This window comes from Solanum verrucosum, unplaced genomic scaffold, assembly GCF_900185275.1.
Source record: "Solanum verrucosum unplaced genomic scaffold, falcon-dt-bn FXZP01000062.1, whole genome shotgun sequence".
Taxonomy (NCBI): Eukaryota; Viridiplantae; Streptophyta; class Magnoliopsida; order Solanales; family Solanaceae; genus Solanum; species Solanum verrucosum.
Window position 1 is genome coordinate 4,146,107 of NW_026020477.1, and position 72,089 is coordinate 4,218,195.

General features: G+C 34.9%; 2 protein-coding genes and 1 pseudogene across 2 annotated transcripts; all 3 read left to right on the forward strand.

Moving 5' to 3' along the window:
- Window positions 1–11,534: 11,534 nt before the first annotated feature.
- LOC125809388 (uncharacterized) lies at window positions 11,535–12,980 on the forward strand (annotated as a pseudogene).
- Window positions 12,981–20,241: 7,261 nt separating this feature from the next.
- On the forward strand, window positions 20,242–27,596 carry LOC125809127 (uncharacterized). The gene is given in 12 exon segments (XM_049488765.1): window positions 20,242–20,727; window positions 21,663–21,710; window positions 21,792–21,947; window positions 22,102–22,148; window positions 23,547–23,703; window positions 23,801–23,862; window positions 24,003–24,201; window positions 25,274–25,363; window positions 25,553–25,637; window positions 25,640–25,682; window positions 25,778–25,898; window positions 26,594–27,596. Coding segments are annotated over 12 exon segments (2,454 nt in total). The 5' UTR covers window positions 20,242–20,253; the 3' UTR covers window positions 27,566–27,596.
- A 6,140-nt stretch (window positions 27,597–33,736) lies between these two features.
- On the forward strand, window positions 33,737–45,160 carry LOC125809126 (uncharacterized). Its single transcript, XM_049488763.1, has 11 exons — window positions 33,737–34,297; window positions 35,318–35,365; window positions 35,480–35,635; window positions 35,795–35,841; window positions 37,329–37,485; window positions 37,583–37,644; window positions 37,785–37,983; window positions 39,051–39,140; window positions 42,976–43,106; window positions 43,202–43,322; window positions 44,018–45,160. The coding sequence occupies exons 1-11, from the start codon at window positions 33,824–33,826 to the stop codon at window positions 45,017–45,019; spliced, it is 2,487 nt and encodes an 828-aa protein (XP_049344720.1). The 5' UTR covers window positions 33,737–33,823; the 3' UTR covers window positions 45,020–45,160.
- Window positions 45,161–72,089: the final 26,929 nt, after the last annotated feature.

The following is a 72,089-nucleotide window of genomic DNA, read 5'->3' on the forward strand; positions in this document are numbered from 1 at the left end:
TAAAGAAAAAATAAAGTACTATTTCCCTAAAACTTCAGCTGGTCGACATTTCCATTTCCCTCAAACTAAAATGAAGAACGCGATTTTCAGCTGAGGAACTGAAGAAATTGGCTTTTCTCTCAAGAAGAACTGAAGAACACGTATGATTTCCCTCACAAATTTCCGTCAAACTTCAGCTGAAGAACAGATTTTCAGCTAAATAACTGAAGAACAATACACTTTCTTTGAAGAAGAACTGAAGAACACCATTTTCATCTCGCAGATTCCTTGTTGAAGATTGAAGAGCTGAAGAACACGATTTCCTCACAGATTCCTTGTTGAAGAGTTGTTCCATCAGATTTCTTGTTGAAAATTGAACAAAATGCTTCACAGATGAACTTGCCTCACGTCTTAAAGATTTAGGGTTGTTGGAATAGATTTTATCATGTAAGAAATTCTATCTTTAAAAGTCTAAATTCTAGCTTTAGGGTTCTGATATTCTTGTGCATCTTTGAAATTTTAAACTTTAACTTAGGGTTTTGATATTCTTGTGTTGTTGATACGAATTTTGTTGATTTTTAGGACTCTAGCTCATAGTTGTATTACGTATAAATAGGCTGATTATCTTTGACAGTAATTTTTTTATTCTCTTGAATGTTGAATGTACCAGCTAAAGTTCTCTGAAGAACTGAGCTGAAGCTAAGTCGTCTTTCTCTGAAAATTAAAAAGCTGAAGCTGGCGATACCTACGATTCTCTTCCCCTAATACAGATTTCGTCAAGAGTAAGTAGCTACTCTACTAATAATCTAGTACTAAAAACAGTCTTCTTGTCAATTGACTGAATTTTTGTTTTGTGTTTAGAAGAGGAGAATAAGAAGGAATTGATTACTTTGGGGTTGTTGGAATGGAACAAATCAAGAGTTACAGCTGAAATTCCAAAGTATAGGAAGAAAACGTCGAAAATCGTGAACCCTAGGCATATTCAGCAGCCGAGATAGAGGGAATTACTACTCGAAAGCATTTGAGTGAGTTAGTAACTATCGTTAATAGCTTGTTTTAACTTTCATTATAAACTCGTCTAAGCTAATTCCAAAGCACATTGTAGAATTGTAGTATCAACTATGGAATAGTTGAACTTCTCTGTTATGCTCTCAATATGTCTCATAGTCTTATTGTACTCATGTTCTAGCTTGTATGCTCTTTTAGATGTTTCAATATCGTCGTTTAATGGGAAGTTGTATGAATGTATTTGCCAGAATTATGATTATTGTGTTCCTTTCTCCACATCTTTCGTCACCCCAACAAATGATTCATTCAACGCAATCCTATAATTCACTGCACAAAATCTCAGATGTTTACTTCTTTCTGTTACTAAACCTCAGCTTATTTTCACACTATTGGCAGAATCACATGTCCAGGTTGCTGTTATGATGGTTGTTTCTGAAGTCATTTTCTATGTATTTTAGTGTCATTTTCTTTATATTTTGTTATACAGTACAAACAACTTGAGTAGAGATGAAGTAAAAGGGGGAAAAAGAATTTGATATATATGAGTTAAATAATTTAATTATTTGTTTTAGGTTGAATTTTTATTTTTTTCTCTTTTTATGTTTTTGGCTTGTTGCTGCTCTTTTATAGTATATTTGGTTGGTGATAGTTGAGGTATTTTGTTTGTTACTTGAGGTTTTTCTTTCTCTTTCTCTCTTCTTGAACCTCTCAACTATATTTTTCTCAACTTTGTCTAGTTGTTCTTCATTCAAATCATCATATATTTTGTTTGTTAATGTATTTCCTTTATTGATGTATCAAATTGTGAAGGTGGTTTTGTTGTTCTTCTTGGCTATTGGTTTGATCCTGCACAACAAGATCATTATAGTTATTGTAGAAATAGTAGAGTTAAGTGTCTTACCTGACTGTTTCTTCCCAAAGTGTGTTGGTTCTGCCTGCAGTTCTCCTTCTTTCAAACTTGCCATTGCTCATCTCATATCTCATTTGCCTTCTCCTGATTTGGTTGCTGATTTGTGTGTGTAGTTGTGGCTCCAGCTGGCAGTACTTGCTTGGTAGTGATAATAGGAGTCGCAAGGTCAATATGGATATCATTTTTAGCTTGATTTTGTCTTAGTCGAGCAGCAAATGATTGGATAATAGTGTAGGGAGCTGGTTCAGGGACTATGTCCTTATTAGCCTTGTGAGTAGACACCTGATTCATCATGTTTCTATCTTTTTGTAAATTTGGAGTAGTTTGATCAATGTGTGTCATCTTCCCCTTTTTCCACTTTGAGAATTGGAGTTCACTTACCTGCAACTTGGTGTGAGCTTGTAATCCTGATAACAGATGGATGGATCAAACATTAGTTTAGTTGAAAGAATTTGGTACAAGTATCAAATGATAACTTTAGACATTTTATATAGCTAGGAACAGAAATTGTTTTAGTTCGTTAGTCATCATTATATGTCTTATAAGTTTCCCTTTCTGATATTGGCTTGTGAAAGATTTTGAACCTGAGTAGATGAAACATCAGTTTAGTTGATGAACTTTTGTACAACTATCCAATTAAAACTGAAGGCATGTTCTGTAGAAAAGTGATTATTTTAGTCCTAAACAGTCTCATTGTGTCTTCTTATAAAGAAAGAAACTTCCTCATTTTGTTTATCCTTATCAACTCAATTTATATGCTTACGTATATTCCTGTTTTTATGTTCCAAGCATATCCTATGTGCTCTGGATTAATACATATGCTTCACTAATCTGCAATCTGCTAGAATACACAGTAAAAGACATGTTTTTCACAAATTTATGCAATAATAGCATGCTACAGTTTGTATTTTTCCTTTAAAAAGAAATAAGATGTCTTGTTGCCTTGTATAAAGCTATTATTGCTGCAAAGTAGATAAGATTGAAACAAAAAGCATTTAAGGTACCAGAGAAACTGGAGGTAGCAATGTCAATTATAAAGAGGAAGCAACATATGAATCCATGTAATGTATATCTCGGAAAACATATAAATAGACACTCAAACTTGTCCTGCTGCCTGTATAAAGGTATTATGCATCAGTAAGTATTAGTAATAATGTTTTTTTATGGTATCGTCCATCAAGATGTCTGCATTTGTTCCCATCACCCTTGAGTAAGTTCCAACTTGTAATAGTTCTAACCTGAGACATCGTGATTGTCAGGGTGCGTATTTGTTGTTATGATGGTGGTTTCTGAAGTCATTTTCTACGTGTATTTTAGTGTCATTTTCTTTATATTATTGTTATACAGTATAAACAACTTGAGTAGAGATGAAGTAAAAGGGGGGGGGGGGAAGAATTGTATAAATATGAGTTAAATAATTTTTTTAAGAACTTCACCCTCACTGTACTAGACTGTTAACCTCCATATTTAGCTGCGCATCTATTTTTCCATAAATTCCAACTAATAAAGATAGGTAGGGACTGAATCATGATCTTTTTTGCTTCATTATTGTGCTTCATAGTCCACCAGTTAATCAAGTGATTTTTCAGAGCAATGTGTCGGTAAACTTTTCAAAGAAAAGGCAGCAAAGAAGCTCCAAATGTGAACTTTGAAGGGATTGTGTGCTTTACTTAATTTGGTTTCTAATATGGATGTGGATTGCTATCTGCAAACCTATTATGTAACTATATTATTTTTTCTGTAGTTTTAATATGCACATTTTAATCAAATTTTTTTTCTAAACCAAGAGATCTTCTCAACTATTTCAGGTTTTGCTGAGAGGAGATTAATATTATGCAGACACCAAAAGCAAGGTATTTTTGATCTCTTAACAGTAAAATGACTATATTTCATCCTTGAAATAATGACATACATTTCTGTAGTTATTATTATGTATATATTAGAAACAAGAATGGTAACAAGGTACTCGAAACTCGAAACTCACTATGAATCTGATCATCTCATAACACATGATTTTGATTCTGATGACATATATTTCTGTAGTTAATGATTTAATGATTGTTATTGAAAGATTAAATATTAATATCTTCTTCTAGGAATTCAAATATCCCATCAAAAGATTGGATGGATTTAGCAAGGTATAGCAAAGAGTATATTGCTGGTGTTGAATCATTCCTAGATTTTGCTTACTCTTATGGAGATCCTCAAGGAGAGGAAATTCAGTGTCCATGTGCAAAATGTTGTAATATTCGTTGGACTCGAAGGAATGTAGTGTATGATCATCTAATATGTTATGGATTTGTTAAAGGCTATACTAGATGGATCAATCACGGGGAATGGGATATCAACTTGAATGTTGACGATGATATGGATTACTCGCGTGATGATATTGATGGGTTGTTGAATGATCAATTTAGAGATGTTGCACAGGCCGAAGGAGTTTATGATGGTCCAAATGAAAATGCCAAGAAATTCTATAACTTAGTTGAAGAGGCAAGCCAAGAATTATATCCTGGTTGTACAGGATTCTCTAAATTATCATTCACACTTCATTTATATTTGTTGAAGTGTCTACATGGATGGAGCAATGAATCATTCACTTCTCTTTTAGAGTTATTAAAAGAGGCGATGCCCGAGTTGAACATTCCTTCGTCTTACAATAAAACCAAGTCTATGGTTAAGAATCTTGATCTTGATTATGAGAAAATTGATGCATGTCCAAATGATTGCATGTTGTTCAGGAATGATCATAAGGATGATGAATTTTGTCATACTTGTGGAGCTTCACGATATATTAAATCTCCTGAAGTTGATAGCGAGCTTGAGCCTTCAAAAAAACAACATCGAGTTTCAGCAAAGACTTTGAGACACTTTCCATTAATTCCTAGACTCAAAAGGCTATTTATGTGCTCAAAGACGGCAGATTATTTGAGGTGGCATGACGAGGAGCGTTCTAAAGATGGAAAGTTAAGGCATCCCGCTGATGGTCTAGCATGGAAAGATTTTGATAGGTTGTATCCAGATTTTGCACTAGATTGTCGCAATGTGAGACTTGGCTTGTCAAGTGATGGATTCAATCCATTTCGAACCATGAGTATATCACATAGCACATGGCCAGTTATGTTGATGGTGTATAACCTGCCGCCTTGGATGTGCATGAAATCTGAATATTCTATACTTTCTTTGCTTATACCTGGGCCGCGATCACCTGGAAATAACATTGATATTTACTTACAACCGTTGATAGATGAGTTAAAATTATTGTGGGATTCTGGGGTTGAAACATATGATGCTTCAAGAAATCAAACTTTTCAAATGCGGGCAGCTCTTATGTGGACAATCAATGACTTTCCTGCATATGCTATGTTATCTGGTTGGAGTACAAAAGGAAAGTTTGCTTGCCCTTGTTGTAACTATGGCACTAATTCTCATTATCTTAAACATAGTCGAAAAATGTGTTATATGGATCATCGTGTTTTTCTACCCATGGATCATCCATGGAGATCTAACAAAAGATCTTTCAATGGAAAAACTGAATTTAGGCCTCCTCCACCTTTCTTAAAGGGAACTGATGTGCTTAATAACTTACATGATTTTGAAAATGTGTTTGGAAAGAAGAGAAAGAGATCAAATGATGGCCCATGGAATAAAAGGTCAATTTTTTTTGAATTACCTTATTGGCAACACAACTTGTTACGCCACAACCTTGATGTAATGCACATAGAGAAGAACATAGTTGATAGCATACTTGGAACTCTTTTGGATATTTCTGGCAAAACAAAGGATCATGCAAAAGCCCGATATGATTTAAAAAATATGGGAATCAGGAAGAACCTTCATCCAAAAGATACAGAAGATAGTAAGAGAACAAAGTTTGCAAAGGCATGCTTCTCAATGACAAATGGAGAGAAATCAATTTTTTGTGGAGTTTTAAAGACAGCCAAGTTACTTGATGGTAGTGCCTCCAATATATCTAGGTGTGTGCACTTGGATGAAAGAAAAGTGTCTAATTATAAAACCCATGATGCTCATTTCATGTTACATTACTTGCTTCCAATACCAATTAAAAGCATTCTTCCTGATCATGTGGCTATTCCTTTGATTCGTCTTAGTTCCTTCTTCCGTCGTTTGTGTCAAAAAGTAATCATATTGGAGGAACTAGATTGCTTAGAAGTAGAGATCATAGAAACAATAAATCAGTTGGAGCGAATTTTTCCTCCTTCATTTTTTGATATAATGATTCATTTGCCCATCCATTTGGCGAATGAAGTGAGATTAGGAGGTCCAGTTCAAAATCGATGGATGTATTCCACTGAAAGAGAAATGGGTACATTCAAATCATACATCCGCAACAGACGTTATCCAGAAGGTTGCATAGTAGAGACACGAGTGGGAATAGATTGTATGAATTTATTCTGTAAATATCTGCATAGGGGTGTTCATACTAGATTTAACAGAAGAGCCCGAAATAATGATGAATGTGACCCAAGTGATGCAGAAACTGTGAGTTTGTTTCCTAACAAAGGAGTTCCTTTAGGAGCAAAGAAAACCGATCCATTCATTTTAGATAACAAGTCACTAAGTCAGGCACATGCATACTTATTGGGAAATTGTAACGAGGTTCAAGAATATATTAGGTACCTTAATTTGAATATAGTATTCTTTTTGTATAATTAATTTTAACTGATTTTATTTATTATTTTAACAAAAAAAGTACATGTTGTGTAGAGAGCATGAGCAAGAGGTTAATAATCAACCATGAAGATCTAAATGGAACAAGGCCAAGAATCATTGTCAAAACTTCTCTCAATGGTTTGAAACTCGTGCTTTGCAAGAGGATGTGCCTAATTTGATAAAACAATTGTCTAGAGGACCAAATTCCGTTGCAAAAAGATATTTTGGGTATCTCATCAATGGATATAGATTCCATGTTAGGCAGCGTGATGCAAGGCGTAAAACACAAAATAGTGGTGTTACACTAGTTGCCTCAACTACAAGCTTTGCAAGCTCAAAGGATAAAAATCCGATTGTGCAGATTTGACTTATTATGGCAGAATAGTTGATATTGTTGAATTAGACTATTACGGTCATTTTAAGGTTGTTCTATTTAAGTGCGATTGGTATGAGGTTGAAAATGATGCTTATGGCCTTACTTATGTTTATTTTAACAAGAGATGCTCTCAGGAAGAGCCTTTTGTGCTTGGATCTCAAGTACACCAATGTTTCTATGTGCAAGATCCATATGATCAAGATAGACATTATGTTATGAAGACTGTTCCAAGAGACTTGTTTAACATGGGTGATGAAGTTGAAGAGGATCTCCCACAAAGTTATGAAAATGAGCCATCTGAACATTTGATGGGACCATCTATACCAAAAGATAATGGTGAAATACTCTTAACAAGGACTGATGTACCAGAAACAATTATTGATGTGCTTTCGGAGGAATTTGTTACTCAACAACTTGAAGTCGAGTATGAAGAGGAGTTTGAAGATGAATTTGTAGATGAGTTTGAAGATGAGTCTGAAAATGAGTATGAAGATGAGTCTGAAAATGAGTCTGAAGAAGAGTTTGAAGATGACGCACCATGAGTTTCATTATTTTTGTGATGACCATATAGTGCTCACTTACTGTTTTTGTAAATTAATTGTTTTCTTGGTACAAACACATTAAGATGTGTAATATGTGGAATTGAAGATTAGATCGCTACAATGTTTAAGTATTCTGTTGGTTTTTTTCATGCGCCCAATTGTTGTTTGGTTAAATAATTTATGTTGGCTTCTTATCTGATTATTATTTTATTGATGAACCTGTACTTCTAGCTGAATATTGTTTTATTTTGCTGTTTGTTATTTATATACTTATTTGTTTCCTTTTATTATCAAGCAGTAGGTATTAGAGGCAGAACAGTGAGCTCTGTAGTTTGAAGTCGTTTACAGTATATATAGTGCTGGAAGTTCTGGAAACTCAACTGCTGCAATATTATACAGTGCTGGAAATTTTGGAAACTCAGCTGCTGCAATCTACTATAATATAGTACTGGAAATTCTGAAGAGAGTTGAGCTTTTCTATAACTTCTATAGAGTTGGAACTTCTGGAAAGAGTTGGTTTGTGAGTTCTGCAGATGCACAAGACATAGGAAGGACAATGTTTCAAATTAATAAGCTATCCATCTATCAACCTTATATCAAAATTATATTGCTGCTACTTCTTTCACTTAAAGAACCTTTTATTTTGTAGGTTTACTTACCATAGGGAAAGAAATCAAAGAGATTAAATGAGGAACCTGTACTTCTAGCTGAATATTGTTTTATTTTGTTGTTTGTTATTTATATACTTATTTGTTTCCTTTTATTATCAGGCAGTAGGCATTAGAGGCAGAACAGTGAGCTCTGCAGTTTGAAGTCGTTTCTGGTTTTGTCGCAGTTCTGAGTTCGTCGCTCCGAGAAAGGTACAACTATTTACCTTTAAGTAATTTAAGTAATGAGAAGCTGTCCAGTTTTGGAGTTGACCCTGCAGAATGTTTTTGCTATAATTCCCTTGAACTTGACACTATTGAACATATTTTCAACTCTGGAAGTTTTGCCAGAAAGGTCTGGGGTTCTTTGTTGTTTCCCTGGGTATCCAAAAAGATTATATTCCTCTTAAATACATTGTGATGAGATGGTGGAACACTGTGCACAGAAATGAGTCTGTTTGGTTGTTTCACAATGCTTTAGTTGATATGATTTGGTTAAGTAATTTATGTTTGGTATAGCTGGTTAGAAGGTAAAGTATTTATATATAAAATTGTGGCTCTAGGTAAAGTATTCTTAATGGTTGTACAGGTTATAAGATTAGTTTAGTTGTGGCTCCGGGGATATTGTGTATGTACAGCTTATAGACTCAGTTTACAGTATATATAGTGCTGGAAGTTCTGGAAACTCAACTGATGCAATATTATACAGTGCTGGAAATTTTGGAAACTCAGCTGCTGCAATCTGCTATAATATAGTGCAGGAAATTCTGGAAAGAGTTGAGCTTTTCTATAACTTCTATAGAGTTGGAAATTCTGGAAAGAGTTGGTTTGTGAGTTCTGCAGATACACAAGACATAGGAAGGACAATGTTTCAAATTAATAAGCTATCCATCTATCAGCCTTATATCAAAATTATATTGCTGCTACTTCTTTCACTTAAAGAACCTTTTATTTTGTAGGTTTACTTACCATAGGGAAAGAAATCAAAGAGATTAAATGAGGAACCTGTACTTCTAGCTGAATATTGTTTTATTTTGTTGTTTGTTATTTATATACTTATTTGTTTCCTTTTATTATCAGGCAGTAGGCATTAGAGGCAGAACAGTGAGCTCTGCAGTTTGAAGTCGTTTCTGGTTTTGTCGCAGTTCTGAGTTCGTCGCTCCGAGAAAGGTACAACTATTTACCTTTAAGTAATTTAAGTAATGAGAAGCTGTCCAGTTTTGGAGTTGACCCTGCAGAATGTTTTTGCTATAATTCCCTTGAACTTGACACTATTGAACATATTTTCAACTCTGGAAGTTTTGCCAGAAAGGTCTGGGGTTCTTTGTTGTTTCCCTGGGTATCCAAAAAGATTATATTCCTCTTAAATACATTGTGATGAGATGGTGGAACACTGTGCACAGAAATGAGCATGTTTGGTTGTTTCACAATGCTTTAGTTGATATGATTTGGTTAAGTAATTTATGTTTGGTATAGCTGGTTAGAAGGTAAAGTATTTATATATAAAATTGTGGCTCTAGGTAAAGTATTCTGAATGGTTGTACAGGTTATAAGATTAGTTTAGTTGTGGCTCCGGGGATATTGTGTATGTACAGCTTATAGACTCAGTTTACAGTATATATAGTGCTGGAAGTTCTGGAAACTCAGCTGCTGCAATATTATACAGTGTTGGAAATTCTGGAAACTCAGCTGCTGCAATCTGCTATAATACAGTGCTGGAAATTCTGGAAAGAGTTGAGCTTTTCTATAACTTTTATAGAGTTGGAAATTCTGGAAAGAGTTGGTTTGTGGGTTCTGCAGATGCACAAGGCATAGGAAGGACAATGTTTCAAATTAATAAACTATCCATCTGTCAACCTTATATCAAAATTATATTGCTGCTACTTCTTTCACTTAAAAAACCTTTTTATTTTGTAGGTTTACTTACCACAGGAGAAGAAATCAAAGAGATTAAAACAAAGCGAGAAGAATGAATCAATCAGCAATTCTAAAGAAAAAGGGTCCGAATCCAAACAAAGCTCAAAGTCCATTCAAGAATCTGGATGTTGATATGCAATACCGATCAAGTACTGAATTGGCCAACAAATTCAAGATTAAGAGAGAACAACTTGCAAATGAACGCAATGATAGAGCTAAGAAAGAGCAGGCACCAATACCACATAAAAGAAAGAATTCTGAGGATTTCATTCCACAACAAGGAAAGAGTAAATTGCTTGGGCACAAATCAGTAATTCCATCGTCTTCAAGGGAAGAGCTTAGAACCTCACATATGATTGTAGGGAAAGGACAAACTAAACAGAGGTTATTTCAATCTGGAGAGTCCATTCAAGAGAAAGGAATTAAACTTCCTATGAATAACTCTAGGTTCCAAACATCGTTCAAAGAAGGTGTTACTGCTTCAGTACATGTGACTGGAACAACACTAGGTAATGGAGAGGTACAACATGATAATGAGGATCTACTGAACTTCAAACAAGTGAAGAGGAAATTGGTCCGACCAGCTACCACTATTGATCTGTTTCTGGATAAGCAACAGATACACAATTAACATGATATTCATGATCCTATTATTAATGAACACAACAAAGGATTGGATGATCTTGTGGATCAAGAAGAACTCGGTGGAGATAAATATGATGTCGAAGAGGAAATTGACACTGATTGTAGTACAAAAGGTATGTCTTAAACCATGTAAGATTTAGTACTCGTTATAAAAGAAATATCTTATTTCTTGTCTGTTACATCAATCTAGAAATATCGAAGTCAAAAAAAGTTCGAGGACAAACAACATGTAAGGATATTCACGCAAGAAATTTGGAAGAAAGAAATGAGGTGGCATTTGATAAAGGACAAGCAGTGGGACCAACTAATAAGATAGTGTCACAATTAAGCAACTTTATAGGAACAATTGCAAGGAATCCTAGATTCATCAGCTTGATGTACACTAGTTGGCATGCGGTGCCAAAGGATACTAAAAAGCGCATGTGGGAATATATCAATGTAAGAACAATCACTCTTGAGATTGCATATTTTATTATTTGTTTTTACTTACTAAAGCTAAATATATTTTATTTTGCATAGTCCAAATTTCTAATTCCAGTAGAAGGAAAGAAGTGGGTGATGACTGGTCTTCGTGATGCTTAAAGGCGACACAAGCAAAAAATTAAAGAGAATTTTTTTGATAAAAACAGTACCCTTGAGGACATGCTAGCAAAACGTCCTGATGGCATTCCAGATAATCAATTCCGCCAGTTGATCGAGTATTGGAAACACCTAACTGTTCAAGTAAGGCTAAAATAGTGCATTTCTACTCATCGACATATTTTGCATCATATCTATTCTTTTTTTATTTATCAATTCAATTATCTCTTTTTATTTAATAATAGGCCATATGCGAGATGAATTCTCAAAACAGGAAAAAACAAAAGTGGAGGCATTGAATGGGACCTATTAATTTTGCAAGAGTACGCGTGGCATTGGTAATACTTAGCTGACATTTCTTCAAAAATCTGAATTTCATTTTTTTGTACTTTATTAGAGCATACTGATGTTTTTTTTATTTTTTATTTTATATAATTTGTAGCGTGCAGCCAAAGACAACAACGAAGAACCATCAAAGCCTGAAATGTTTATTGCAACTCGTACCAAAACGGGAAAGGAAATCCAGGCTGATACCCAAGTTGCAATAGTAAGTTTTTTAAAGAGGATTAGTAGTGAATTTGATTTAGACTTAAAATTTATATATTGTGGGGAGTTTTCCATTGAATTTTATCACGTATGTCTTCTTCTTCTTCTTTTTGTCGATGTCGCTGAATTGTTTGCTAGGAAAAGTTGTTAGATTTTTTTAGTTCTTGATCGCTATCATAGGACTGGAAATGAAATAGTACTTACAATTCATTATGGATGCCAATTTTATTCAACAGGCTGAACTTCAAAATCGCCAAAATTCTGGGGAAACAGCTGATGATGCATTTAGGGCAGTGTTTGGAAAGGAGCAGCCTGGTCGACTTAGGTGCTATGGTAGATCAGTGACAACAAGTTCTTTGAAGAAAGATGAGGAAATTAACAATCTAAAACAAAAGCATGCCAATGAAATCACTTATCTAAAGGAAGAATTGAGAGAAGAAATGCGACATTTATTCACTCAATTGCTGCAAAACAACCCTGGATTGAATTTTCAAGATATACCAGGGTGTGTTGGATCTAACATTGCTTCACCTATTGATGCAAGTAGCGCACAAGCTGTAAGAGGCACAAATCTTCCACATTCTTCAGGGTCAGCTCATGATTCGGTTCTTCAAAAGGTATTTTGTATTTTACATTTTTTGTTAATAGTCTGCATATTGTTTTTCTTCTAGTTGAGCTGGTGTTCTTGGTAAATAAATTCTGAACTTATTTTACTATCTTGAATCTTTGAAAGTTTACTTTGTTTTTGTTACTCATTGTCTCCTTTAAGCTTCTATACCAATTTTTTATATATTATTAGTTGTATGAGTGTTGTATTGTGTTGAAGGAGGACTCTACTAATTTTGGGTTGTAGTTGTGTACTTTTATCCCCTGTTGTTTTACTGCTTTGAACTGTGATGGTTGTTGTGAGAGATGGTTTTAGTTTTCATTGCTTAAACTGATTCTCATAGCTAAAGCTGTCCCTTTTAGATTTCTTCGAAGGTTAGAGACTTTGTTGTATTTTTGTGAGTGAGTTTGCTGTCACTTGTGCTAGTTAAACTCTGTTCTGATGTGGTTTGAGTTGTCATCCTGTTGCTGCTGGTTCTTGTTTCTAGGAATCTGTCTTTCCTGTACTTTGGAATGTTATATCTCAGCCTTTTTTTGTTGTCTTCTTTTAATTGCTGCTTTCTTTTTCTTGCTTGGTTTACCTTTTGATTTTATATAGAAACTATGAATCCATCTTGTCCTGCTTGTGAGTAAGGTCCCAGAAAGTCTTAGCAATTGCAGCTTTGTTTCATAAATGCAAATTTGTAATATTCAGTCCACCTGCAGATTTTGGAGTACATATTTTCTCCCAAGCAACTAGAGCTTTTTTGTTTATATGATTTGTACCTGTCCACACATAGCTCCTACAATGAGCCTCAATAAGTTTCACTACTTTGCTAGGTATTAGAAACAATTTGTGCCCAATATGATTGTACACCAAACAAAACTGTTTGAACCAGCTGTACTGTCCCTGCATATGATAGTTTCTTTGCTATCCAAGATGATATTCTACTGACGATCTTCTCAATTAGCGGCTGCCACTCCATTACTGACAGCTTCTTAGTCGATAGTGGGATACCCAAATACTTAAAGGGTAGCTCCCCTGAAGAGTATCCTAAGTGATGAAGGATATCTTCTTTTACTTGTGCTTGCATACCTCCAAAGTAGGCACAACTCTTTTCTAGATTAGCTTTCAAACCAGAAGCATTAGAGAATTGCATGAAACACTCTTGTAATGCAGCCACTGACTTCATATCACCCCTAGCAAACATTAGAAGGTCATCCGCAAAGCTTAGATGAGTAATATTCAATTTAGCACATCTAGGATGGAACTTGAATCCCTTATCCCCTTGCAACTTATTCAAACATCTGCTAAGATATTCCATGGCAATGGCAAACAAATAAGGAGACATAGGATCCCCTTGCCTAAGCCCTCTTGCTGTATCAAATGGTTCAGTATGCTCTCCATTCACCACAATTGAAAAATTAACAGTCTGAATGCACTCCATTACCCACCCAATAAACCTCTTAGGGAAACTCATTGCTTCTAATACTTGTCTTAGGTATATCCACAGTATCATAAGCTTTCTGTAAGTCAACCTTAATCATACACCTAAGAGAGATCTGTTTCCTACTATAAGCTTGCACTAGCTCATGGGCCAGAATAATATTATCAGCTATTTTCCTCCCAGGTATAAAACCTGCTTGAGCTTACTCATGCTCGATGACAATGTCAGCGAAAAATTCAGTAGGATTGAGCAGCTGTCGGTGCATAAAACAGAACAAGAAAGTGAAAATGGTTGAAGGTTTTTAACAACCTCAAAATAAATCAAAGAAATAGGAATATTGTGTTACCTCCAAATACTCAGAGGCTCCTGCAGGTTCCCATGCTGCTAAACCACCATTTTTACTCTACGATTTTATTTAAAATGGATCTTATTATAACTTTAAGATATAGGTTCTCTTGAATTTTTTGCAAAAGCAGAAAATAACTTAAGATTAAATGATTTATGACCTTGACTTGTAGCATTAACCCGAAACCTGTCTGGAACTTGCTGTTTATTCTGAATGTGATGCTGAGGGGGGCTAATAGGGGATCTATGGTCTAGACTATGATCAATGTGGGTGTTCTCATGCCCAACATGCTGTCAGTGGTTGACTTATTATTAATTTGTGTCTCCATTGTATCCTTATCTTTTGAATTCTGATTTTCAGCTCCTTCTTGATTGTTTGGTTGATCCTGCATAGAAAGATCAATGAAATTATTAGATGTAGGGAGTGCAGAGTTAGTAGTCATACTTGTGTGATGAGTCTGTTGCTGCTGCAATGTTTCCTTAGGAGATTTTGGTCTGTCCATGCTATGTTGAACTAGCCTGTAAGCTTCTCTTCTGAGTCTGCCATTCTTCATCAGTTGGCTTGTTGTTATTTCCTTTTTTTTTGTGCTGCTGGTATTGTGAACTGTTGTTTCCATCCTCTCTATTTGTGTATTGCATTTGCAGGTTTCTGGAATCTTGTTTGCCTTGTTCCCCTTTGTTTTTGTTCTTCCTAGCAGCCTCCAACTCTTTTCTTTTTTTAAATTCCTCATCTCTTTGCTTAATATCAAAGTGTGAATGTGAGAGCTATTCTCTTGAGCTCTTTCTTGATTAATGAAATGGGAAGCTCCCAGTTCCTGCCCTATACAGACATGTAACAAGTGTTCTTTGTGTTTACAATACATGCAGTAATCCAGAATTCATGTGCTGATAAATGTTCTATATGATTTGCATATATATATTGATTTTGATTGGTTGGCTTACAGTGAATACTCTCCAATTATGCACTTCCACATTTATTTCACTAATTTATAATTTTATTTTGAATTTGCAGGAAAATGGCGGTAATTGAATTTGAATTGCATGTGGCCAAATGTAAATTCGGTCTATTGTAGTGAACAATGAAGAGTTTTTGTACTATTGTCATATACATTTGAATGCATTTGATTCTTTGGAAATTATCGATAGTAGAGATCTTTAAGCAATCACTTTCTAAGTATTGGTTGTACAAGACATGTTTCTCGAAGTTTATTTGAAATATATAGCTTCGATTTAATTATTAGCTAATTTTGTGCTTTAGGTCACTTGTATATTTAATTATGTGATTATATATTAAATATATGCAAATAAAAATTATTATTATTAAAAATAAAAAATTGTGGCTACAAAATTCTACACAACATTGCCACACTTCAAAAGTGTTGTTGTAGGACGTCCAATGTTATCTTGTGCTCTAGATGAGATATAAAGTTACACTTTATAAGTGTTGCTCTAGATGAGAGATAAAGTTACACTTTATAAGTGTTGCTCTTGATGAGATATAAAAGGCATCGCTTTTTAAGTGTGACCAATAACAAAGAAAAGGCAACGCTTTTAAGTGTAGTATAATAAAAAATAGGTGTCGCTAATTCATCACAACAAAGCGTGCCCTTATACCTCTTTGGCTACGCTTTATAAGTGTAGCCAAAGATGGCGACATTTAAAAAGTGTTGCCTAATGTCAAAGGTTACGCTTCATTAGGCCACCCCCTAAAAAGTGTTGCCTAAAGTCCAAAAGTGTAGCCTTTTGTCAAAGGCCACACTTTTTGCTAGTTTAGGCTACACTTTACTGGGGTGGCCATAGGCCTAAAATGGTGTAGTGGCCTGCATCATTTTATGATGCAGACACAGGTGTTCAGGATCATTAACAAGCGCTCCGTTGAGATCACTCTGCACTTTTCGAAGGACTTCACGTTTACTTACAGTTTAGCTTTTTTTATGCTTCGTGGGTTATTGTCCTGACATCTATGTTAAACATTATAGGCTTCATATATAGGTAGAGTCGAGGAGTTTCTCAGTACTTTCTTTCCTTTAAAGATATTTTGCAAACTGCTATAATTATTGCATGAGTACTTTCAGACATTCGAGTTGAGTTTTTCTTAGATCAAATTTTATTTTAAGTCTGTTATTACTTGAGTGAGTCTTCCGCTACGTAGTCAGTCAGGTCAAGGGTTTGCTTGGGGATGACAAATGGTTCTCGAGTGCCGATCACGTCCAGGTTGTATGCTCGAGGTGTGACAGAAGATCTACCCCAAAAAAATTAAAATGGAATTGAAGAGAAAAAAAAATTAAATAGTAAATATATCAAATAAGAAATATGTTTAGTGATGGAAATTCAAAAAATTAAATGATAAATTTTCACTTCCGAAAAATTAGCAATTTAGCATCAACTCAAAATTTTAGATGAAAAAATTCGTTCAAACATAGGCATACATATCAATTGCCAAATGAAACTTAATTAAATATAATATCAAATACGATAATAAATTATATTAAAAATTAGAGCTGTCAATATGGGCTAGCCCACCCCATCTGGGCTAACTCATACAGGCTTTGAAATTTGACAGGTCAGGTCGGGCTAGCCCATTTTTGGTGTGGGCCAAAAAATGGTCTGCCCAGCCCACAAGTACGTGGGCTACGGGCTTGCCGGGCCAGCCCTTTTTTTTTAAAAGTATATTTTTTATAATTTTTTTAATTAAATTATAATTTTAAAATATTATCATAAATATTGACAAGACAATATTACATGGTGTTAGTGTTACAACTTGTTAATCAAATCCACAAATAAAATTATCTTTATAATATTTATTAAGTTTGATTTCAAGTAAAAACATAAATATCTAAATATAAATATTAACCTAATTGTTTTCCAATGAACATAATAAAACACATAAACTATGACAATACTCCATAGGTTACGGCCTATGTAGTGATTCCCTAGAAGTTTTAGGGAATTTTAATTTTATGTAGTACATATTTTATAAACATAATTTGTATTTAACTTGTAATATTTCTAACTTTAAACAGATTTTGAATTTAGACTCTTGTTATTTTTAATACTTTATTTTATTTTTATTTTTATTTTTTAATTAAATTTTTTTGGCTCACGGGCTGGCCCTATCCATATTTCTCAAGCCCCATAAATTGGCAGACTTATTTAGGCCAAGCTAAAAAGCATTTTTCTTAAATGGGCTCCAAAAATCATAGCTCAGCCCTATCACATCAAGGGTTAGGCCAGGCCGACCCAACGGGCCTAGCCCATATTGACGGCTCTAGTAAAAATACATGAATTGTCTATTTAAAGCGAATTAAAATTACCTGATTTACGTCCTCTCTTACTAACTTTGTCAGATATTATTTCTCTTCTTTTGCTTTCTTCTCTTACTTTCTTTTTCTCTTATTGTCTCCTTTTTTGTTTTGTATTATTTAGCATGATTTATTTTTTTATTTTTCTGGTTAGATTATCCTCTTCTTCTTTTATCAATTTCTATAATTGTATATGTTTTAACCTCTTTTTAAATATTATAAAATATTAACTAACGATTTCTAGGTTATTAAAAAGAGAAAATTATACAAATTAAACTATAATAAAAATAAATAGGAAAAATACTACATACTACACCCATTAGTTTGTTTATTTAAATCTACATTGATGAAAAATATATTTTTATTTAAAAAAATCTCTTTTGCAAACAAAAACAAAACTTATATCTAAAACATGACTCTATTTTTTAATAATTACTTTTATTAAAATATACTTGTTAAAATTGATAATAAAATATCAAAATTAAGCATAAATTCTTTGATACCTTATTTGTATATGATTATATCATCTGAATATCAAAGAGGACTAATAAATATTGTTTAAGGAATAAATTAATCACTGTGATACTCTCTATCAGGATATGATATGTACCATCATATAAAACTAAAAAGTATTTTTAAGGAATGAACCGATCTCTATGATATCCTGACAACATATAATATATACCATATATGTATCATAGATGACAGATATTTTTTGAACGAATGAATCGATCATTTATGATATCTTGCTACCATGGATATATCATGTGGATAAGTCATTCATGATACCCTATTAGTATATGGTATATACCATGTGGATATCATAGGTACTTGAATTGTGCTTTTCTTGAAAGAATGAGCTAGTTCTTTATGATACTTTGTCAGTATATCATATATATCATAAAGAATTGAAAAGTGTTGTATTTCGAAAAAATGAACATGTCCTTTATTAATAATCTATCAATATATGATATATACAATGGGTATCATAGAGAACTTGTGTCTTTTTTAAGGAGTAAATTGTCATTTCTTTATGATGCTTTATTAGTATAATATATAGCATTGTATCATAGATGACTTGCATTTCTTAAAAGGAATGAATTAGTCTTTTATGATAAGTTGTCTGTATGTGATATCTAATGTTTATGAGTAGTAGAGTATGGTTATAAAATGTGAGCATAATATAGGTTTGACTAGAGATTCATGATTAGGCCCGTGGTCATGGCGTTTGACCGGATAAAATATAGAATTTAAGTAAAAGAGATTTAATTATGTGTTGATGTGTTATTGTATGAAATTCTTGATGGGTATTTTGTATTAATATGATATATGTGTTGAAATATAGGGTAAGGAAGTGAAGATAGATCACGTCAAAGAAACTACATAAACTCATAATATAGAAAATAAGCTTAATTACCATTAACGAGGACGAACTTGTCGTAGTGATGACATGAGGGTATAATATTATTTACTTAGTCATTGCTAGGCTATTGATCGTGATGAGGAAAAGGATTTCGTAGGTTAATTGGAGTTAGACTTGACTGGATACATATGTATCCCTAAGTTGAATGCCTGTTGAAGACCATCTTGATGACGTGATTGTGATGCTTAAGATTGCATGAGTAAACGGTTGATGAAATCATTGAATTTCTTGTGTTGCAGGTGTACTTATAATTGTGATATACTTAGTTATATGTGTGATAGTAGTTAGGGTACATATGACCTTATAGTTTGATAAGTGACTCGAAGTCAAGGTGAGCTTCCGGACGAGCAGTTACATATATGTGTGAGAATACTAATAGTGACATATTGACTTACAAATTTATGAAAGGCTTGAAGCGAGGTGAGCTTCCGAATGAGTGGTTACATATTTTCAAAAGGTCGGGTACGTACCACAACGACATGATATATAAATAAAGTTGGTCCCATGTAAGTCATAACTATTGAACATAAATAAAATTCTTAGCGTGTGTGTACAATCGAGAGAGTGTGATGCATTGATAATAAATATGTATAATGGTGCTGATGTATATCTATGTGCACATATTTTGTGATGATTGCTTTACTTGTTGAGCTATGTATAACTCTTGTGTTGCTTATGATTTTGTCATAGTTGATACAGTGCGACATATGAGGTAATCTTGGGTGGGGGTTATGTTATGATATTGTTTGGTGCATTATGATTTCTGTTGGTTGTCATAGGTTATTGGCATAATGCTCGGTACAATAGGAAAAAGGGTGACTAAGTGTGTAATGATGTTATTCGGATGTTATCGATTCATGAGATTAGTTGATGTGACTAATTACTCAATATACTTGTTCCGTAAATAGAAGCATCTTGTTGGTTAGATTATTAAATAAAATGAATGAGGATGATTGGGGTGGGTGGTATAGGATCTTCATGATTGTCAATGTGTTTCCTATGTTATGTTGCATGATTTTCTTGATCGGTGGATGATGCTTACCGATATGTGTAGTGTACTGATATTACTTTCGCTACATTTTATGTAGGATGTAGACGTATTGTAGATTAACTTGAAGTCTCTTATGTAAAGCGACGAGTAATCACCCCTAACTTCTATATTTCTCTTGGTGAAATAATAATCCTGGAATAAAATAATTAAATAATACAAAAATACCTCATCAAATTCCTTTTATACCTCACTTTTTTTTATATATACAAAACCCTATATAAAGTCAGCCAGCCAGGACCTAAACCCTTGCAAACTTGTTAAACCCTCTTGATCGAAATGGGGAAGGTGAAAGGGAAGCATCGTTTGGACAAGTACTATCATCTTGCCAGACAACAACGTTATCGTTCTAGGGCTGCATGGAAGCTTATCCAACTCAATTCCAAGTTCAGTTTTCTACGTTCATCACAATCAGTACTTGATCTTTGTGCAGCACCTGGTGGTTGGATGCAAGTTGCTGTTAGGCATGTACCCGTTGGTAGTCTTGTTATCGGTGTTGATTTGAATCCAATTAGGCCAATTCGCGGTGCTATCTCTGTTCAACAGGATATCACTACACCTAAATGTCGTTCAGCTATTAAGAAACTTATGGCTGAGAATGGATGTAGAGCTTTTGATTTGATTCTTCATGATGGTTCCCCTAATGTTGGTGGTGCTTGGGCTAAAGAAGCTACTAGTCAGAATTCATTGGTAATTGATTCGGTTAAGCTTGCTACTGAATTGTTGGCTCCAAAAGGGACTTTTATTACAAAGGTACTCGCTAAAAATTCAATCTTTTTCGATTATGTTAAGCCTGTTGAAGTTATTATGAATGTTGACAAAGCGGAAAAGACTTTGTGCTCGGGGATGAGTTCCTTTAATTAGTTAATGGATATCTGCTGTTCTATTATGTAGTTGGTTACTGGTCTTGTTAAGTTTTCGTAGCTATTTATGCCTATATGAATTCCAACTATATTTAACACAGCCATTTGTCTAGAACAGTCAGAAAATTATGAAATTTCATTTCAACTGAGTTGCTGATTAAATTATTCTATTTCCTTCCTACGGTTTACCTTGCCCGACAGCTGTGCTATTTTATTCTATTTTCTAGTCTTTGAGTGTTTCTGCTGTAGCTTTACCAAAGTGCATCCTTTAAAGTTGATCCTCGTGAAGGAATGAGCGCAATACATATCTTACATCGCTACCAACTATCTAAACGCTACATCGTCATTTTCCTGTTCAATAACTATGTTCTTGTAGTAATCTTTTTCTTAATATATCCTTCTTTTCATTGTTTCATCAGTGTATTTTTTTGAATGGTTGAGTGCATCTCCGAAGCCAATGGTGTATTTGGCTGAATTCTGAGGGTTTTATCTTTGCTTTAACTATCTTCCATGACCTACTGATTAATTATTGTGTCATACTTCCTGCCTCATATGTTGGCAAAACTCTTGGCATGCACATGTAGTTGTCCAAAATGAAGCCCTTGGCCTCTTTTAACAATGTTGAGTCTGGCTCTAGTATCAGATCTATTGGTATTATTTACAATTAAAAGCAACCTCAAATAACAGTTTTAGGTTCATTCCTTTTTCTTCTGCGAGGCAATGATCAATATTTGTATTTGTTCAAGCGTAATTGTGATGAAAATACTTTTTCTCATGCTCATAAAACAGAGTTGTACATTAGACTGATACGGTCTCCTCTTTTAGATTTTCAGATCTCAAGATTATAATGCAGTTCTTTACTGTCTAAGACAGGTAATTTTCCACATCTATACAAAGTTTTATTTTCAAGTATAAAGGATCAAATGATCCCTCACTTTTGAGTTTCATCTACAGCTTTTTGAAAAAGTTGAGGTGGACAAACCTCCGGCCAGTCGTTCAGCATCTGCTGAAATTTATATTATAGGTTTGAAATATAAAGCTCCTTCAAAGATCGATCCACGACTTCTTGATATAAAGCACCTCTTTCAAGGAGGAAAAGAACCCCCCAAGGTACTGGTTTTTGAATTATGGTCCTCTCTCACACTCTCTCCTTAACCCCCTCCCCCTTTTATCTCTTTTGCATGCTAGGTCCGTGCACTTTCCTTTTCCTTAACATATAGGCGCTCCTATAATCTCATTGAGCTTCTTGTGTGTACTTAATCAGGTGATTGATGTACTCGGGGCGACGAAGCAGAAGAGACACCGTGATGGGTATATCCTATTTTGCTGTGTATTTATGCATTTGAATAATTGTTTCAAGTCCATGAGAAGGAACATGACATCATTGACTATAATCAAATGATACAAACATGTTTTTTGTGCATAGATTTTTGGGACACCAAACTTTGTAAACTGAACCAGTCTGCTTTTAACACTTCCCAGAATCTGCCCTTGTAGTGCAACTGATGCAGGGAAGCAGATGATGTGTTTGTCCTTTTTGACAAGTACACAACTCACTAGATGTAGTATCTATGGGGATGCTTGACCAGCTTCTCATACGAGCTTGAATTACGAGAAGAAGCTGAATCCGTCTTTGTTGGCTAACTAATGATAATAGGTGACCATTCATTTGAAGAGATGCAGTGACATTATACAAGGAGAAAGATAGTTTGCTAAAAATAAGTTGTTTTTTCCCTTTTCTTTTGGTTTCGTCACATGGGTTGAGTTCTTGTGAGATTTTTGTTGAGGAAGTTTTAGCAAAGTGAAAAACAAACATCTGACAATGGGCCATGATGCTAGGTTGGGAGGTTACTAAGTAGTTTGAGCACTGAAAAGAGTGTAAAATTGTCAAATGATGAATGGGAGAAGAAAGAGTGTGTGGTGACAGAGAGAAAAAGGTGTGAGTGTGTGGGGATCTGGCCTTTGGCCATTGAGGGCTCTTAGTTTCTGCGTCCCCAGCATCGCAGCAGTTTGTTCTTTATTCTTCCTAAAACTTGGCCTGCTTCACTTCCTTCATGGTTTCGCATGCCGGTGGATTATGACTGATTTTGTTCCATCAGAATAAAGTGGATGTTTGTTTAGCAGTCTGATGCTGAAGATTTCACTCTCCAAATCTCTTTCTTTGCATGTTTTAATGAGAATTCTGGACTGAGTTGTGATAATGAAGCTCTCAGGTTGCTTAGTCTGCCTCACTAATAAATTCCAGCCCCAACTTCTACTAGTCTGTTTTAGAGCCTATAATTGTTGGGGCAACATGTGAAACCTCTTAGCTCCCATTTGGCCATAGGTTTTGAAGTTGTAATTTTGGAATTTGAAGTTTTGTGAGTGGAAGTCCCAAAAATTGAAATTTACAGATTTGAAGCTTCAAAATCCAATCAAATTTCATGGCCAAATGCTAGCCTAGTATACTGGGACTGGTCTTTTTTATGATCCATCATTAATAGATGATGTCATTCCAGTAGCTATTACCTTGACATTTGAATTTCTAACTAATTGCCAGCTTTCAAATGATTGATGTTAACTTTGATTCAGTCTAATGGGTTTGTCATTATTAGAGCTAATCTGGGCGAAGATTTGAGTTAATTGATTTCTTTCTTTCTATTTTCAGATGCATGAATTATCCCATCACACTTGCATCTATATGACATTTGTATAAAATGAACCTTGCAGGTACGAAGATGGAGCCACAGTCCTAAGGAAGGTGTGCTCAGTTGCAGATTTTGTATGGTCTGATAACCCTGTTCAGGTCCTTGGTACATTTTCTTCAATGAGTTTTGATGATCCTGCCTGTTTGGCCATTAGAGACCACACTCTCACAACAGAGGAGGTATATTACATGTGGTCTATTATAGGCTATAGCCTGTTGTTGCTAGATGCTGTAGTTGCTTGCTATCGTTAGCCTTACACTTCAATTTTTGTGTCAGGTTAAATCTCTATGTGATGATTTACGTGTTCTTGCAAAGCAAGACTTCAAGTATCTGTTAAAGTACGAAACAGAAATCTTTTTAGCACCTTTCCGTTTTGGGATGCTCAAAGTTCTTGATTGAATTTAGTTACATTATTCTCTATTCTCATTCTTTTATGTTCCTCTTATGATTTTTTGATGTAAACTTTTTTTTTTACTAGGTGGCGTATGCAGATAAGAAAAGCTTTATCTCCTGAAAAAATAAAGACCCCAACGGTTGTTGAAAGTGAGAGCAAAGAAGGTGAAGATGAAGGTGAAGATGAAGATGAAAGAGTTCTCAATGAAATAGAGGAGAAAACCAATATTTTGGAGAAAAAGCAGAAAAAAGAGAAGAAACTTCAAGCAAAAAGACGAGCCAAGGTTTATGCATATGCTCCACCAAGTCTCTTTCAATTTCTGTTTTGGTTAGCTGTTGTTATTTACACATAGTTAAGAATGTGTTCCATAAAACATCATGTGGGGAGTGGTATTTTCTGTTGAGCTCAGAAGAATTAATGAACAAACAAATATCCCAAATTGTGAAATTTTGTGCTTTTCCCTTATGAAAACAAGTGCGCTTTCATGCATTTCAAGTTATCAACGTTTGGAAAAAACTTATGGTGGCTCCTCTCCGTCTTCTGAATACCCCCTTAAACATCTTCTCTTCAGGGTATCTTAGCTATAAACTGATTAGTTGAACTAGAGCCTGGGAAAAGTTGCAGTTCAGAGCCAGGTGGAATATTAATTTGATTGCCTGTAGGTCAATGACTGAAACTCACACCTGGGCGTTCTGGGAAAAATTAAACTTGCTACTAAGTATTATTTGGTTGAAATCTTGACATTAGGGTTTTGTGATTTTTTTATAACTGAGAAACCCTTGAGTCCAGCGGCTCTTGGTTTGAAACTCAGTGGATGATGGTCTGTCCTGCTACACTTCACTTAAGCACCAGGCTTTTCTCTGCTGTCGGATTCAACCTGTGACAAGGTTGTCTGTAGTACCTGCTTGTTTCTGGTGGGCTATTTTGAGAGAAAGAAACCTCAGGTGTCATGAGAATATTACTAATACTATTCAGAAGGTGAAAGAAAATTGCATTAACGTGTTGTATATTTGGTGTAAAGAAGATGGTATAGAAGAAGTAGAACAGTTTGTGGATTTCCTAGGATCTATGTAATTACGGAAATAGCTTGTAACTTTTTGGAAGTAGCCAGCATACCCTTAGTGCTGGAGAATACAACTCTACCATTAACAAAGAAAGAGAAAAGATTCCTATCTCTGACTAGCGCCTAATTCACACATCACTAGTTGTGCTCTTAACACTCGACCAAAGTCTTGGAGTGGTTTCTTGAATTGATATGTACCCTCTAACAACTTCTGTTACTTTCCTAAATTCATGAAGTAGTCACATGGGATCTATTTCACTGATTTATTTCCCTTTTATTCTTCTGATTGCAGGAGAAAGCACGCAAGGCACTTGGGATACAAGTAGATGCGACAGAGGATGGTTATGGTGATCAGGATTTGTTCTCTCTATCTTCCATCAAGGTATTTTCACACTTTAGCTTCTTTGTTATATCATTTGCACTAGTGGACTGGATGCGGCTTTTACAGAGAAATTGTTTTTCCTTAATGTTAATCTGGTTGAAATCTCTGTTCTTCATCGTCCATATGGGGTCTTGTGTATTTGAGAAAATCTACATCTAGATATCACATGCATTTGAAAAAACATTTCAGGGTAAGAAAGATCTCGTAGTTGTTGATAACAGTGAATACGACAAAGAAACTACTGAGGTAAGCAATGAAAGTGATGAGGATGCCCGGGACATTCATCCAGTGATCTGGACTCTGGGGACGAACGCAGAAGGTATTATGGCCAGCTTTTTGCTGATCTGCTTCTATAATTGATTGTTGCCTGTAAACTTCTAAAGCTACAAGGTTTCTTTTTCCCTTCATTTTCAGACATGATGATAATATTGAGGCATTATTTGATGAGGCTTATGAACGGTATTTGGGTAGAGTGGAAGGTAAATCAAAACAGAGAAAGCGATCCAAACAAGCACACTTGAAGGATGATCTGCAGGTAAGTGAGGTTTAAGTTGCACCACAAAATTCTTATCAGTTACATCCTCTCCTAAGTTCTTTCCGTGTTTCCTTTTGCTATGGGACCGAGTTTCTTGTTTCCTTCAACAAGTACTTTGTATATAAATTCAATAGAGGTCATTCTTTTAGTACTTGTTTGATGATGCTCTGCTGGATTTAGTAGGAGCTAACTTGTTTGAGCTTTGTTCTAATTTGGCAAAGATTTAAATCCTGTTTTTCTGGATCAAAATTGATCTGTAAAACACTCCAAATCTGGATTGTGTTTGCCCCAGGGAGTACTAGGCACAACTTCATATCCTTCCTATATACTTGATTTGTTATTATTTACATTCATTTCCTATATTACAACAACTCATTAGCTGTAATAAAGTGGCATGCAGATTTCAAATAAATATTAACTGAGATTGCAAATTTGGTAAGATTCAGTTTTTACCAAAACAAAAGACAAATTCAAATTGATTTAAATAAATCCTGATCGACCTTAAACTAGGATTACATAAAAGGATTGAATCAAATTTTGATCATTATCTTAAATTTTCCAATTACCTTTCATAAGTCAGGTAAAAAATGTGTACAAAGTGGTATGTTTTTTAACATGGCTTCTTCAAGTTACTCAGAAGTTTTTCTTTTCTGTCTTTCTTTGCATTAATGGTAGTGCTGCTCTTTCTTTTTCAGGATGGCAATGATGATAGCACAATGATTCATTCTGCTCAAGACTCTGAGAGTGACATGGAAGATAATGAAGTCAACCCTCTTGTTGTGCCCCTTGAGGATGCACCACCTCAGGAGGAGATTGTGAAGATGTGGTTTACTCAAGATGCTTTTGCTGAAGCAGAAGAGCAGGATGTCTTGGACATGTATGACAGTAATGATGAAATGGAAGTAGATGGAGGGGCTAAGAAGATCCAAAAATCTAAGGAACTGAAAAATGATAAACAGCAGGGAGAAACTAAGGATATGACGAGGAGGAAAACAAATGGTGGCTTACAGGTCTCAGCTTCTAAGACGGATGATTTTGAGATTGTTCCTGCTCCTGCTACTGATTCTAGTGACTCATCATCTGATGAATCTGATGACGATATTGACACCAAGGCTGAAATATTGGCTACAGCAAAAATGACGCTGAAGAAAAGGCCTAGGGAAGAAATGATTGATGATGCTTACAACAGATATATGTTTCACGATGAGGGGTTGCCGAAGTGGTTCATTGATGAGGAAAAGAGAAATTTCCAGCCAGTGAAACCCGTGACAAAAGAGGAGATTGCTGCAATGAGAGCTCAATTTAAAGCAATTGATGCTCGGCCTGCAAAGAAGGTTGCAGAAGCCAAAGCTCGTAAGAAACGGGCCGCACATAGAAAGCTAGAGAAGTTTAGGAAGAAAGCTAACTCAATATCAGACCAAACTGAAATCTCTGAAGGTTCAAAGAGAAAAATGATTGAACAACTATACAGGAAGGCGTCGTCAACAAAAAAACCAGAAAGGGAATATGTAGTGGCAAAGAAGGGAGTTCAAGTTAAGGTTGGCAAGGGAAAGGTCCTTGTCGATCCAAGAATGAAAAAAGATGCAAGAAATCATGGAATGAAAAAGAAGACGCAACCAAAAAGGAAAAGGCTCAGGAAAGGCTTCAGCGGCAGCTTAAGCTCGTGATTTTTGTTGTTCACATTTTGAAATGAATTAGTCTTAAGATTTTCTGGTTTCTTATTGCCTTTTTCTTGTAATACCGTTTTCTATTTATATACATTTAATTGAAAGCATTTAAATCATGATAATCTTTTTTTTTTAGTAAAACTACACTTCAATCGGAGGTGGCTAAGCCATAGAAATCTTTCATAGTAGGAATACTTCAATCAGAAGCAATCTAATTTCGTAACTCATGAGATACTTTATTTGAAAGCACCCTAGAATCATAGTCACTAGTCACTACAATTTCTTAATGTGTGCATAATTTCAAAACTTCAGCTCATGATCAAAAGATAGACGTATAATATGGGTTCATATGAAATACTTTGAAAACATGTAATTTGAATCAAATCATGCATAATAAGATTAAATATAATTGATTGGATCATAAATAATTAAAGCCATGAAGAATCATATAAAACCCTAGAAATTTGGGTTGAAATCATGGAAGGAAATAGAGAAATCTTTGGGGCTCACTGGATGAACGAGAATCCATTGATGAATTTCCCACATACTTAGGCCTTGGAATTAGAGGAAGAGACTTGAAAGTTTGAAGAACCCTAATCCACTTGAGAGAATCCTTGGAGACAATTTAGAGAGAAAATCTAGAGGGATTTTGAGTGAATAAGGGGAAATAGGTAGGTTTTGAAGAGTAAAAGCAATCACAGGACTTAGTTATAGGGTCAAAACAACATAGTTTAGGTGTAGAAAAGATAAGAAATGGCCCAAATAACCCTAACTTAAAAATTGCTAGAGGTGACCTACGGTTCGTACAAGCTTTTATGGACCGTCCTGGTCATCCGTAGATCAAAGTACTAGAGGCTGAAATTCCAATCACTTTTCACGAAAACTTCCTACGGTTCGTAGACCCTTCTACGAGCCGTAGGTCCTAACCATAGAACCCAAAAGTTGATCAAAATTTCACCAAGTTTGGACCCCCTTCCTATGACCACTTCCTACAGGTTGTATATACTTCTACAGACTGTCATGGTGGTCTGTAGGAATTCTTCTAGGACTTGACATTTTCAACTTTTCTCACACCTCTCCGATGACTGCCCTCGTACAGACCGCATGACCTTGTACAGTCCATAGGTGGGCTCGTGTAACATGCACCAATAGCCAAAATTCAGAATTTTCTTTCCAACTCAACTTATCAAGGTTTGAGGTCAAAGGTGAATCTAGGATTTTGAGATGATGGGTGCACTGTTATAATAATGTTGATCTATGATATAAATTTGATCGGTTTGACATTTAGGTTTTTACTATCGATGTTAAAATTTTAAAATTATAGGTCTAAAATTAATTCTTATATATATATATACATACACACACCAATTTCCACTTAGAGAGGTGTTATCTAATTTTAGAAAGAAAAATAAAACAAGATAAATATAAAATTCAAACTTCTGACCTCGCGAAGAGAGGTGCACCCAGTCATAATCGCATTATGTGATACTTCAAGTGTGGGTTCACACATCTATATTTCAATATTTTAAAAAAAAAATATAACACTACTATATATGATCTCGGGAGGAGACCATGGGTTCACGTGAACCCAATGACCCCCCACCCCCCTTAGATACGCCTCTGTTTTAGGTGTTACATTTTAGTAACAATCTCCTTGTCTCAAAACTAAGTACCCCGTATGACTTAGTCTTAATTGAATCTAGCTAGTGGATCCACATAAGCTTATGATTATGGTCCTTATCGTGGAATGTAGAATACTTTCTTTTTCAGTGTGAGAACAATACAATGAACTCTAGTTATAACTTACATGGTTTATGTCGGTTAATGGTATTTCCCACAAAGGCTTATGACTTCCTCGAAGACTTATGATATGATAATGATTTAAAGAAGAATGCATGACCTTATACTATGTTTTATGAAATCATATGATCAAATTTAAGTTATGTTTACTTGCTCATTGCATTATTATGTTTTTCAGATTTATTATGCTATCTTGTTATAGTCATGCATCTTTCTCCATATTCAGTACATTCTGAGGACTGACCACATACATCTCTTGTGCATATATTATTTTATAATATAGATTCTGATGCATATTACTCAGACTACTGTTAGTATTGGATCCTATTAGCTGATCAGATTTGGTGAGTCCTCATAGTTCGGAGACATGGTCACACTTATGCTTTTATGTATTTTAGACTTATTCAATTTTCAGATTGTTCAAGTGAACTAGGGTTTGTTCTAGTCTTTCTTATGTAGTAGAGGCTTGTTGTTAGACATAGTATTTCTGCATTATGGTCTTTGTACTCTGATTCAGTATTATGTTGAGATTACTATTTGAGACTTCGATTCCGCTTATCTTTTTATTTCAGTTATGTTGTTATCTTAGTGTCATACTGCGCCATATGGTTCGCTTAGGGTCTCTCGGAATTCTAAGTACCATGTCACGTCTAGGTGGTACTATTGGATTGTGACAAATTCAAAGAAAAATGCAATTACAACTTAAAGACACTTTTGGTATGATGGATAAACAAAAATAATCTTGACTTAAATTTTTAATACCTCTTAATTCCCTGTTTGGTTACAAAGTTTGGAATAACTTATTTCAAGATTAATAATTAGTATTGAGATAAGTTATCACTGCCTCTGAGTAGAATAATAATCCCGAAATAACTTATCTTGCAATAAAATAGTTAAATAACAAAAATACCCCTCAAACCCTTTTTATACATCACTTTTCACATCCTTTACACTTATGAAAGATATTCTTATAAACAAATAATACACGAAACTAATCTCAACATAATTAACTTTAAGGGTGTTTTGGTATTCCCATGTTTGGTTGGCTTCAATGTCTTGGAAAATGTTTTTCAAATCAACTTGTTTTCCTCAAATTTAAGGAAAATAACATTTTCCAAAACTCTATTTCATCTTTCAATATTTTTTTCTTATCCTACCCCATACCCTATACCCGACCCTCCCCATCCAAAAAAAATATTTTTTTAAATTTCAAATATATTTTTACCCCTATTGCCTGTCACGCCCCGAGCCTATACCTTGGGCGAGACTGGCACTCGAGAACCATTACTGGCCCCAAGCGAACCTTTGGCCTGACTTACTTAACTCAGCGGAATACTCTATGCATTTTTATAATGATCAAAAGCACTAACTTACTTGAATAATAAAATACTGAGAATGCTTAAAAGTCAAATATTCAACTTGGCCAAAATGACAACTCAAGTCTTAACATATGAAATGATAAAGTCAATGAAAAGACTAAAGAACTAACATCTGATTATCTATGAAGCCTCTAAAATAACTGAGATGGATGTCGGGACAAACCCACGACATCCAAATGAACTAACAAAGTAACTGAAAGCAATAAAAGGGACTCCGAAATGCAAGGAGGCTCACCAACTGACTCTGGAGTGCTCACTGGATCAATGATACGCTGGATGCCGATCCCAGTTACCTGTGTTTGCATCATAATAAGATGCATGCCAATTAGCATCAGTACATTGAATGTACGAGTATGCGAGTTGGAATGCTAAACACAACATAGGCTTGAAAAGAATCTGAAGAACTTACCTTGCTCAACTCAACTCAACATAACTGAACTCATTTCAATATAAAGCAGGTTAAAACAAGTGCAATATAAAAAAAAGTTGTTTAAAACATGATGTTAACTCTGTTTGCATGCAGAGATATATATAACTCTGAAATGTATGTAAAAATACAATAAATTGTGTGTATAAGAATACAATTACTTATATGGGAGTTTTTCTAACCGACAACCATCACATAAGAGCTATTGTGATGATACATCATTTTGCCTCACGCTGCCATGGCCGTCCTATATCTTGTCGAGGGCATAGAACCTGAACTACTAAGTGGATCCACTAGTCTATGCTAAAATGCACTAAAGGAATCATTTAAAAAGTATAACCCTTTTCTACCCATGAAGGCTACATGGTTTATGAGGGCTGTGAGTTGTCTGAACTCTTTCCCATATCGGTGCTCAATACTACTTCCAAAAAATATAATATTAGCTCTTATGTTTAAAAACATACTTCTTTTTGTGATTTGAGATTAGTGCTCAAAAACTTAGCTCAAAGGCTATCTTGGAAATCAAAGCTTCCTCTCTTGCTTCATTTAGAAAGCGGTTACTCTTTTTTGAAAACTAGCCCGAAGGCTCTTTGGAAATCGAGGTTTCCATTCTTGTTTAAATGTGAAAAATATTTTAAACCCTTTGGGAATACATAGTCCCCATATACCTTTGAAGAAATGAGCTTTAAACTTTACTCTTTACTCAACTTGAACTTTAAGTCTTAAAACAAAGTTAAAATATTTGGAAAAGACTTTTGGAAAACTATAAGAACTTCTCTTGACATTGATCTTAACTTTCCTTGAATTAGATTATGGATTCAAGGTTCATGATCTCATGTTTAAGGATGATTTCATGATGTTTAGATGTACCTTAGAGTGTTGGAATCAACTAGAAAAGATAGATACATTGCTAAGGAACAAGTACTAAAAGGTGGGGAAGAAATGGGAAGGACTGGTGTCCGTCCCTGGGGCATTGAGAGGCGCGGGGCGCCAGAGGGCAAAGATCAGAGACTGCCCTGGGGAGCGCTGGTTGGCGTGTCGCCCCAAGGGGTAAACTTCAGAGACCCTTTTGGGGCACGTGGCTGGCGCGATGCCCCACCCTTTTTCCCAGACGTTTGACGACTTTTCTTGCTCGTTTTTCATCTCTAAACTTCAATGGTTCTTTCCCCAAACACTTAGAATCATATATACCCTCAATATGCATCAGTTCTACTCGAAAACACAACTAAAAACATGAATCAATCTCAAGAAAACTCCAACAACACAACCCGCAAGAATTCAAACGAATATCATCAAGAACTCAAGGATTTACTTTCAATTCTAATAAACTTCATTGAAATTGAATCATGATTGGTGTGTGGGTAAACTAACCCAATGCTATGTGATCTCACATACCTTGTAGGGATCACCGCCAACGAAATCCACAAGCTAAACTCGACGATTTTGACGAATCTTGCTTCTCTTCTCCTTTCTCCTCTTCTTTTCTCTTTTCTCCAAGCCCTAGTGTATTTTGGTAAAAGCGTAAACTGATCTAATTCTGATTAGACCCTAACTTAATTACCAAAATTGAAATAAAATAATTGGGCAAGGAAAAGACCAAACTACCCTTTCAAAATCCGGATTGGATTTTACTTATTCTAACAACCCAACTTCCAAAGGGCATAACTCGCTCATACAAACTCGGAATCGTGCAAACTTAGCGGAGTTGGAAAGATCATTCCAAGAGCTTTCCTACCATATCTGGAAGTACCTCTAACTCATCTTGAGCTGAAAGTTATGTCCGTTTGACGTTGGCCAAAACTCAACTTATTCTAACTTAACAAAATTTCCAAATTTTCATTCTTTCCAAAAAATGTCTCTTTTCAATTATTAGCTTCTTTCTAGTTATTTCAATTTGCGAGATGTTACACCGCCAAACCAACCCCAAACAAAAAAAAATTAAAACTTTAATTTTTTTCTAAAAAAAATATTTCAAATTTTAAGATTTTTTTACCTCACTCACCGCTACCACCCCTATCCCTCCCCCTACACATACAAAAAAAATTGTTTTGAAAAAATATTTCAACTTTTTAAAATTTTATTTTTTACTCCACCCCATACCCTGACCCGCTCCCCCATCCCCATCAATTTTATTTTTAAAAAATTATTTTTGAAAAATATTTTCTGGGTCAGGTTCTAGATCGAATGTCTAGGTCAGAGGTTCTAGGTCAGATCTTAGGGTCGTATTTTGGAACGGTCATCGGGGTCTTGTCCTAGTTGGTGTTTGGTCCTAGATCAATTATCAGAGTTGATTTTCGGATCAGAAATTATTTTCCTAAAGAGTGCCAAAAATAAATGATATTTTATAGAAAATATTTTTCATTCACCAATCAAATATTAAATTTTTTTTTCCAGAAAATATTTTTTATTTACCAACCAAACATGAAAAAATAAGTTAATAATTCACTTATTTTCCAAAGAAACATTTTCCTTCCTACCAAACGCAACCTAATTACTAGAAAGAAAGTACCCTAATACTCATCATACCCAATTACATGTTTTAGGCTTTTGGGTTGTTCACGCGAGCAACACGTGAGAGAAGCATACAAAATCATATATAAAGTCGGCCAGGGGCCAAAACCCTAGCAAACTTGTTAAACCCTCTTTGTTGAAATGGGGAAGGTGAAAGGAAAGCATCGTTTGGACAAGTACTATCATCTTGCCAAAGAACAAGGTTATCGTTCTAGGGCAGCATGGAAGCTTATCCAACTCGATTCCAAGTTCAGTTTTCTACGTTCATCACAATCAGTACTTGATCTTTGTGCAGCACCTGGTGGTTGGATGCAAGTGGCTGTTAAGCATGTACCCGTTGGTAGTCTTGTTATCGGTGTTGATTTGGATCCAATTAGGCCAATTCGTGGTGCTATTTCTGTTCAACAGGATATCACTACACCTAAATGTCGTTCAACTATTAAGAAACTTATGGCTGAGAATGGATGTAGAGCTTTTGATTTGGTTCTTCATGATGGTTCACCTAATGTTGGTGGTGCTTGGGCTAAAGAAGCTACTAGTCAGAATTCATTGGTTATTGATTCGGTTAAGCTTGCTACTGAATTGTTGGCTCCAAAAGGGACTTTTATTACAAAGGTACTCGCTAAAAATTCTATCTTTTTCGATTATGTTATGCTTGTTGGACAAAGTGGAAAAGACCCTTTTACGTCTTACTATGAGCTTGGTGTTTTTGTCATATCAGATTCTGGATCTGAGATGATGAGTTCCTTAATTAGTTAATGTAATTGGTTACTGGCCTTGTTATGTTTTCGTTGTTATTTATGCCTGTATGAATCATGTGGAGTAATGCCAGAAACCTCTAGTAGTCTATGACTTCTAATTTTGAATTTAGATTAACGTTATTCTGTGTTGTTGGGATTCTAACTATGTTTAACACAGCCATTTGCCTACAACAGTAAAAAAATTTTGAAATTTCATTTCGACGGAGTTGCTGATTAAATTTTTCTATTTACTTCATATAGCCTACCTTGCCCGACAGCTGTGCACTTTTATTCTAGTTTCTAGTGTTTGAATTTTTCTGGTTCCCAAAGTGCATCCTTTAAAGTTGATCCTCATGAAGGAATGAGCACTACATATCTTACATCGCTGCCAACTATCCAGACACTACATTGTCATTTTCCTGTTCAATAACTATGTTCTTTTAGTAATCTTTTTCTTGATATCTCATTCTTTTCATTGTTTCATCAGTGTATTTTTTTGAATGGTTGAGTGCATCTCTGAAGCCAATGGTGTAATTGGCTGAATTCTTAGGGTTTTATCTTTGCTTTAACTATATTCCATGACCTACCGATTATTTATTGTGCCATACTTCCTGCCTCATATGTTAGCAAAACTCTTGGTATGCACATGTAGTTGTCCAAAATGAAGCCCTTGGCCTCTTTTGACAATGTTGAATCTGGTTCTAGTATCAGATCTATTGGTATTTACACTTAAAAGCAACCTCAAGTAACATTTTTTAGGTTCATTCCTTTTTCTGCTGGGAGGCGATGATCAATATTTGTATTTGTGTATCCGAGCGTATTGTGATGAAAATACTTTTTCTCATGCTCATACAAACAGAGTTGTCTGGTAGACTGATATGGTCTCCTCTTTTAGATTTTCAGATCTCAAGATTATAATGCAGTTCTTTACTGTCTAAGACAGGTAAATTTCCACATCTATATCAATCTCAATTTTTTTTTTTCCACATCTATACCCAGTTTTATTTTCAAGTATAAAAGGATCAAATGATCCCTCACTTTTGAGTTTCATCTACAGCTTTTTGAGAAAGTTGAGGTGGACAAACCTCTGGCTAGTCGTTCAGCATCTGCTGAAATTTATATTATAGGTTTTAAATATAAAGCTCCTTCAAAGATCGATCCACGACTTCTTGATGTAAAGCACCTCTTTCAAGGAGGAAAAGAACCCCCCAAGGTACTGAAAGAGTTTTTGAATTATGGTCCTCTCTCACACTCTCTCCTTAAACCCCTCCCCCTTTTATCTCTTTTGCATGCTAGGTCCGTGCACTTTCCTTTTCCTTAACATATAGACGCTCCTATAATCTCATTGAGCTTCTTGTGTGTACTTAATCAGGTGATTGATGTACTCGGGGCGACGAAGCAGAAGAGACACCGTGATGGGTATATCCTATTTTGCTGTGTATTTATGCATTTGAATAATTGTTTCAAGTCCATGAGAAGGAACATGACATTCCATTGACTATAATCAAATCATAGAAACATGTTATTTGTGCATAGATTTTTGGGACACCGAACTTTGTAAACTGAATCAGTCTGCTTTTAACACTTCCCAGAATATGCCCTTGTAGTGGAACTGAGGCAGGGAAGCAGATGATGTGTTTGTCCTTTTTGACAAGTAAACAATTCACTTGATGTAGTATCTATGGGGATGCTTGACCTGCTTCTCATACGAGCTTGAATTACGAGAAGAAGCTGAATCTGTCTTTGTTGGCTAAATAATGATAATAGGTGGCCATTCATTTGAAGAGATGCAGTGACATTATATAAGGAGAAAGACTGTTTGCTAAAAATAAGTTGTTTTTTCCCTTTTCTTTTGGTTTCATCACATGGGTTGAGTTGTTGTGAGATTTTTTTTGAGGAAGTTTTAGCAAAGTGAAAAACAAACATCTGACAATGGGCCGTGATGCTAGGTTGAGAGGTTACTAAGTAGTTTGAGCACTGAAAAGAGTGTAACATTGTCAAATGATGAATGGGAGAAGAGAGAGTGTGTGGTGACAGAGAGAGAAAGGTGCGAGTGTGTGGGGCTCTGGCCTTTGGCCATTGAGGGCTTTTACTTTCTGCGTCCCCAGCATTGCAGCAGTTTGTTCTTTATTCTTCCTAAAACTTGGCCTGCTTCACTGCCTTCATGGTCTCCCACGACAGTGGATTATGACTGATTTTGTTCCATCAAAATAAAGTGAATGTTTGTTTATTAGTCTGATGCTGAAGATTTCACTCTCCAAATCTCTTTCTTTGCATGTATTAATGAGAATCATGGACTGAGTTGGTAGTGAAGCTCTCAGGTTGCTTTGTCTGCTTCACTAATAAATTCCTGCCTCAACTTCTACTAGTCCGTTTTAGAGTCTTTAATTGTTGGGGAAACATGTGAAACCTCTTAGCTCTTGTTTGGCCATAGAGTTTGAAGATGAAACTTGAAAATTTGAGCTTCTGAAGTTGTAATTTTTGGAATTTGAAGTTTTGTGAGTGGAAGTCCCAAAAACCCAAAAAATTGAAGTTCACAGATTTGAAGCTTCAAAATCCAATCAAATTTCATGGCCAAACAGCTATTTGAAGATAATTTTTCAAAATCTAGTCCTAAAATCTATGGTCAGATGCTAGCTTAGTATACTGGGTTCATCCTTTTATTATCCATCATTAATAGATGATGTCATTCCAGTAGCTATTACCTTGACATTTGAATTTCTAACTAATTGCCAGCTTTCAAATGATTGATGTTAACTTTGATTCAGTCTAATGGGTTTGTCATTATTAGAGCTAATCTGGGCGAAGATTTGAGTTAATTGATTTCTTTCTTTCTATTTTCAGATGCATGAATTATCCCATCACACTTGCATCTATATGACATTTGTATAAAATGAACCTTGCAGGTACGAAGATGGAGCCACAGTCCTAAGGAAGGTGTGCTCAGTTGCAGATTTTGTATGGTCTGATAACCCTGTTCAGGTCCTTGGTACATTTTCTTCAATGAGTTTTGATGATCCTGCCTGTTTGGCCATTAGAGACCACACTCTCACAACAGAGGAGGTATATTACATGTGGTCTATTATAGGCTATAGCCTGTTGTTGCTAGATGCTGTAGTTGCTTGCTATCGTTAGCCTTACACTTCAATTTTTGTGTCAGGTTAAATCTCTATGTGATGATTTACGTGTTCTTGCAAAGCAAGACTTCAAGTATCTGTTAAAGTACGAAACAGAAACCTTTTTAGCACCTTTCCGTTTTGGGATGCTCAAAGTTCTTGATTGAATTTAGTTACATTAATCTCTATTCTCATTCTTTTATGTTCCTCTTATGATTTTTTGATGCAAACTTTTTTTTTTACTAGGTGGCGTATGCAGATAAGAAAAGCTTTATCTCCTGAAAAAATAAAGACCCCAACAGTTGTTGAAAGTGAGAGCAAAGAAGGTGAAGATGAAGGTGAAGATGAAGATGAAAGAGTTCTCAATGAAATAGAGGAGAAAACCAATATTTTGGAGAAAAAGCAGAAAAAAGAGAAGAAACTTCAAGCAAAAAGACGAGCCAAGGTTTATGCATATGCTCCACCAAGTCTCTTTCAATTTCTGTTTTAGTTTGCTGTTGTTATTTACACATAGTTAAGAATGTGTTCCATACAACATCATGTGGGGAGTGATATTTTCTGTTGAGCTCAAAAGAATTAATGAACAAACAAGTATCCCAAATTGTGAATTTTGTGCTTTTCCCTTGAGAAAACAAGTGCGCTTTCATGCATTTCAAGTTTTCAACGTTTGGAAATAACTTATGGTGGCTCCTCACCGTCTTCTGAATACCCCCAAACATTTTTTCTTCAGGGTATCTTAGCTATAAACCGAATTAGTCGAACTAGAGCCCGGATAAAGTTGCAGTTCAGAGCCAGGCTGATTATTTATTTGATTGCCTGTAGGTCAATGACTGAAACTCACACCAGGGCATTCTGGGAAAAATTAAACTTGCTACTAAGTATTATTTGGTAGAAGTCTTGACATTAGGGTTTCTTGATTTTTTTTATAACTGAGAAATCCTCGAGTCCAGCGGTTCTTGGTTTGAAACACGGTGGATGATGGTCTGTCCCAGTACACATCTCCACTTAAATACCAGGCTTTTTTGTTGGTCAGATTCAACCTGTGACGAGGTGGTCTATAGTACCTGCTTGTTTCTGGCTGGCTATTTTGAAAGAAAGAGACCTCAGGTGTCATGAGAATATTACTAACACTATTCAGAAGGTTAAAGAAAATTGCATTAACATGTTGTATTTTTGGTGTAAAGAAGATGGTATAGAAGAAGTAGAACAGTTGGTAGATTTCCTAGGATCTATGTAATTATGGAAATAACTTGTTTTCTTTTTGGAAGTACCCAGCACACCATGCTGAAGAATACAACTCTACCTTTATAAAAAAAAAAGAGAGAAAAGATTCCAATCTCTGACGAGTGCCTAATTCACACATCACTTGTTGTGCTCTTAACACTAGACCAAAATCTGGTAGTGGTTTCTGATATGTACCCTCCAACAACTTCTGTTACTTTCCTAAAATCATGAAGTAGTCACATGGGATCTATTTCACTGATTGTTTCCCCTTTATTTTTCTGATTGCAGGAGAAAGCACGCAAGGCACTTGGGATACAAGTAGATGCGACAGAGGATGGCTATGGTGATCAGGATTTGTTCTCTCTATCTTCCATCAAGGTATTTTCACACTTAGATTCCTTGTTATATCATTTGCTCTAGTGGACTGGATGCTACTTTTACAGAGAAATTGTTTTTCCTTAAAGTTAATCTGGTTGAAAGCTCTGTTCTTCATCGTCCAGATGAGGTCTTGTGTATTTGAGAAAATCTACATCTAGATACCAACTAGATATTGTAGCTAAAAACTGAAATAGTTGCTATGTGATAGTATCTACTTGTCTATTTTTTTGTTAGGTTTGTTTTATTTATATATTTGCTTTAAGTTCGTGTTATGAAATTTGTGGTTGTTGAGTTGGATGATGCTTTAGAGGAGCATTTTGTGATGGGAAGAATTCGTTATACTGAGTCTTGACAGCTAAACAACATTCTGAAAGCATATGGGAATTAATCAACATGGGTTGTTCTCTGAAGGGGTCACTTTAACTTACATAACAAGCTGGTGAAGAGGGTCAACAGGTGATTTTGATTTTAAAAGGGTCTTCTGAATTCACTTGCTTTTAGTTGGAAATGGTAATTTGAGATTCTGAGAGAAGAAGTAATGTAACATAAAATTGAATGATGGTTTCCCAATTTTAGATTTTCTCCGAAATGACAGGAATGTGTAGGGGAGCTTTTTAGTTAGGAAGGTATGCAGATTTTCTGGAATTTAACTTTCAACATATCCATACAGGATCTAAAATTTGAGATGTAAACATTACTTCAAAGGTTATATAGCCACACAATCTAGGGGGATGACAAATTAGTTTAGGGAAGATCATCCTCAAAATGATCTTTGATGAAGTTATATCATAACCAGCCATTCATTGAGGTGATTTGATGGCACCCTTTTGGAATCATTGTGGATGCTATAGAACGGTTGAAGGTTAGTTCTTTTTTGGGTGCATCTAGTGGGATGCTATTCTGAAAGAAGATAATTTGAGGAGATATGTATCATAATATTTATTGTTGCTTATGTAGAAGACACAAGGAGGAGTAGACCCACATTTTCCCAGTTTCTGCTAGTTTCATCAATAAATCTTACATTCTAAAGAAGTGATGAAAGTTGGTAGACATACATATTGGAGGCTAGGCAAAAGAGGTTATGGAAGATGCCTCCATTTGGTATTTTTGGTTAATATGGAGGGAAGAAATTTTGAAGGAATTGAGTGCCAATTCAGGGGCGTATCCAGGATTTCGGCTAGATGGGTGCACGATTATGAAAAAATGTATCCTAAATATAAATTTGATCGATTTGACTTTTAGGTTCTTAATATGAACTATTAAATTTTAAAAATTATAGGTCCAAAATATATACATTTGATAGTGCTAAATTTTAATATTTATAGTGCTAAATTTTTCTACTAGTTTTAAATTTTAATATACATTTGATTTAATTATATAAAATATTTATAGTGCTAAATTTTTTAGGAATTTTCAATGTAACACACTTGAAAATTTTGAAAGATTAAAGGAAAAAAACAAAAACAAAATTAGTTGAAACGTCAAAAGGGTAACCGATAACCACTTGGAGAGTTGTTACTCAAAAAGACAAGATGGATATATGATTAAAGTTTCTATCCTCACTTAGAGAGGTGCACCCAACCATCATCGTATTATTATATGATACTTTGAACATGGTATTTAAATATTTTTTTAAAAATATAACACTACTATATATGATCTAGAGAGGGAAGCATGGGTTCACGTGAACCCACGACACCCCCTCTAGATACGCCTCTGAGTGCTATGCAAGTTGAGAGTTCGTAATTTTTTTCTTGTATTTATTGCATAATGTCCATCTTATGCTATAATTTTAGGCGACTCAATAAATGCATGCACATTTGTAACTATAACTCTGCCTTAGTGTGGCACAATGGGCACTTTTGACTTGTCCCCGAAAAGAGAAGAAGATAAATAATGAGAAGTAAAATGCATTCTTTGCTGGAACTAGTAAAGGGAATACATACAATATTTTTTTTGATCTTTTTATATTCTATCTAAGAATTGCAAAGGGCAAAAACCAGGAAGGGTGATTTTGACTGTTTTCTTCTCATAGTTGTCAAGTTGCTTCAGAACTTGGCTCTAACTACAGGTTCTTCTGAGTTGTATCTCCATAACAACTTCGTCAAACATGCACTTGCTATAAGTTGCTAGATTTCTGATGGACAACCCTCCCTGATTTTTGGTTTAGTTACTTTACTATATCAGATAATATTGGTGACTTTGACTAATTACAGTTGTCAAGTTGCTTTAGAATCTTTCTGCGGGTAGAAGTAAAATTGATATCTAGAACCATAACATTTTTTATAGGGTACGGCATTTCACGGATGTGAATGTTATGATTAAATTTATATGTTATAATATACCCTAAAGAATTATCCATGATGTAATTAGTTTAATTCAGTAAATAGAAAGGTGCAGTGGATGGTGTTGGGAGGTATGTGGTTTGTAGGAACAGCAGCAGGGGAGATGTGCTTTTGAGCTTTTGTGACGTGGTTGAGAATTTCAAGGATAGAGTGAACAGGGAAAGTTAAATCCACCCTCTCCCAATTTATACTCCACACTCGTTTAAAAAAAATTATTGAACCAAAAATATAAGGAGTGTTCAGGAATGCACACCATTTCAATTTCCACATTTGTACAACAAGCAATATGGATGTCTGTAACTTGTGGACATTCAGAAGCCTATGGCATCCACCAAGTAAAAAGGTGGTGTATCTGGCTGACCATCCTACAGTTGGGAAAATCTCAGAGCATTCTGAGGAAGTGTGAGGGTGTATTGTGCGGAGACGAGATAAGCAGAAATGAAAATAGGGGTGAAGTTGATACTTCCAGGACTACTGTTGGACAGTAATTTCTTGGAGTGACTTTGGACCATCCTTAACATGGCAGTGCTGAACAGCAAACGAGAAGAGAGAGGAATGACACTTGAAGAGTATTGCTTTGGACCATGGCAGAAAAGGACTGTAAGATGCAGCAAATAGGACAAAGTGTGAACTCACTATGAGATGGGGTTATCATATTATATAGTAAGAAATAAGAAACACATCTTTTCTATAAGGTGGAAGCGTCAACCTTGAATAAAATGCAAGGTAAGAGTGATATCTTTATTGGCTTCTCAAAATGGGACCACTTTAAGTGTTTCACTTATCAAGACTTAAAGGTTATCTTTCCCTTTTCCCCATCTTTTTTGATCTATCTTTTAAACCCTATTGAGAATAATCCTTAAAATAGTAGTAATGCTTTCTAACTTTTTTTCTGAGACCAAACCAGTGTTATCAAAGGCGAAAAGCGCAAAAAAGGTCTAAGGTCCATGGGGACTTTAAGCGCAAATAAAGCGTGGGCTTTAATGAAAAAAGGCGCAAAGGAAGAAAAGAATACAAATATATATGTTTAGTTCAAGACTAATAATTATAAACACGAATGACGAATATATGAACAAAGAAATAATATTACCTTTATCCAAAATAATATATGAACAAAGAAATTGAAATTTTTTTATGGTTAAGTGAAATATCAATTATTTAGTTTCACTTCTTCATAAAAGGCTCATTGGCAAGGAAAAGCTTGCCTTAGAACCTTAATGACGACACTGAAGTGCACATAAAGCGAGGCGAAGCGCTCAACACGTTTTGAGCCTCGCTTTAGGGCTTAAGCGCGCCTTGATTACACTGGACCAAACACATGCTATTTTTTCTAATCCTTTCCATTGTTAGATACGTGATATGCAGATTTGTTTCACTACTAATCTTGATAATTTTTCTTCACCCAATTTAATTCATTTTTACTGCTATGTGAAGAGTGCTACAACATTTGTTAATTATATTCTTCACATGCATTTGAAAAAACATTTCAGGGTAAGAAAGATCTCGTAGCTGTTGATAACAGTGAATACGACAAAGAAACTACTGAGGTAAGCGATGAAAGTGACGAGGAAGCCCAGGAGCATTCATCCAGTGATCTGGACTCTGAAGACGAACGCAGAAGGTATTATGGCCAGCTTTTTGTGGATCTGCTTCTAAAATTGATTGTTGCCTGTAAACTTCTAAAGCTACAAGGTCTCTTTTTCCCTTCATTTTCAGACATGATGACAATATAGAGGCATTATTTGATGAGGCTTATGAACGGTATTTGGGTAGAGTGGAAGGTAAATCAAAACAGAGAAAGCGATCCAAACAAGCACACTTGAAGGATGATCTGCAGGTAAGTGAGGTTTAAGTTGCACTATAAAATTCTTATTTGTACATCCTCCACTTATGTTTTTCCTGTTTCCTTTTGCTATGGGACTGAGTTTCTTGTTTTCTTCAACAAGTACTTTGTATATAAATTCAATAGGGGTCATTCTTTTAGTACTTGTTTGATGATGCTCTGCTGGATTTAGTGGGAGCTAACTTGTTTGAGCTTTGTTCTAGTTTGGCAAAGATTTAATTCCTGTTCTTCTGGATCAAAATTGATCTGTAAGAGACTTCAAATCTGGATCGTGTTTACCCCAAGGAGTACTAGGCACAGCTTCATCTCCTTCCTATATACTTGATTTGTTATTATTTACATTTATTTCCTGTATTACAACTCATAAATGAGTTGTAATACAGTGGCGTGTAGATTTCAAATATATTAACTGAATTGTAGATTTGGTAAGATTCAGTTTTTACCAAAGTAAAAGTCAAATTCAAATTGATTTTAACTAAATCCTGTCTGTCCTTTAACTAGGATTACATAGAAGGGTTGAATAAAATTTTGATCATTATCTTAAACTTTCCAAGTGCCTTTCATAAATCATCTAAAAAATGTGTACTAAGTGTTTTTTTTTTCCACATGGCTTCTTCAAGTTACTCAGAAGTTTATTTTTCTTTTGTCTTTCTTTGCATTAATGGTAGTGCTGCTCTTTTCTTTTCCAGGATGGCAATGATGATAGCACGATGATTGATTCTGCTCAAGACTCTGAGAGTGACATGGAAGATAATGAAGTCAACCCTCTTGTTGTGCCCCTTGAGGATGCACCACCTCAGGAGGAGATTGTGAAGAAGTGGTTTACTCAAGATGTTTTTGCTGAAGCAGAAGAGCAAGATGTCTTGGACAGGTATGACAGTGAAGATGAAATGCAAATAGATGGAGGGGCTAAGATCCAAAAATCTAAGGAATTGACAAATGATAAACAGCAGGGAGAGACTAAGGATCTGACGAGGAAAAAAACAAATTTACAGGTCTCAGCTTCTAGGACAGATGATGATTTTGAGATTGTTCCTGCTCCTGCTACTGATTCTAGTGACTCATCATCTGATGAATCTGATGACGACATTGACACCAAGGCTGAAATATTGGCTACAGCAAAAATGATGCTGAAGAAAAGGCCTAGGGATGAAATGATTGATGATGCTTACAACAGATATATGTTTCACGATGAGGGGTTGCCGAAGTGGTTCATTGATGAGGAAAAGAGAAATTTCCAGCCAGTGAAACCCGTGACAAAAGAGGAGATTGCTGCAATGAGAGCTCAATTTAAAGCAATTGATGCTCGGCCTGCAAAGAAGGTTGCAGAAGCCAAAGCTCGTAAGAAACGGGCCGCGCATAGAAAGCTAGAGAAGTTTAGGAAGAAAGCTAACACGATATCAGACCAAACTGAAATCTCTGAAGGTTCAAAGAGAAAAATGATTGAACAGCTATACAGGAAGGCGTCGTCAACAAAAAAACCAGAAAGGGAATATGTAGTGGCAAAGAAAGGAGTTCAAGTTAAGGTTGGCAAGGGAAAGGTCCTTGTTGATCCAAGAATGAAAAAAGATGCAAGAAAGCATGGAATGAAAAAGAAGAAGCAGCAGGACAAGGGGAAGAAGGGCAACCAAAAAGGAAAAGGCTCAGGAAAGGCTTCAGCAGCTGGCAACAAGGGAGGCCGGGGAAAATGAAATGAATTTTAGGATCTTTGAGGAGCTTAAGCTCATGATTTTGTTTACATTTTGAAATGAATTAGTCCATGATTTTCTGGTTTCTTATTGGTTTTTCTTGTAATATCGTTTTCTATTTATATATACTTTTGATGGATAGTACTTCATTGATTTCTTTTCTTTTTATTGTCCACCGTCCTCTCACCATATTTGTGGTGATCTTTCAACATTTCTACATTTTGAGCTTGTAGCCAAGGTACTTACTGGTCTTGATGATTAATGTGTGTGGCTAATACTTGAGCTAGAAGTGTGTTGAAACGTAAGTATATGCATACGTATGCTGAAAAAGCTTATAATTTGGATGAAATAAGAACATCCCTTTTCCATTTCATTTACCCATTTAATAATTTTGTTTCGTGTCTTCTTGGGAAGAACATGATCTTGGTATACCACCTAAATAACTATAGCCAGAGAGTCAAATAGGTCAGGAAGAAAGAGTCTTGCGGTTGGGGGAAGAATATAAGTCATCCATTTAGTATTTTTATCGTTTTACATTTGCTATTTTATTTGATGGGATTGATTTCGATTATATCTGGTTTAGTGAACATGTCAATTTCCAAGAGCTTGCCTTTTACAGTGTGCAAAAAGATTCTTGATATATTTATTTATTATCAAGGATTATTTATTGTTAAATTAAGGGAACAGTATAGCTTAATTGATAAATGATCAAATGAGAAGACAAGTTTTGTTTATGAAATTGGTGAACACCACTCTCCTTATTTTAGCTAAACTCTTTACCTATTTTTTCAACATAAGGTACTATTTTCAGTAAAAACACATTTTTATTCATGTTAATTTGGTGCGTGGAATAAAAGTGGTGCATTGCACATCAATTTTCAATTAATGTAACCAAATGTTTGCCTTGTACTATAATTGAAATTATATCATCATTATTTCTCTTGAGAAATTTAACAGAAAACTACTTTAGTTCACAACTAAAAGCACACTAACAAAGAGTAAATAATAAAGGAAAGGCAACTATGACATCTCATATAATGTATGTTTTTTTATTAGTGGTGCCGATGCTAATTTTTTTTTTTTAATTTCTGGATTATTTATACTTATTTTTTTTGGCATCTATAGAGCACTTGGTAATTTCTATCTCAATGTTGACATGAAAAAGATAGTGAACACGCTCTTTCATGTTTCATGTGAAGTATTTTTCAAAGACACGCATTTCTAATATATAAAAGACTCTATGGCAGACTGCTCTTCGTCGTCATGTGTGCTTCTCCTAGGGTTTTGAATCTTTAGCTGTAGTGTTATTGTTAGGTGTAATTTTGTCTAAGTTTTGAGTTGGGTAATTTCAAGAATCAGCTCAATTAACAGAAAGATTGAATCTTTAGGTGTTGTTTAAGTGTAAACTGTAATGTTTGCTAGGTTTTGAGTTGGCTAAGGTTAAGAATCAGTTTAATTAACAAAAAAGATTGAATCTTTAACTATAATTTGGTTGAACAGTGTAATGTTTGTCATTTTTGTGTCAGGATGGAGACTCAGAACATTGATATAACTATTTAAATTCAAAGTTAGCCTTACCTACCATTTCTTAGGCTCATATATTAAACTTACCCTTTCTTGCACTCCCGAGCATTTGCAGAGAAAACAACAACAACATCGTCAGTGTAATTTCATAAGTAGAGTTCGAGAATGATAGTGTGTACATAAATCTTATCCATATCCTAAGAAATAGGGAAATTATTTTTTACCGACACTCGACACAAAACAGTTCGGAAAGCATGACAAATGATAAGAAAAACATCTCGAACAATGGGTTGAGCTTATATATGCTCCCCTCAGCTTTGTAATTATATTCTCATTAAAAGATATAGATATTATCTTTCATTGCACAACCTAATTAACAATTACAATATGAATGGTAATTGTAAAAATTGTCACGAAAATTTCAAGCAAACTAACAATTGAAGCAAAAAGTTCAGTGCATGTGTATATCAATTTAAGGTCAACACAAAATCTTTTCTATGATTTCCTTTTGATAAGGTCATAACTATGCACCCACAATATTTCTAAACCCAGAAGAAACGCCAGTTCCATCAAATACCATAGAAAGAAAATCAGAAATTACTACTCTCTATGTCCCTAATTACTTGTGCACTTTTGTTTTTTTAGCTGTCCCTAATTACTTGTCCAATTTGACAAATCAAGAATGAACAATTTTTTTTTTTTACCTATTATACCCTCAATTAGTTACTTTGAAAAAGATATAACTTTTTGAAAATCTTAAGTTTTTAATTCATCCACTTCATCATTAATAGGGGTAAAATGATAAACTTAATATGCCAATAATTGTTTTCTTAATAGGTGTGCCAATTCAAAAGTGGTCAAGTAATTAGGAACACAGGGAGTACTAATGAAATCCGCAAGCGAATCAATATCAAACTGAGAGGAAAAAAGAGAACTCACAAAGTATAGATCAAATAGGTTCACTGAAATAGAAAGCTCGAACGAAATCTTCAATAAATTCGCCCAAAAAGAGTGATGAAAAAGAGCAAATCCCAAGTTGGAAGAAGAAGATCAAAAGACATCGTTGTGTTCTTCAAGGTTGTGAGACCCTCCAAATTCAGATGAGGTCCACAGCCTTGAAGACACACAACTATGACCTCATCTGAAGAAGAAGTAGCTAGGGATCATTCAGGGGGTATCAATTCACCATTCATGTGGGTATCCACCCATGGAATCCATTCCTCCACGGGGTTTCTAAGGTTTTCCATTTCTCAATTGATAAAAAAATTAGGGTTCTTCTTAGTTCTATATGTGTTCATTCAATTATGATTTTTATTATTGATTAAGTCTTCTAATGCATAATTTAATGTTAATACATGAAATTTAGTTGAAATTATGAGGACCTGATAACGCTCGAATCACCCTAAAAAACCAATTGAAAGAGTGAGTGATCGTAGTCAGTGAAAAATCCAACAAAGAGTCGGGGTCGAATCCCACATGAAATGGTATATCGTGGAGAATTCCTTATTATGAAATTTGGACTTTAAATTAGCTCATTTGTAATAGTTAAACAATTGGATGCTCAACCCGCGTTGTGATGCTCTAGGCTTCAAGTGATTGAACTTCAGTTGGTAAACTCGATCGAGTCATCCCTTCACACTCGGCGAATCTCCAAGTACCACCTTGTTCACCTTTCAAGCATTGCATCTTTTCTTTGCTCACTATTACGTTGAGCGATGTTCATCTGGTTCGCCGTTCTCGTTTGGTGCATCACCATCATTAATGGAGTCTAATGACCTTCTTTGATAGACATCAATGCTTTACATAGTCAACTTGTGTGAGGTCGTGCTCAGTTGGTGATCCACCCATCATGTTAGGCGATCAACAATACTTATTTTACACTTATTTTTGTATCTTTTTCCATTCTTTCAAAAATCAGTCCTTGCCTTGTTCAATTACCTTCATAACTGCAAACCATCAATATTATGTTAGAAAGGACAAAGTTAAATGAGTGCAAATCTACAAATCATCAGTATTCATGATTTTCAACTTATGAATTTTGAAAAATTATGCATGTATTATGAAAATGATGTTTATTATGATAGGGTGATTTTAGATGGAAGTATCAATGTTGTTGTGAAAGGTTTACTCACATATGAATATGATCATGATTGTAAAATGTATTTCTCACATATGGATTCACTTTGGTGAAAGGTTTTCTCACCTATGTTTGAATGGTAATTTAAGGAGTTATTCTATGTTTTGATCTCTAATATGCGTATTGGTGTTGATCATAACCTTTCCTATGTTATATTGATATTGACTTTTATCTATTCCGTTGGGATTTAGACTAACACCGAGAGGGCCTGAGGTGGAAGCTTAATAAGGTAATATCTAGTAGCAACCTCTAGTCCCTAACTATGTGCCCTTAAAGGATTGTCTAAAATGACCTAGCTAGTGGATCCTCTTTAGCAAAATATGACGTGCACGAACTCTTCCTTGGCAAGTAGAATCCCTTTCTTTCAGTACGAGGGATATACCGAATTCCATGATAAAGCTCTCATGGTCTTATTTTCGATTAAAGCTAATATCCCACAAAATGAATATGTTTCTTCAAATCTTTCTTATGTCTCTCATTGCAAATGTATCCACCATATCTTATGATTCATATGATGTTATTTCTTTAGGCTTTGAAATGTTCAAATATTGGTCATGCATTACACGTTTTAAGCTATTCATTCTACCATGTATATTTTATGTATATTGGCCCATTCTTAGTAATTCTATGTAGTAATGCATACTTGTGCCTACATTGTTTCACAAATGTAGGATCCAACACCTCTCGTGTTCTGAGGACCGAGATACTTTTTAATTTCTTTGTGTCTTTCTAGTTTTCGGATGATGTATGTGGTGTATGGGTTACGTCGAAACCACTTCTTTGATATTTAGATGTCTTGTTGTGACTTATGTTAGACTTCTACTTTGTTAAACTCTTTTGGAATATGAATGCTACTTTTGAAATCTTTATTTCTTTTACCTTGCTAAGTGGATTGTATAGGGCCTTCCGGGGTTCTATATGTCATGTTACACCTAGGGTATACTTTGGGTCGTGAAAAACTTAGTATTCAAAGCAAAAGGTGATGTCTCAAAAGTCACGTCGAATAAAGTCTTGTTCATTAATGTGAAGCGCGCCACATTTATTAGTAGGAGGCTATAAGATGTATAAGAAATTTCACTTCTTTCATCACTCTAAATTCATGCAATAGAGTTTAACTCTCTATATATCTGTCTCCTAATCGCTACTCATGCTTTTCAAGCTATGGCCCCGCGAAGAGCATATGTAAGAAGGAATGTGAATGAAAGTATGGAACAAGAAGCTCCTCAAGTTCAGACCGACTCTTTGGCCGAACGAGTGACTAATGCGGAATTTCGAGCCACTTTTTAATTATTGTCTCAAGCCATGATAACTCAAGCCAATAGGGATGTTGTGTTAACCGTGAACCCAAATGTGAGTATGACGACAACTAGAGTGAGGGATTCACTAGAATAATCCCCCAGAGTTTGATGGTTCCAAGGTTAAGGTAGATCTTCAAGAGTTCATTGATGAGGTTTACAAGGTTTGATAATCATGGGAGGGACACTGGTGGAAAATGTGGAATTGGTTGCTTATCAACTTAAGGGTGTTTCTCAAGTTTGGTTCAATCAATGGAAGGAAGAGAGGGCGGTTGATGCGGGTCCTCTTGTTTGGGATATGTTTAAAGTCACTTTTCTTGATAGATTCTTTTACCTTGAGACGAGGGAGGCAAATGTTCTTGAGTTCATTAACCTTCATCAATGAAATATGAGTGTGAAATAATATTCTTTGAAATTCACAATTGTGCAAGTATGATCCTTCTATGGTTGCCGATTCTAGGGAAAAGATGAGTAAGTTTGTTTTGGATGTGTCTGAAATGGTGGTTAAGGAATTTCATATCGCCATTCTCATTAAAGAAGTGGGTATTTATTGTTTAATGATTCATTCTCAACAAATTGAAGAGGATAATGTTAAGGAAAGTTCCAGGGAGGCAAAAATGGAAAAAACCGGTGATGTTGACTTCTCACATTCAAGGTCCGATGGATATGGTCGTTCTAGGTTTCGACAAAGGTTTTCTGGTCAAGGTTCCTCCAATGCTCAGGCTCCTAATTTAAACAAATATATGGTGTCTAACCCTAAGCCTCAAGAAGGAAATGGTGGTGGAAATGGATCTTCGGTTCCTGCATGCCAAAAGTGTGGCAAGAGTCACTCGAGGAAATTCTTGATGGGTACGGATAATTATTTTGGTTGTGATAAAAGTGGTCATCACTTGAGAGATTGTCCATCTAGAGTCGACAAGGGAAAATGGTAGGCAAGCTTCGCCTAGTGGTTTGGGTTCAAGTGCTCCAAAGCAAAATCGATTCTATGCACTTCAAACTCGACATGATCAAGAAGGTTCTCCAGATAGAGTTATTGGTATGTTGAAAGTCTTTCATCTTAATGTTTATGCTTTGCTTGATCCTGGAGCTACTTTGACTTTTGAGATGCCATATGTAGTTATGAGATTTGATGTTTCTCCGGATGTGTTGTTAGGTCCTTTTTTGTCTCAACTCCCATTGGTGAATCTATTGTGGCTGAGAGTCTATATAAATTGGCCCATCACCTTATCCCATAGAGTCACTTCTGTTGATCTTGTAGAGCTTGGTATGTTGGATTTCGATGTTATTCTTGGTATGGATTGAGTCCATTCTTGTTATACTTTTATTGATTGTAGAACCCAAGTGGTTAAGTTTCAATTTCCTAATGAGCCCGTCCAAGAGTGGAAATGGGGTAATTTTATGCCTAAGGGTCAGTTTGTTTCTTGTCTTAAAGCTAGAAAGATGATTTCGAGGGTTGCATATATCATCTTGTTCGGGTTAGGGATATAGATTTCAAAACCCCTACTCATGAGTCGGTCCCCATTGTAAATGAGTTTTCGAAAGTGTTTATAAATGATATAGCTGGTGTTTCTCCCAAAAGGGAAATAGACTTTGGTATAGACCTTCTCCCAGATATGCAACCTATATCTATTCCCCCTTACCGTATGCCTCCAACAAAACTTAAAGAATTAAATGAGAAATTGAAAGATTTGTTGGATAAGGGTTTCATCTGACTGAGTATCTCTCAATGGGGTACTCCAGTTTTGTTTGTTTGTAAGAAGGATGGTTCACTTCGCATGTGTATTGATCACCGACAATTTAACAAGGTTACCATTATGAATAAGTATCCTCTTCCGAGGATCGATGACTTGTTTGATCAACACCAAGGTGCAAGTTACTTCTCTATGATTGACCTCTGGCCGGGATTTCACCAACTGAGGGTGAAAGAGAGTGACATTTCAAACTCGGTATGATCATTATGAATTATTAGTAATAGCATTTGGTTTGGTTAATGATCCGGCCAAATTCATGGACTTGATGAATAAAGTGTTTAGACAAAATCTTGATACATTCATGATTGTGTTTATCAATGATATCTTGATTTTCTCACGGAGTAAGGATGAGCATGCCAATCATTTGAAGATTGTGTTGCAAGTCTTTAAGGACCAACAACTATTTGAAAAATTTAGTAAGTGTGAGTTTTGGTTGAGATCTGTGGCTTTTCTTGTTCACATTATTTTCGGTAAGGGTATTGAGGTAGATCCTAAGAAAACAAAAGTGATTAAGAATTGGCCTAGACCTCTATCCCCTTTAGATATTTGAAGTTTTTTGGGCTTGATCGGTTATTATAGAAGGTTTGTGGAAGGGTTTTCTTCGATTGCCTTTCCATTGACTACATTAACCCAAAAGAAGGTTAAGTTCTTATGGTCGGAAGCGTGTGAGAAGAGTTTTCAAGAGTTGAAAGAAGAAGAGTTTTCAAGAGTTGAAAGATAGACGTACTTCGACTCCTATTTTTACTTTACAGGAAGGATCCAATGAGTTTGTTGTTTATTGTGATGCTTCAAGGATTGGATTAGGGTGTGTTCTTGTGCAAAATGGAAAAGTTGTTACTTATGATTCAAGGCAACTCAATATTCATGAAAAGAACTATCCTACCCATGATTTGGAATTAGTGGCGGTCCTTTTTGCCTTAAAGATTTGGAGGCGTTATATGAATATTGAAGATACAATCATTTTTGAGACATTATTCAAAATTTTAGGTTTTGAAAAACATAAAAAATTATTTTTAATTATCCTACTCAACCACATACAAAATCAATTTAAGTCGAATGGACATGCAATACAAAGTACAAATTAATAGGAGAAGCTGACGATTTCAAGGCAAGAATAGTTATATAAGAATACAAGAAAAGAAAAAACACAATGATATTTTAAAAATGTTTAATATGAAAGTGAAACTGACTTTGGATTCTATTAAAGAGAAATTGAAGTTGACTAAAGATGGCACACACAATTTTATTGATCCTACATATGTATTTTAAAAAATTGGTAGGTAGTCTAAGATAGTTGACTTCTACAAGACCTAATATGACTTATGTAGTTAGATTATCTAGCAGATTTATGGAGTTTCCATGTCAATCTGATTTCACGTATTAGGACACTACTTCTAGTTCAAGTGCCAACGATCATGAGTAGTAATATAACCCAACTAGTGAGTTGGGGTCGAGTCCCAAGGAAGCGTTAAAGGTTGAAAAGCAAAAATGTGTTCAAGTCAATCATAACTATAAACATTTACGAAGAAAAACATGATAAATTAAAGGTTGACATAAGTGTTAATTATCAAAGGGGGGTTTGTAGTCAACTAGTAACTAAAAACAACAATTAACACGAAAATACGAATATGGAGACGAGATTCTTGGGATGTGATAGGATTATGGGCTAAGGTAGACAACCGGGTAATTGCAATATATAGTAAACCGCTGTAATCAGTGAATAAGCTAGACTTTAGTGGGGGTAAACTTTCTCTCGAACAATTTACCCCGAATTGAATTGGTTTCTCTTGAACACCAATACGCCGCAATGAAGCACAACCTTCGCTTTAGTCCATTCGCTCTCTCGAGCTGATTGTGTGGAAAAGGGTTTAGGGTTCACTCTCTTGAGCTGAACCAATGTCAACCCAATACACACATACCATCGATTCAATAATTTTGGTTTTACGACCTCTCTCTCAAGCAAGACAAAAACACGAAGCTAAGTTGTATTTGCAACTACAACCCATTAAATTCAACCACAATTACTGAACGAAATCACTTTTAAACAGCGAATAAACTACTAATTAGCAATACCCAGCAGTTAATTTAACCCAAAATCACATAATCACACCCCAAGAATTGGGGTTTTAGCCAGACATAGTAAAAAGATAGAAATCAATACTGAAATGTGTTTCCATCAATTGGGTACGATTGATATGGTCTTTACAAACGTCTAAGATGAAGAATCTTCAATACCCACTTCCAATTTCTTCAAAATGGGAATCTTCAAAATCTCCAAAGCTAAAGAAAATTGTCTCCAAAAACCAAGTTCTAAAACTGAATAACTAAAAATATTTTCTGAATGCATAAACTAATACTAACTTAAAAATTCAAACAAGTATTTATAGTTGTCAAAAAGTGTGCTGCGAAGGATCACTCGGCGCAGTAAGTCGGGATCACCAATCCACTCCGTGATTCGCCCTTTGGTATTTTGTATCGCCGTTTTGCTTTTGCCTTTAGCATCCTTGAGGTCTTGTACCTTTGGGCGATAAAGCACTGCATCACAGAACTATTTGGTGACACGCCGACTGCTCTTTTATCTCACCGACTAGATCTTTTCCTTCAGGGCTTGGCACACTAGAACATTAGGCGAGACCAAGGACATTCGGCGACTCACCTAATAGGTTAGGCGATCCTCGAGTCTTCATTTCTTTGTTCTTTTAGCCGCCTTGTTCCTTCTTGCCTAATAGTGTCCAGGCTTTGTCCTGAAGTCTAAATACCTGAAATTCAAGGATTTACATTAGTTATTGAGACAAAATATGCATTTGAGGATACTAAATCTATTAAAATAGAGTCCTAAATGAGTCCAAATCGTGGACTCATCACAATCTCACTTGCAAGCAGCCAAGAGAATTTTGAGATATATTCAAAGTACAAACTCTGATGACATATTTTATTCAAAGAATAATGATAGTAGTCTTGTTGTATTTATTGCTAGTGATTGGGCTGGTGATATGATGCAAATAAAAAACACTTCTGGCTATACATTTTATTTGGGATATGGTGTGTTTTATTGGTCTTCAAAAAAGCAACAAGTTGTGCAGAGTACATGACTGCAACAAGTAGTGCTCTACACAAGCAGTATGGTTGAGAAGGATGCGTGGACTTCTTAAACACAAGGAAGATAGTACTACAAAAATATTTTGTGATAGTGATTCTGCAATTTCATTAACAAAGAATCTAGTTTTTCATGGTTGTAGCAAACACATTGTGTCACGACCTGGATCTACACCCCAATCGAGACATGATACTTAGAACCACGAATTTTCCCAAGATAACCATTGACATAACATATCAAAGCATATCATAAGAAACTAATGCGGAAGCTGAAACATATAATTAATAAGTCATAATAAGGAAATCAACAAATCCCTAATGACTGAACAACTAATGTCTGAAAGAAGCCTCTAACATTTAGCCGAAGGAAATAACTCTACCGGGACATGACCCCCATTTAACTCAAACCAAATAACAAAGTAAGTTGTAAACTTTGACTAACAACTAATTAGGAAGTCTCTGAATGAGAAGGACTCACTAACTGTTGGCTGAAACTGCTGCAACCTCAGTAGCCACCAGTCTGAGTAATGGCACCAGAATCTACATAATTAAAGGAAGAAACTTAGAGAAAAGTATGTGTCAATAGGTGGAATGTACCGAGTGAGTAAAAGGACACTAGCATAATCATAAAATTTCATAACAAGGCTAGTAAAATAAGGTTCCTAAAAGCATATATATAGCGAAAGAACTAAAGAGAAAATAGCTGGAGTTTATGTCTAAAAACCATTTACAATATTCCTTCATAAGCAAATATAGAGATGAGTCTGTTTTAATAGTCTTGAATAATCATAGTTGTAATTAGCATACATAAAGGGAATCAAATAGGGTTAAGAGCATGTAGTAAGAAAAATGCATAAACTAGGGAGTTTCTTATAACCGACATACACCATGTGAGCTCATGATATCCAACAACTAACCTAGTTGGCAAGGCTTCCCTATACCTTGCCAGAGTATAGGACCATATCATATCTATGTGGATCAACTAGTCTGAGCCTCTCAATGATAAAAGGTCAACTGATAAGGCAGTAAAACATAATCCTATAGTAGCACAAAGTTATGGGACTTGGGTTATGTAAAACCCTTGTCCTCTCGATACTATATAATCCTCCCAAAACAACATATATTCATAAAATTCTCATAGGTATGAAAATAATTTATCAGTTAGAATCATAAATGAGACTAAGCTCAAAAGTCATTTCAAAAGTAACCTAAATTTAAGTTGAAATTCATATCATACTAGTAATCATGCTTAAAAGTCCTAAATGTTTCAAGGAACTATGGAAATCCTGCTAAATCAGTACAATAAAATTTTTAAAATCAAAGTGAAACGCTGAAAACATGAATTACTGAAGAATATCATAAGTTCATAAAAAGCCCTAGCTTTGCTTCTAACACTCTTGAAGAATTCTTGAAAATAAAAGTACTTTAGGCATGAGAGTGAAGGGATACTCTCATTGACGCCTTACATACCCGAGAGATTAATATTTGAGAAAAAAAACTTGCTTGAAAGACTTGAAACCCTAGATTTTGTCTTGCTTACGAAAGTTTTTGAGTTTGAAGGATTTAAGAGTGTAGCAACTGAGTCTTAAGTGTGAAAAACGTTTTTAATAAGCATAATTACATGGCTTAGACTTAGAAAAAATAGGAAAAGGAAAAAAAAAACCCCAATTAAAACCTTCCAAAACATTTCCATAGGGATATCAATGATCTGTGGTTTAATCTACCAACCGTAGATCCCATCCGTGGAAGTCAGACCCAAAAACAAGATCCAAAACTTTATTCTACTTGCCCTAAATACGACTCATAGATGCTTCTACGGCCTGTAGATGGGTCAGTAGGAATTAGACTCAAAAATGACTTGCAAGAATTTTTTCCACGGATGAACAGTACTTGCCGTGCTTTGACCTACGACCTATAGATTAGATCCATAGAAACTGATTTTGAAAACTCTGTTCTGATAGTCTCTAGTAAAAGATTCATAAGCATTTACACTCTAAATGAGGCAAACTTGGTGGTGCTGAAAAGAAGACTTGTAGACCTTTAATTTGATAGGTCATGGGCCACATAATTCATTATATTCTGAGAGATATGATCGATAGAAGTTGACCCTTACATGAAGTTATACAAAAACTTTAGTCGATAGGAAGGTTTTGAACTAGACTAAGTGTTGAAGGTCTTTTCTGACCCTAAACCACTTCCAATACACTTCTCACACATAGGAAATGAACCTTAACACATACACATAAGTAAGACATCAACCAGTTCAAGTTTGTATACTTACAACGGGAGAGTCAAATTCTAAGTATAGAGTTGCGAGGTTTTACACATAGACATCAAATGGCACTTCTCTCGTGATTTGGTTCAAAATAAAGAGATAGTGGTTGAATATTGCAAGACTGATGAATAAGTTGCTGACATTTTCACAACGTCAACTTTTCATAAAGTAGAAGAAGATGCTAGGCATGGTCACATCTGAAGATCTTTGTTTCAGGAAGGCTATGTAGGGAATAAAACAAGAGTAGGAATCCTAAGTAGTTTATGATTTGTTATTGTTTTTATTTAATTATGTCTAGTAAAGATCTGTATGTTCTAGTTCATATAGGAATATGTTTTCTAGTCCTAGTAAATTTTGGTTTGTTAGTATTATAAATAGGGGTGCCTTATTACATATTTTCATGTTGTAAGATACAAGAGTTTTCTGAGTTGTTGAAAAAGCTTCCTACTTCTTTTTTCTAGCATAATAAAGTTCTTCTATATAACCGTTGTTGAGTCTTTCACTTGTGCATATATTTTTTCTTAGGGTAATTTTACTTTCCTTCAGTCATACATGCAAGTGCAATGTTTCTGAAACTTTTTAATTTTGGAAGTAACGGAATGAGAAAATACATAGTTAACAGATGATCGAAACCCTTTGTCCCCCCAAAAGAGAATCTAGGAGAGAAAATGAATCTATCAATTGAAGTTCAGACATATTGCCACCTTTTTGAGAGAATACATGCTGTGAATGCTTCCTCTGACGACAAGAGAGAGGTAATTTGTCTGTACACTGAGTCCAAAAAATGACTAATTCTTTCATCGAGGGATTTTCAGTTATGGTTGCTATTACCTTTTTCTTCTTCAAATTACTTCTATAGTCGTCATCTGAGGAGTGGTTGTCTAGGGTTTCTTCAGTCATGATTTTGGAATCAAACGTCTCTAGATAAGGAATGAGATTCAATATCTACACATGCACGTGCATGACTCGACGTCTCTATCGATGCAAATTGCAGTTGCGATTCCTATTTGTTGTTTACTAGATGCTAACAATGTTGTGTTTTGCTCATTGTATCTGTTGTATTTTTATCAGAATGATATTAAGCTTGACTAACGAATTTTCTTATGCAACAAAAATTGAATTCTCTCTTCTTTTATTGTTAAACTACATCTCGCTACCCTGGTCCCTCTCTCTGAGAATCAAAATGAGCCTTTTGGTGGCTTTGAACTCCGTGTAAATTATATACACTAACAATGTATATATTGTTTAGACTAATAGTCTAGTATAATCCGTGATGACATTTTAGTTAACATTTGTACTGGATTACTAATTAATGCTTACCATAATGACCTACAAGTGACCTACTTATGTAATTTTCTAAAAGTTTTTTTTTTTTTTATATTTTTAGTATGTGAAAACTTGAACTCTTTTAGATATGCAACATATAAGGTTTCGGTGTTCGAGTTAGCACCCCTCATCACCTCTGTACTCTAAAAACTTCAATCATGTGAAGAGATTCATTAATTTACTATACAAAAAAAATATTCTCATGTTATTTGTATACCATGATTTTTCATGAAAGAAATTCAACAGAACTCCATTAACAAATTCGAACAATCGACAACGTTAAATCCATAAATAAGTCTAAAACACCATATCTGTAAATAACCTAAGAAAAATAACTCATAATTGAATAAAAAAGCATGTCAAGAAAATTAAAAACTAGAAATCATTGCAATCAACCATTGATACAAACTCACATACTGAATCGATTCTTAATGATGGAAAGCAATAAATCTTTAGCGTCCTCATCCCTTAGCCTCTCTCTCAAATTATAAGCATCCAAAGTCCCCTTAAATCATTTTTTTGATGTATTGTACCGTTTAGAATAACTTCAGATCAACCTACTCTGAATAAGGTAAAATAGGAATACTGCTATCTCATGTTTTCTTGCTGTTACGGGATCCACATTATTTTTTTCTACTTCAATTTTTTTCTTTTATTTTCAATACATATTTTTTCCTCAACCTTTGAATCAATAGAAGTTAAATTTCTTAGACTTCTACTCAGAACTAAAGCTTCAACTATTCATCTTAATAATTTTCTATATCAGGATGTGTGATTTCTCTACTTGTACAATAATTTACCTTAGGCCTAATACATAAATGTGCCTGTTAACTTAACTTTAGCTGGCAGTTGTGCCCTCAAACTTTTGATGTGCACAAGTATACACTTAAACTATCCAAAAGTTTAACAAGTAGAGACACACATACGCGTCCTATGTGGCAAAATACATGTAGGATGCCATGTAGGACGCAAATTTCTAAGTAAGATGCCTCATAGGACGCATATGTCTACTTGTTCAACTTTTGGATAGTTTAAGTGGTTACTTATGCGCACTCAAAGTTGTGCGAGTTAAGGCCAAGTTAAAAGACACATTTATGTGTTATGCCTTTACCTGATTAGGTTGAAGTTTAAATGAGATGTAAACTTTTGTATAACAAAATCTCAATGCTATCAATATTACTTCTAAATTTACATTAATAATTGGATATTTTTTAATTATACATTTTTTGGTGAGTAAACTTTTATTGCTAGCTCAAAAAGTAGAGTTTTTGTCAGCTAAAATTGTCCCATTAATCTACTTAAACTTCGAATATAATTCTTACCATCTTTAGTTCCTAATTTTAAATCAAACCGATCGAGTTATTTGGTTTTGTCGTGGTTTTGTAGTCACTATTGATTATAGGTCCATTCTATTAGTTTGATAAAAAGGTTCTCCACTACTAGGGACTAAATATGCTTAGAATTATATTTAAAAGATAAAAACAAACCTACACATACAAATAAGGGACTATTTTGGCTAAAAACTTTCAAAAAGTGACCATCCATGCAATCGTTTCAAATATAAAACCCTAAATGAACCTAATAGCCACAATCATTTGGTTTGTGCCTTCTACACAACTACCATGGAAAAAAAATTGAAAATCCCTTCCTTTCCCCATGAAATCATCAAAGAGATATCTTAAAGTTGCCTTGTCAATTCACTATTTCAATTCACGTCTGTTTCAAAAGCCATTGTAGATACTTGGATTTCCATGTATGAGAAACGGTGGGCAGATCTTGTAGGGGGTAAAAAGTCTCTCTTGATATTTGGAAAATTGTGTTTCTGAAATGCCCATACTGGAAAAAGGATTCAAAGATCTCATAGCTTTGGTGCTCATGTCCTCTACCCTCATCCGATTCACACTTTAAAGGTAACTTATAATCTTTTCTCTTGAAGTGAGCCAAGGATAACTTGTCCACCTTTATGATTTTCATGATTGCAATTGTTTTGTAGATTATAAGGTCGAAAAATTGTGTTCTGTGCAATAGATAATAGTACAAGATTTGATCTTTTCGAAAAGGTCAAATTCATACTTTTGGTTCGCCTCAATCTTTTTGTTAGTTAGGGCTTGAAACTGAAAATGATATTTGATTGGTCAGAGCTTCAACACACTCTTTTAGATATATTACTTAGGCATATAAATTTGATGTAAGACTACCTTAATTTTTGCATTGTTTGCAATTCATGACACTTTGTAGCCAGTAAGGAGAGTTTTAACGGTAACTTGCCTAGGGTTCCATGACTAATGCTAGTTGAAGATGAGGATGATAGTACTCTTTAAAAATGGGGTTGAATCAAGTAAATCTTTTTAAAAAATATTAGTATTCCCTATAGTAAGATAACCAATTATGGTTCAATTAGATCAATCTATGAGAAATTGATTCATCAACCTCAACCAGGCCATTGGCCTCAACAACATGCAAGACATTCATATCTCTCCAAATCGGCTTCAACCGAAAAAAATCATCAAATTCAAATATTAGTGGTACGTCATGGTATTATCTTAGAAATATAGCTTCTATTACTTGAGACAAATTCTTAAAATGTTTCTTTCCTTGCTAATAAATTGAATATTGCCTTGAAATTATAAGAAAAAACATGGTAAGTTCTTGCAATTGTTGTTAACTAACACTAATTGGCTAATATCATGTCATGTTGATTCATTGTGATTTACTTGCAGGAAACTCCTCGCCCTAGCAACAAGATAAACCTTAATGAAATTCAAGACTATTCAATTGTAACAATAACACAAAGAAATCAACGACTTATGAAGGTTACAGAAAGAGGACGATCAACTTATGTACCACCAATGGATAATACATAGATATTCAGGAAACAACATGAAATGAGTTATCCCCTGATCCAAAATGTAGTACTTCCATGGATGATTCCTATATCAACCAACTTCCATTCTTTTTATGGTAATGTTGGATTCCTTAGAGGTGGTATTGCAATGATGCAAGTTAAGGAGAAACGAATCAAACTTTCAAAGTGTGAATCCAATTAGAAGAAACTTGCATGAAATTTGAAAGTTTGATTGGTTTCTCCTTTGCCTACATCATTGCAATACTACCTCCGAGGAATCACCATTAGCAAATCATGAATGAAAGTTGGTTGATACGGGATTTATCATGGAAGTACTCCATTTTGGATCTGGGGATGACTCTTTTCATGACGATTCATAAGCATCTCCATATTACCCATTGGTGATACATAAGTTTATGGTCCTCTTTTTGTCTTCATAGGTCATTGATTTCTTTGTGGTATAGTTACATTTGAAAGATCTTGAATTTTAGTAAGGTTTATCTTGTTTCTAGGGTGAGGTGTTTCCTACAAGTAAATCACAATGAACTAACAAGACATGATATTAGCCAATTAATATTAGTTAATTAACAACAATTGCAACACCTTACCATGCTTTTACTTATAGTTTCAAGGCAATGTTCAATTTATTAGGAGGATAGAAACATTTTAAGAAATTCATGTAAAGTAATATTTCCTTGATAATACCAAGATGTACCACTAATTTTTGAATTTGATAGTTTTTTTGTTGAATCAGACTTGGATAGACATGAATCTCTTGCCTCTGGTTGAGGTCAATGGTCTGATTGAGGTTGATTAATCTGACTGAACTATAATTGATTGTCTTACTATAGGGATTACTCCTTTGTTTAAAGATTGACTTGAATTAACCCCATATTGAGTACTAGTTTATGGGTATGCGCTTTGCACATATAACCAGTGTTATTGAGCATATTATTTCTTAATTTTTTTTTTTGAACAAATGTGTCTAATTGAGTTTTCTTACTTTGTCGCACTATTACTTTGACATACCAAGTTTATGACCTTCAAGTGAATGCAATTTGATAATTATATGAGGATTAATACAAGAAACTCTCTAGATAAGTCAAACTATGATTTTGGAAAGCAAAGCGGAAGAAGATAATGGCTAGCCAAATTTAATTTTTTGATAGTGTTAAAAGTTTTTTTTTTGTAGTATAGTGTTAAAAGATCAAAATCATGCATTAGATTAATCCTGAGCAAAACGTAGTGAACTATTAATGTTTCTCCCATTAAAATCTTGATAAGAGATTATTTACTTTTTGTACCAAAAGTGTTGTAGAATTAACTTTGACCGAAAGGTAACAAAATCTTTCAACTTTTTACTTTGGCCGTTTGAATCTTCTGATAATTATGATGAATGTATTCATATTATATTAATTTTTTATCCACTAGCACTTTAAAATAATTATTTAGTGACAACTATTAAAAATTAAGGTGTAAGAATTCTTATTGTTTGTAGTTTGAAAATTAGAATATTTATAAACATTGATACTGTTTTTCTGTAGAATTTAATTGTCTCTTCATACATGACTTATCCAACATTAATATAATGTTATATGTTTCATAGTCTCTTTTTTTTTTTCAAACAAATTTACCATTCTATTGAATTCACTTTTTAAGGTGAAATTAAAAGTACATGAGAAATTAAAAGTCCAAAGAACAAAAAAGAAGAAGAAAGAAACACATATAGAGATGATTGGTCTTTCTTTTTTGCCTTTGTCCTGATAATGACTACTGAAACAAAATCGACTGTAACAAATAGTTGATATTTGAGCATACAAAAGAATCTGAAACTAAAGCATGCTATTAACAAAGCAACAATTCGACTTTATAGATAGAGTTAGAAAATTCTCCAGATAATTTTAATCACTACAAATAAGAATAGGACTAACACACCAAGCTTCGATGTTTCATAATTGAATTATTGTCTTTTCCCATGACTGTATAAAGGAGACCTCACAACTTTCACCAAAACTTCTGACATTATTTCATCAGCTTAGAGCTCCTACACACAAGAATTGTAAGAGTAGTGCAACACCCCAAAATTTCTAAGCTAACACCTGAAACATTGTTCATTTGCGAAAAAGATCGTGTCGGGTGATTCTCAAATTATTTTTAGGTGTTAAGGTCAATTCTTTAGTGTGTGAATGTATTTATATATGAATTAAGGTCACTAGCATCCCCTAGCACAAAATTGAGTTGAAAGCTTCCTTACCGATTAAGTTTTGATATAAGATTCTACTAAGGTCAATTTCAAATGGTCATATCTCTCAGAACATAATGAATTAGGTGGACCATGACCTATAAAATTAAAGGTCTACGAGTCCTCTTTCCACCACCACTAACTTTGCCTCATTCGTGTTTGGAGTAAACAATTATGACCATTTTAGCAAAGACTATCATAACAGAGTTTCTGAGTCAGTGAACTACGAAACCCTTCTACAGATCTACAACCCGTACCGTCAAATTGTGGAAAAAGTACAAGGAGTCAAATTTTGGGGTCCAATTCCTACGGACCCATCTACGAGCTATAGTTTGGACTCGTAAAATGAACATCTGAGCCTTAAAATTCAAGTAGAATTATACGAATTGGATCTACGGTTCATAGAAACGTCTACGGGTCGTTGTTTGGACCCGTGAAATGAAATTCTGAGCCTTAAATTTCAATATGAATTCAACAGATGGGATCTATGGTCCGTAGATCAAGCCACGAACCGTAGATGACCCCGTGGAAGGTTTTCAACAACTTCTTAAGTGGGGTGTCTTTTGTCTTTCCCCACTTTTCCTAAGGACAAACCATGAAGTTTTAACTTCAATTAGGGGAATATATTCCCCCAAGTAATCAATTTTCTTTTAATTCTGCACTCTCAATTCCCCAACTCAAAAAAACAACTGTAAGTAAGACAAAAGCTAGGGTTTCAAGGCTTCCAATCAAGTGCTTCTTCAAACTTCTTCAAAAACTTTGTTTTCCAAGTATGTGTAATGTCCCATTTCTTGTGAATTTTCTTTTAATTATGAAATGACAATTTTTCCCTTTCTCTTAGCTTTTTCATACTTAGTTTGGGATGTTAGAATGGTTGGTGTGGTCCCCAATGCGATCAGGTGTGTTTTTGGTAATTTTGCCCATTTTGAGTTGATATTTTTTATATGGTTGACTTTGGTTAACATTATGAGTTTTGAGCGTCGTATGGGGATTTCGTTAGTTTCATTGTGTCTAGAATGTCGAGTTTGGTCTAGTAAGCTGATCGGTTAGAGTCTCGAGACCTTATGTTGTGATTTGATTATTTAGGTAAAAAGTTGATATTTTTGGCCTAAATGGGTTACTTCCCACAATAATAATGAACCAAGGTTACCTTTAAAGTATCTCACATGTGTTAAAAGATGATTTTTACTTGCATTGATCATGATTATGATTATGTTTTCTAACCTTCTTTTCTTATGTTTGACTTGGTCATTGCATATCATGAAAATGTCCTTTTTAGCATGATTTCATACTTTTATGCATGACTATTATACTTAGTGCATTTTTATACTAACACATACTCTTGCTTACATTTCCCCAAATGTAGGGACCGACCTTACAGATTCGCACTTCCGTGGCTAGGGATCTCATATAGAAGATTGAAGATTGGTGAGTCCTCATGTTCCGAATACCAAACCTTTACTTCATTTACGTCTTTATATTTCAATTTTGAGCTTGATGTACATGTTACGTCCCGATTTCGTCTTATGTACTAGATGGCTTTGAGACGATATTTAGATTTTTCATTTTTTCTCTATAAAACTTTTATATGTTGAAACTGACTTTTAAATCTTTTAAACTCTATTATCTTGTATGATGTATGCTAAGTGGCTTGTATGGGGCCTCTCGGGGTCTTATACGACATGTTACGCCTAGGGGCTACCTTGGGTCTTATACAACATGCTGCAAACAAACACTTTATCATCAACTTTAGGGCATGAAGTCATTGAGGACAATAAAACTATGAAAATAAAGTCCTAAATAAGTCAAAATCCCCGACTCATCACTAGCACGGCGTGCCAACCCCCTGCCCAGAAATTTCTGATGAATTTTCTTCTTCGCTTTTTGGCCCTAATTCACCTTGAATCGAATGGTTTCTTCTAAAATCTCCTAGATTCGAATACCCAACCTTAGTAAACAAAAATCCACTAAAAAACAACTCTCAAACTCCTAACATTCATCTCATGAATTCATCAAACCTCATTATTAATGATTTATGAAAGGAAACTTCGAGAAACTCATCAAGAACTCAATTATTCGACTCCAAGAACGAAATTATGAATTATAATCACATGTTTGGTGTGTGGGTGAACGAACCCATCACTATGGAAGCTTACATATCTCTTAGGGATCAAACCCTTAGCAAAATTCCTCGACAAACCTCAAGAATCTTGATGAATGCCTTGAACGTCCCCTCTTTTCTCCTCTTGAACTCCTCTAAAAACCCTAAGCGTATTTTAAGAATGTGAAAACGGACCCAAATCAGTTTAGACCCCTAAAATATTACTAAAAACGTCTAAAGCGGATAGGGTAAGGAAAAGACCAAAATACCTCTCACCAATTCGGGTAAATTTCCTTAACTGGACATGCTAAACTCAAATGGGTATTTCTCCCTCATCCAAACTCGGATTTTAGCAAACTAGGTGGCATTGAAAAGAGGACTCAAAGATCTTTCATTTGATATCCTATGGGCCACCTAACTCATCATGTATTGAAAGTTATGGCCGTTTGAAGTTTACCCAAAACTCAATATCTATGAATGACTTGCACAAATCTTAATTTAGCTATTTCCAATTTAGCGCTATCTAAATTTAGCTCTTTCTAAGGCGGGATGCTACAAATATCTTGTCAACGATGCATTTCGTGGTAGTTTACCTCCCAGGTGATGTTGAATAGTTAATCAAAGTTGTTGCCTCAATGTGCTATTAAGCTTTAATTTGTGTTACACTTTAACATGTAACTGCACAAATTATTGTGGAATTTTTTTGTTATATATAATGAGATGATATATTTCAAATGAATTTTTATTTTAGAGGTTTAATCCAAACTTTGAAATTGTTTGTCTAATGTGATGTTGCATTGCATGAAACATGTTGATCTTAATATCTTTTCAGGTTGCATTTGATATTGTATATACATAATTTAACTAATTATTTTTGTTTAATTTAACGATGAAAGGACTCTGAAGTTTAAATCAAACAAAAGGTAATATTTCCCGTTCAAAATTTATATAATTCATCACACATTTATTTTAGTATTATATTTATTATTTTTATAAAAAACATATTTAATATGGAATACATGCACAACACACGTATTGAGAACTAGTTATGATATAAAGAGATCTAAGACTTCACGTATTCTGTCATTTCTATCTTCCATCCGTGGCTACCATGAAAGTCATTTATAACCTGACAACCTAAATTAGATTCAAATTCATTTTTTAATAAAGGCTTCAAGAATGGACTCTTTTGCTAGGTCCATCTTTGAAAGTTCGCTTAAAAGCCCCATGTGCTTGTCATATGACCCGCCTCTTTTTAAAATGTCAGTTGTTAGACAAGTACGCTCCACATGTTTATCATCCTTCTAATCCTTGGAATTAAGGATTTTCGTACTTTACCCAGGGATGATCTCTGTTTAATCTAGTAGCCCATAACTCTATTAGAAACCTTACCAACTGCATCTCCTTCTCTTGCGAGTTTCCTGGTGGATTCCGATTGCACTTGAAAACTCATAATAAACTCTTCCTGTATCGAAATATAATAAATGATTCCTTCTCAAACTATTACCACCTCTGGTACATTCCTACCATCATTAGAAATTAGATAGAATGCTTGCCCAGTTCAAATGATTTTTAGTTGTCCCTTCCTCCGTGGAAATCCAACCCCCACAAAGCTCCCCACTTTCTTGAAAAACTTTCTTGGATGAAAGGTGAAGAGGAACACCAACAACTTAATCCAAATAGTCTTAACTATACAACCACCTATGGGATTCCACCATTCCAGGTTGAGTGACCTTGAAGAATCTTCTCAGCCATGAATATACTTGGAAACTCAAAAATAAATAATTCTCCATAGATCTCATATATATTCACCCCAAAAATAGATTTTCAATTGGTTGTTGACCCTGTTCTAATGCTAGGTAAGGTGGGCTTCTCTTCAATGACCTTTTGGATATACCGAACTAAGCATCTTTTGACCAACCATCCACTTTAGACTAAAAAGCTACATTAATATTGATATTTTCCTTTTGTATCTTCACCTCAACTTCTTTAATATTCTTGGACTTCCATACACTTTCTTGTATTGTCTTAACATATGGGTGGTTGGTTTTAGTTTCTCTTGGAAGAACTATCAAGTCCAACTTAAGAAAACATTTAATGAAGCTCTCTATCTTACGTGTGTTATCACACCAATCAACATTCAAAATTGTTCTCGAAATAATAATGACAGTTCTCCCACCTCCATTCAAGGATAATATGCTTATGTGTATACCATACTCCCTAAATTTTCTGCTGCAAAAGTGCTTTGTATTAAGATTTTTAATTTTCCATCTCCTAACTACTTTCTGGTGCTCTTTGTGTCACGACCCGAGTCTACACCCTGGACGTGGCCAACACTCGAAGACTATTGTTGGTCCCCAAGCGAACGCTCATCCTGGATGACTACAAGCAGACGACTAATTCAAGCATACAAAAGCTTAAAACTGAATAAAAATTCACGAAACTTAAATACAAAGCTTTAACTCAAAACAAAACTCTGAATAATAAAATATATTCAACTCACCCCAAAATGGGCAACTTAAGTCTTTAAAACATTTAACATAATAAATGAACAAACTTATGAAACTCTACTGTATATCTATGAAGCCTCTAAATGACAAAGATGGAAGTCGGGACAAGACCCACGACTTCCTAACAACTGACATAACTGAACGCTAAATGAAATCCTCCGAAAGCAATGAGGCTTACCATAACTAACTCGAACTGCATGTGGTATCAACGAAGCTCATGTTGATGATCCTGAATACCTGAATCTGCATCATGAAAGGATGCAGGTCAAATGGCTTAGTACATGGAATATACGAGCATGGAAGGGGAATTCTAAAACATAAACAAAAGCTTGAACTTGGAAAAATAAGAAAACATACTTACCTGTTTTCAAACTTACTCAACTCAAGGAATACTCAAGGATAATCAAAACTACTCAACTTACTCAACTCAGAAGTACTCCAGGATAAGATACACAACTCAGAGATTAGATACTCAACTAAAAGATATGATACTCGACTCTGGGTACTCAATCTGGATACTCAACTCTGGATACTCAACTTAAAATAAAGCAACAATACACATGCAATTTATGGAAAAAAATTTCAACCAATAGAAATCAACTCAGTGTATTGAATAATACAGTAACAACTCAATTTATATATAATAAAATATAATATAACTCTGTGGGAGTTTCTCTTACCGACAACCATCACAATGAGCCTAAGTGAATGATACAACGTCTTGCCCACGCTACCAGAATTGTCCTATACTTTGCCGTCATATAGAACGCCTTAACTAAGTGGATCCACTATTCTATGCTAAAAAGCACTAAGGAATCATCTAAAAAGTATGACACTTTCAACCCATGATGGCTACATGGTTTATGGAGACGTGAGTTATCTGATCTCAAACTCATCCCCATATCCGTGCTCAATACTACTCCCAAAATACTCAGCTCATATGTTTAAAAACATAATCTTTTCTTTGATATGAGATATTTACTCAAAAATCTTTCTCTTAAAAGAGATGGTACTCAAACTGCTCAAAATCTCAGTTTCCTCTCATGTTAAATGTGAAAACATTTACTCTTGAGAATACTTAGTTCTCATATATAATTTAAAAGAAAATGAACTTTACTCTTACTCTTTACTTAACTCAAAGCTTAAGTCTTAAAACAAAGTTAAAACGTTTGTAAAAGACTTCTTAAAATATGGTTCATGTCGAATTTTGGACGTGAACAACTCAATGCAAGGTTTTCAATAACCATATATAAAACTCAATACTTGGAACTCAAGAACTTCAATGATACTACTCATTTCAAGAATGCTCAACTCAGAGGGTTAATGAGGAATTCTGAGCATGAACTACTTAACTAAAGGACTAAAGATACTTCTCATCTCAAGATTGTTTGACTTATAGGGTTCATGCTGAATTATGGGCATGAGCAATTCAACTCAACGACTTCATGGGTGACACGTAATAGTCTCATGATTAGAAATATAATCTCAAAGGGGATTAGGAACTCAATACTTAAGACTTAGAATTTGAAAATACTACTCCTCTCAAAGGTACTCAACGGATGGAGTTCATGCGAAATTTATGGGCATGACGACTCGACTAAAGGGTCAAAATATCAATAAGGAACTCATGTATACGACTCTTCTCATTCTCATACTTACTTACTCAAAACTTAGCTTAAATCGATAGTTGATCTCAAAGGATTCACAATTGCACTCAAAGACGCTCTTGAACTCTACTCTTAACTCTCTCTTGAATGTGAATTATGAATTCAAGAGTTATGGTTCATGATATGAAGGATATCGTGATGACAAAATAGAATCATGAATACATTCTCCTCATTTTCATACTCACTCGCTCGAGTCTTGAAATAAGTTATTAGAAGTTGTAAAAGACTCCTCAAAGGACTCGAAGGAACTTTCTCAAAGATGTTTGAGAGAATTCTCAAGACTTGACTCTCAACTCTACCTCAAATGTATTTTATGAATTCAAGGTTGCGATTTATGATATGATAGATCTCGTAATGTTTAGGAGTGTTTTTAGATAGTTAAACATGAAAATCGATCAAGAAATCATTGTCTGGAAGCAAGTCTGCGACGCAGAGATGCATTTTAATATTCGGTTGCGAATTAACTTTTGAGGCAGATAGGTCTGTGACCTCTCCGCGACGCGAAGAAAATTTTTGTGAAAGGGGAAGGCAGGTTCGCGACGCGTAACAAGGTGCCAGATTTGCCCGACTTTTTCCTTCTTCACTTTCTAACTCCAATTCGCCTAAATTCGATTCTTTTTTGCAATCCTTCTTTAGATTTAGATACCCAGCACATTAACACAAGAACCTACTCATATACAACTCTAGAATCGACATGATTTCATCAAGAACTCAACAATCTCATCTAAACTCAAGAACTAAAGCCAATTTCAAGAACATAATTCAAGAACATTATACTTTCAACTTTATAGAACGAACTTGACGCTGAAATTAACATAATTGACATGTGGGCGAACAAACTCAACACTATGGAAGCTTACATACTTGATCGAACCATCTTCTTGAAGAACTTGAAGGAAAATCTTTGAAGAAGAACCCTAGCCTTAGCGTTTCTTGAATTTCTTGAGCGTAGAATTTTAAGAGTGAATGAGAGGGTTTGATTTAAGAAAAACTGATGTTCTACACGTTTAGGGAAATTTAGATGACCTCCTAAGGGATTTTAGGAGCAAAATACCCTTTAACAAATAAATAAAATGAGCTGGGAGTCGGAATAATTTTTCACCAGGCAGCGAGGTCCATGTTACGGAGCCATCGAGGAGCTGCTGCCAGGTTTGTGCGTCGTTAGTAAATTAGTCATAACTTTTCACTCAGAACTTGAAAATTAGCAAACTCGGTGGTGTGGAAAGAGGACTCAAAGGGCTTTAATTTTCCATATTGTAGCTCACCTAACACATCCTGTACTAGGAGTTATGGTTGTTTGAAGTTGACCAAAAACTTAAGTTCTTCTTGGAACTCAAGGTGCTACATCTAGTGACCTTAACTCTTAGGAAAATTAAATTCCTTGGTAAAAAACTTACTCACTACGAAGAACGGTTCGAGTCTTAGTTCGAATTTTTTTTGGGGTGTTACAATAGCTCCCCCTTCGGATCATTCGTCCTTGAATGACGACTTGACTGGGTATGGAATGAGATTACTCTTACTAAGGCCTGAGTCTAATGTTATGCTTTTACTATATTCACGCTTAACCCAAATCCTTAGGTTTGGGTTCTATACCTCTCTATAGGGAATCTCATCTCAAACTATTACTCTTTCCATCACATTCAAGCTTAGTACTCTAAAAACTCCATGGACTCCTACTAAATAACTCCTTTGGGACCAACTAAGGGCTCTCATTTAACTATTTCTCATAGTAAAACCAAATCCTTCTCTTCCTCCTCATTTAAAACCTTGGATGAAATTATCACACCATCACTATCACGATAAGAACATCAACCTCTTGTTTCTAACATCATTCCACAACTAAAAGGACCTCTAAAAAGATATCCCTAAACTCTTTGGAACTTATTACTATCTTACTCTCAAACACTTGACTTGATTTCTCATCTTATCATCTCCCTCTTAGGTCTAAAGCTAGCACTTGAAAGCTATGGACCTATTCCACCATCTCTAATTGTTCTACATCCTCTTTTTCTCTAACACTTGGGAGAAGTTTACCTTATGACTAACGAACTCTCAATAAGCAAGTACTAAGACCTCTTTCTAAGATGTTTCTCTTAACATCTCTGATTACATACCCTCTCGGTACACCTCTTAATGCTCTTGTTACTCTTGTGACTTATCCACACTTCACTGCCCTTATCTAAAGGTTAGGGTCTCTCACTTGTACTACTCACATTCATTACATCAAACATCTCAATTCCTCACCTACTCTATGTCAAGTCTACTAGATCAAATCTCAAGACTGACATTATCACCCTCATGTTT

Excerpts from the sequence above, each read along its gene's own strand:
- LOC125809126 (XM_049488763.1), top strand. The coding sequence starts at position 33,824 with ATGGGGAAGGTGAAAGGAAAGCATCGTTTGGACAAGTACTATCATCTT. Across the intron at positions 39,141-42,975 it reads TCTCTCTATCTTCCATCAAG|GGTAAGAAAGATCTCGTAGC; the intron begins GTATTTTCACAC and ends AAAACATTTCAG. Across the intron at positions 43,107-43,201 it reads TCTGAAGACGAACGCAGAAG|ACATGATGACAATATAGAGG; the intron begins GTATTATGGCCA and ends CTTCATTTTCAG.